Here is a 72089-nt window from a genome sequence, read left to right on the forward strand (position 1 = left end):
ACGCAGATAGCTCTAGTTATCTGAAGAATTGGGGGGAAAAAAACAAGCACTTAAGGTCATCAGCTCTGGTCTTTTTTTCATTTTTCATTGCTGGACTTTCATATACCAAATGCTTCTTTATTGATTCCTGTAGATCTGTATTTTAATCTCGTGTCATAGATCTTCTCTCTGTGTGCTTTTTAGATACTTTCTTTATCTTTGGTTTTCAAGAGACTGACTAAGATATGACTAGGTATGATTTGTGGGGGAATTATTCTGCTTAGCATTAGCTAAGATTTTTAGTCTGTTAGTTGATGTCTTTCAGCAATTTTAAAAATATTGACCTCTCCTCTTGATGATGAATTTCTTTATTTCTTTGTTCAGTTATTTCTCTTCTCCTTGTGAAACTACAGTTATGTGTATGTGAGAAAGTTTGATATTTCCACATAGATTTTGGACATTCTCTCTTTTTTCCCGCTCTTTTTCTGTTTTGTGCTTCAGTTTGAATAGTTTTTGTTAAACTGTATTCAAATGTAATGACTTTTAAAATTGGCTGTGTCCAGTTTTCTGATTAGTCCACTGAATAAACTTTTTATATCTGATAAAAAGTTTAAATCTGATCACATTTAAAAAGAATTCTAGTGTTTCGATCCTCTTCTTTTTAAATAGTTCGCATCTCTTTGCTGCAATTAGTTACCTGTTTTTACATGCTGAATATCATTTCTAGTATATACCTTATAATATTATAGTACTTTAAAGCTACTTTATTCCAATGTCTCTGTCACCTCTGGGTTTTTTTCTATTAACTGTTTCCTCTCTTATATATAGATCATTTTTCTCATTTAGAGGTTTCAAAATTTTTGACATGTCCTCTATACTCTATGACTACCTTCTTGCTTTTCAGGTCAACAAAATGTCCCAAACTTAGTCAATATAAGTTCCACCCAGTTCTGGAAACAATCAGTTTTCCCACTAAAGAAACAAAGTTCAGAGACCAGACTCTTAGGCCCCAGAGGTAGTCATAGTCATTGCTACGGGTTTGTCACTCTTCTGGAACATGTCAGTGGAGAAGTGTTTATGTAATATGTATGTTTATGTATTATTATTTAAAAAAAAATAATGTAGGAAAAAATTTTTTTTTGTTTTTAAAATAAAAGATCATGCAACCCCTCTTTTCTGCAACCCCTGCAAAGAGGGCTTGCAATCTTGTTTTCAGATGCAGGTGGATTTAAAGCAACTAAAGTCAAAAAAGACAATGATGGTCACTTCATATTGGTAAAGGGAAAATATAAGAAGAAGACAGTTCAATTCTAAATATTTATGCACCCAATTTAAATGTGCCCAGATTCTTGAAACAGACCTTGCTTATTTTGAGTAATATGATATCCACCATAATAACAGGGGACTTCAACACCCCTCTCTCAGAGGTGAACAGATCCTCTAAACAGAAGTTAAACAAAGATGTTAGAGATTTAAATGAGACCCTAGAACAACTGTGCTTGATAGATGTATACAGAACACTCCATCCCCAAAATAAAGAATATACATTCTTCTCATTGTTCCATGGAACTTTCTCCAAAATTGATTATATCCCAGGACACAAAACAAACCTCAACAGAATCAAAAGAATTGCAATTCTACCTTGCAGCTTCTCAGACCACAAGGCACTAAAAGTGGAACTCTTCTCCAACAAAAATGCTCAACCTCACACAAAGGCATGGAAGTTAAACAACCTTATGCTGAATGACAGTTGGGTGCGGGAAGAAATAAAAAAGGAAATCATTAACTTCCTTGAATATAACAACAATGAAGACACAAGTTACCAAAACCTATGGGATATAGCAAAAGTAGTCCTGAGAAGAAAATTTATCTCTTTAGAAGCCTACATTAAAAAAACAGACAGAGAGCAAATCGCAAACTCACAAGCTATCTGATGAAATTGTAAAAAGAAAAACAATCTAAGCCTAAACCCAACAGAAGAAAAAAAAATCCAAAATTAAATCCGAGATTAATGAAATTGAAAACAAAAGAATCATTCAGAAAATTAATGAAACAAGGAGTTGTTTTTTTAAAAAAAATAAATAAAATAGATAAACCTCTGGCTAGACTAACTGCAAATAAAAAAGTAAAATCTCTGGTAACCTCAATCAGAAATGACTGAGGATTGATCCCTGTGAATCGAATAGTGACTAATTCTCACATAAATAGGATTTAATTTTGACCAAAGTACATTATTTAAACATTAATTTTTAATTCAGCTTGTTAATATGTTGTTTAGGATATTTCATCCTCATTTATAAGTGACATATGTTTGTAATTTCCCCTTTATAATAATATCTTTTCTGCAATTTTAATATCAGGTGTACCCAGATCAAGTAGAATGATATTGAAGCACTTCTTATTTTTCTATTGTCTATAAGATTTGGCATGATGTGTTTTTCAAAATTATCGATTATTTTTATTTATAAATATTAGTTGCCTATTTTTTGATACTTAAAAAAATACTAAGAAGAAGTTAACTGATGACTCCATACTGAACTGCAGAGTCAAAGCATTCTATAATAGACATACTCTTATTTGACAATGTGAATGTTACTTTCTTTGCATTATTATTATTATCATCGCTTAATGTTTCGATGTAGCAATTGTCTGATTCCTTTTCTGAATGTATTTATGTTCATTTGTTCTTTACAAGGTTTTTGTTTCTAGTCCTTATTTTAAACATTGTTATTGTTTTTTGTTGTTTTTTTTTTTGTAGAGACAGAGTCTCACTGTACCGCCCTCAGGTAGAGTGCCGTGGCGTCACACGGCTCACAGCAACCTCTAACTCTTGGGCTTACGCGATTCTCTTGCCTCAGCCTCCGGAGCAGCTGGGTCTACAGGTGCGCACCACAATGCCCGGCTATTTTTCTGTTGCAGTTTGGCCAGGGCTGGGTCTGAACCTGCCACCCTCGGCATATGGGGCTGGCGCCCTACTCACTGAGCCACAGGCACCACCCAAACGTTGTTATTGTTATTAAAATTTAAGCCTTTTTAATTTTGTGAAGGCAAAAAAATGGAAACCTAATAAACACATGTATATGTAAAAAATAAAAAAGAAAAAGACCATGTTCATACTGTTATTTATATTTAAATATACAATTATAGCATGTTAATTTATGATTTTATATCTTTACAATTTTATACCTTATAGTTTTGGGTTTTCTACCTTTTCTACCAAATACTTTTATATTGAAACTCTTGGCTCCTAATTAAATGGACATAATGATGTATTTGATTTATGCTGTGCCATATACTTATAGTAATTGTAAAATAACAATATGAGTGTTACAATCGATAAATAATGATACCAAGTGCAGATTGTGATTTATTTATGGTGATTTCCATCTTCAGGATACACTTCACTAGTGTAAAAATTAAAAAGTACTGCATTTGAAAGGATGTGAAAACATTCTTCTCTGTGCGCTTTTGTGAACAATTTGATAAACCGTTAAAATTTTGTCTCAAAAAATGTTAGGGGACAAAAATAACTACACGTGTATTTTTGGGTACATAAATCATAAAGCCTTTATAGCATTACAAGATGAGAGAGTGCGTTTTTAAGCACGTGTATGTGTATACATTAATAGATACGTAAACACACATATTCAGCTTCTTTTCCTGTGTCTTTTGCCATAGGCGTCCATCTCAATAATTTTCATCTTATCTATTGTTTTAAAATGTAAATATATTTAGACTTATGGTTCCTATTTGAAAGCATTTCTTTACATTTAAAAATTAGGGAGATTTTCAAACAGAGTTTTTTGTTTGTTTTTGTTTTTGCAGTTCTCGGCCAGAGCTGGGTTTGAACCCACCACCTCCGGCATATGGGGCCAGCGCCGTACCCCTTTAAGCCACAGGCATCGCCCTCACACAGAGTTTTATTGCTGCATGACCTGGACTTGCAGTTGAGCAACCATATCAGAATATTGCTTCGCTTTGTATCCTAAACAGACTCAGAGAGTAGGAAGCTTCTACATAGAAACAGCAAACACTACAATGCCTTAAGGAAACACAGTGGTGTCTTAAAAATTTTCAGTTTACACAGCAATTTTGCTATGAATTTATTAACCTAATTTTCATAATAACCTAATGAATTTATTTCCATCATGAAAATAGGAAAATGAAACATGGGGACAATAATGCCTTGCCCACAGCCTTGCCAAATTCACACTGCTGATTTCTTACCGAGAAGAGAGAAGAATTCAGGTCTCCAGCTTACAACCTCTACATGATAACGACTCTGCCTCTCTAAGTACTTGTACTTGTGAAGTCTTGCGTTTTCTAAAGCCATATTTTTCTGTAGTTGTCATAAGTTACTCCCAATAAGTTTTAGAAGTAGAAAATCCTCTATTCCCTTTCAAGAGATTCATAATACATATTAACATTAAGCAGTCTAAAACTTCCTATATTATTGAAATATGTTTAATTTTGTATTTTTTTAATGTTTCCTGGTTTTATAAGACCAGGGAACATTCGTCTTCCCCACACTCCCAGACTAAGTCTGAAAACGTGTGAAAGCAGCATAACTTGTTACTGTTGTAAGTGTAGTTTAATCCCATTTAGTGGTAACTTCCATCAACAGTTATTTTCTTACTATAACCCAGGCCTAAGATTACAGTCTGTTTAGCTGGATGTGTGTGGCACATTAGAAGCCACATTTTGAAGGTTTATGTTATGATGGGTTCAGTCAATGCTTTAGTGACTTAACAATCAGGTCTTAATTTTAAAAAGTGTGTGTATTGACAATATTTTACTCAGAGAAGATTCACCCATATTTAGTTAACTGACCAGCAGAAATAGCACCAGCAGCTAGCTGTACTTCTATGTGTTGTTAGCAACGAGAAACCACGACAGAGCAAGGCCCAGTGGAGGAGTCGTCTGCGTTTTCTCATCTGTGATTAGGTACATCGATGCTGGACTCCGCTGTGCTTGAAGATATGAAGAAGTATTTACTATTGGAAGACCTGCTCTACGTTAAAAGCAGAGGTAAGTATAAATACACACAGGGCAGAGCTATGCAAAGTAATAAAAAATGAAAACTTCATCCTTTATATTCACAGGGTCTTCCCTCTCTGCACATGCCTGTGCCCTAGTTTTCTCTTCTCGAACGGACATAAGTCATATTGAATCAGGGCCCACTCTGCCGGCCTCATTTTCATGTAGTCACATCTTTAAAAACCAAATTTCCAAATGCAGTCACATTCTGGGGTACTGGGAGCTAGAATTTCAATATCTGAATTTTAAGAGAGCAAGACTCAGTCTGTAAACTATATTTGAAAAAACTACAGTACTTTCAAAGAGGGAGATATAATGAAGCTCAAAGGAGTAGAGCATAGAATAGTTTGGGGTGAGTTATTTGAAAGCCTAGGGAAGTTGGAAAACAACAGAGCTTTCTGTAAAGGTGTTATCAAAGGCCTAGAGGAAATAACCCCCCTGAAGGGTGCGGGTTGGGGAAAGGATAGTTTGGATGTGGGGTTAGGGTTAGGGTAGGGCACATGGGGGAAATGCGACAGGAGAAACTGACATCAGGTCCCCCAGTCATGATCCCCAGGAGAGCAGATTCCATCTTTATGATATCCTTGTTCAGAATGCTTCAACTGAATCTAATCATCCAAGACATCTCAACTGATAAATATTCTGGGAAACAACTTGTCTGGTCCTTTGAAAATGCCAATGTTGTGAGAAACAAAAAAGGGTGAGAATCTATTCTAGGAGGCTAAAGAGACATGGCAACTTTTGCAATGCGTGATTAGTGATTATGTCCTTGATAAATGTGAATTAAAGAATAGGATACAAGGACATTATTGGCATAACTGGGAAAATTAGAAAATGGACTGTACGTTACATAATAGCCTTGAATTAATGTGAAGTTTCTTGAATGAAGTTATCATATTGTTGTGTGGAGAATACCTTTTTCCTTAGGAGATACGAACAGAAGTACTTGGGTTTTAAGTGTTATAATATCTACAGATAACTCTTAAATGTTCCAATACACCTTCTTCCCCAGGAGAAACAAAGACAGCAAAGGTTTAACATTGTGGAATCCAGGCAAAATATATATGGATGTTTCCTTTTTTTTTCCTTCGCCTTTTAAAAAAAAAATCCACAACCCCTTTTTTTTTCATGAGAGAAATTTCATTTTGTCACTCTTGGCAGAGTGCCATGGTGTCATAGCTCACAGCAACCCCAAACTCTTGATTTTGAGCAATTCTCTTGCCTCAGCCTCCCCAGTAGCTGGGACTAAGGGTGCCCACCACAACACCTGGCTATTTTTAGAGACAGGGTCTCATTCTTGTGCAGGCTGGTCTGGAACTCCTGAGCTCAAACAATCCACATACCTTGGCCTCCCAGAGTGCTGAGAGCGCAGTGTGAGTCACTGTGCAGGGCTAATTTTTTTTTTTTACTTTCAGATTAATATGAGGGTACAAATGCTTAAGTTACACTGTTTTCAATTCTAAGGTAAAGTTCAAGTTGTAGTTAAGCCTTTCACTCAGGGGGCGTGCTGAATAGCTCCACACTGTGCACATTAGGTGAGATCTTCCCAATCACCCTCCCTCTTCCCACTTCCCCTCTCCTTCCTCTCCCTTCCCCATTGCTAGACTATACTTGTGTTTTTTCTTTCTTGTGGGCATGTAGCTATTTATATATTGGTTTCATATTAGTATTGAGTACATCGAATAAATTTTTTTTCCCCATTCTTGAGGTACTTTAGTAAGAGTGTGTTTCAACCATCCAGGTGAACACAAAAGATATAAAGTCTCCATCTTTTCTTATGGCTGAATAGTCCATGGTATACATATGGCACAGTATGTTAATCCATTCATGAGCTGATAGGCACTCAAGTTGCTTCCACAACTTGACAATTGTGACTTGAGTTTCAAAAACATTCTGGTGCAAATGTCCTTGTGGTAAAATGATGTTTTTTTTCTTCTGGGTAGATACCTAGTAATGGGATTGTGGGGTCAAATGGAAGATTAACTTTTAGTTTTTTAAGAATTCTCCATAGAGGTTGTTTGTCTTAGTTTGCAATCCCACCAGCAGTGTAAAAGTGTTCCCTTCTCTCCACATCCATGCTGACATCTGCAGAGTTGGGACTTTGTGATGGGGGCTAATCTCATGGAGTTAGGTATACTATTTTTGCAACTTTTCTATAGATTTAAAAATGCCTCCCCCAAATTAGAAGGAATTAAATTTTACTTTAATGTTTGAATGCTCACAATTTTTTATTTTATAATTTTTTTATTTATTTGCCATTCATTGAACATCTGTTATTAAATAACCTCATGGTCACATCTTTCAGTTTTTGGTGATTATTTTTGTGGAAATATTGCTTTATAGTCATCATTAAGAAATATTTTAATATAGTATGACCTCATTATTACCCTAAAAATGGTAAGTGAGTTTGGATAACCATGAGCCAATATCTTTCTTGGGGCAATAGTCTCATATAACACAGTTCTGCCCCAACACTTGCCACCATTATAAAACCTTTTCATGTTTTAAGTGTACACGAATTAATGAAGATGAATTTTTCATGAAATAAAATTCAATAAATATTTGTTAGATAATTCATTTATATCTCAGTTAGGCATGGTCCAAATTGTAAAATTACCAATATACAAATGGCCAGTTCACTCTAGGAAACGTGAGGCAATAATAAGACAATGATTCTCACCTGCTTCAGGAATCAAGCGCAAGGTGGTGTGATTTCCTGACAGCAGTGAGATTGGGAGAAAAAACTTAGATAAACTGCACTGAGGCCAAAATCTGAGTTGTTCCCAAGGAATTATGGCTTCTAGAAACTTACAGTAATGAATAATTCTCCTTATTTCGAGTTAAACTAATTTTTCTAGCTAAAAAGTATCGGCCATACCAATTCCTTGGTAATTTGCTTTCTGTAGGCATCTGGAGAAGTCATTTTTTAAAAATAGGTTCTCTACTTACTAAGTTAACACCTGCTCAGACCGCTATTAGTTGTTTTTCTAGAGGAGTTTATGGATGACTCACCCTCATTCACTCAGATCCTACCCATTGTGATCTTGAGCCTGCATTTCCCAGAGTACTTATCAGGTCAGCACCAGGCGATAATCATGGAACAAAACCAACTAAAATATTGCACAACCATAAGAACTTGGCTGATGAAACACTACACTTTAAATATCAAGTCTATTATTTCACTTGAGAATTATCAGAATTTATCTCACCTGGTTTTACTTTCCCATGGAGAGGAAGCTCGTGTTAATAGAAACTTCATCTCATCATTCACTAGAGTACAAATAACGCAGCCACAAACTTAAAGCAAAATTGAAATTAATATAAATTCAAATCACAGTTTACCTTACAATGTAAACCTGGTAACTGAAGAGGACTGGTTTGAAAGTAAACACAGAGAATTTGTTTTTTAAAAAAACATGAGAACCCTGATCATTCCTAAACCAGAACACAGAAAAACGTAAAAGAAAGAATGCTTACAGTTGTGAGAAAGGGCTTTATAGATGGGGTAATTTTTCCAAAGCTGACTAACTGGTAGATCCAGTGTGTTCTGTTGACTGCAGAGCATGGGCTGGACCCAACACAGCCCTGCTGTGGAGAGGAGCCCTGAAGTTAAATTGGTAGCAGATGCATCACACGTGTTTCAAGGTGGATGTTGCATACCAAAGAAGAGGACATGGAAGATTAGGAAAGGCAAACTCAAAAGACTTCGCAGAATGATGTTAACCTATGTAATAGTATACAAATTTCTAAAGAATTTAATTTTGGAATAAAGATTATTGGGACTTCAGGTGGAAGTTTATAAAGCACCTTTCTCTGAGGGTAAAGTATACTTTGTAACTGCAAAATACACATTCCTTTCAAGCACACTAAACTATGTACAAACTTCAGTGCATTGAAATCAACAGAGGATGTTCTCTGACCACAGTAAAAATAATTATCCCTACCGAAAACCAACCAAACAACACAGAAAATCAGATGGGAAACAGGCTATACTTGAAAATTAAAAAATACATAAAAATTATGAAATAAGTGATCATAATGCAAATTAGAACTATCAAGAAATAAATAATAACAAAAATATAATATTTAAAAATCGGGGGATTGTATAATATCAAAGATGTATTCAAAGAGAAATTTATATGGAAAGTCCTATATGCCTATATTTTTAAAAAGTCTAAAATTCAATTATCTGAACTTCCACTTCAAAGAGTTCGATGTAAGAAAATGAAGAGCAAATTAAATCTAAAGAATATAATACATAAAAAAGATATCAGAAAAAATAATGCAATAAATACATAAGCAAAGATATCCTCAAAATCAAAGTTATTGAATTTAAAATATTAATACAATTAATAAACACAGAAAACATTACATGTAATGGTGAAAAATTGAAAAAAATTCTTCATTTACAGTATAACCTCTGTAAGTTGACCGTCCAAGGGGCAGTAACAAACTGGTCAATATAAGGAACTATACTTACTGTATTGGAGCATATGTATAATTTACTTCTTGTACAGCTTTTATTAGAGAATCATACATATTCGAAACACAGTAAAACCATACATACGTATCATACAAAATCAATACATTTACTGTTTTCTCATGGTTTAATCGTTCTTTCTGAAAAAAGGTCAGTCTTGGTCTGTTTCTTATTTTTAATATAAATATAAATGGAGAAAGCACTTCCAATGCTGGCTACGCCATTCAGCGTACGTGGGCATATTTTTCATAGCGAATGACTTCAACTGCCTTATCAGATGCCTGACATCCTCTTCTTTTGGAGTCTCTACAATTTCTGGGTCATCCTCACTTGCTTCTTCTACTTTATCAGCTGCTTTATGCACTTCCACACTGGTCTGTAGTTCGGTCAATAGTGTTTGGAAAATTGCTTCTGGATCGGGTTCATTACAACAAAACTTTGCAACAAAACTTTCAAAATTTACTCCGTGGAATTCTGCTATGGGAGATGGGCTGTCTGATGGGGCCAAAAGATTGTGCTCTTGGGGTGTGACAAATCCAGCTTTCTTGAAACACTTCTGTATCATTTTTGACTGAACTTTATTCCAAGCAGAAGTGATTAGAGATCGGCATCCGAGTGTTGATGGATGTAGCATCTGATGAAGTTGCTGCCACAGGCAGACCACAGGTTTGTGTTTTTAGTAATGACCCACCACAGGAGCCGGGCTCAGTAGGGCATTTTAAATGTTTTGATGATGCTTTGGTCAAGAGGTTGGATTTTTTGAGGTGGTGTTTGGAGGCAGAAATGTCAGTATCACGTTTGTGAGATGGTTTACTTGGAGGTGGCCAGTTATCTCCTGTCAGTAGAACAGACCGTTTCTTCTCCATTTCTCAGTTGATACTTCTTATCCACTCCTCATAGAGGGCAACCAGTCATCTATGCACATTTGTTTGATCTCCAAGTGAGGGGGAGGCCTTTAGGCTCTAGGTTCTTGAATGCACACGGCTTTGCTGATTTACCCCTTACCAAGGGCTTTAGTTTCTCTCCATTTGAGCTAGAGCAAAGCAAGACTGTAAAATATTCTTTGGAATGTTATCTGATCTTTCATTTGCCACTCTTTATGACAAGGCTTCTGTCAGTCATTGCCTTGGAAAAGAGTCTGCACTCATCAGGGTTAAAAATTTTGTTATCTTTGAAGCAGCCTCTGGTGGAGCCTGGAAACTCTTCAAACTCTCCCACAACTTCTGCTAAACCTTCATTAGATTCACCTCACAAGACTTTCCAGGAGATCTTATGTTGCAGTTTAAATTTCTCCAGCTAACCGCTTGATGCTTGAAAATCTGCCATCCTGAATTCCTGTGCAAATTTTTAAGCAACTTCTTGGGTAATCGATCTGGACATTCAGGCATTAACTTCCCTCATTTATATGAACCAACTTAATGTGGCTTCAGTGACTTTCTTGTGAGGAGTTTTCCTCCTTTCTTGCTGTAGGTCTCTGCTTTCCTTACCATATCTTTGTAAGTACTCAGGTTTACAATTTTGGATGTTGCTAACTGTGATCTTGCTAACACCAGAATGTCCTGTTTTCTTTCTTCGGCTGTTGGTTTCCCAAAAAAGTAGAAGATCAACCTTTTTTTCATTGTCAGAATCATTCATTTCTTTCATTTGAATTCTTTGCTTTGGGCTATCATGTTCCAATTAACTGGAATATTTTTCAGGAATTGTAGGTTTCAGGAATTATAGGTAGAACCTACAATTAGATTCACCACAGTCATTCATGTTGAAAAAAATCTTCTGCAACATGTGATAAATAATAGCATGTTAGGCCTATTCCAACATGTTGTAATAATAAAACACACACAAAAGAACTTAAACTAACAAAATAATAATACTACAACTAAGGGACTACCCTTTGGTGTAGAGTAGGCTCACCTCAAGTTATAGGGAGTAATATTGTCCAAGTGGTCAAGACACAACTTACAGTGGTGGTAAATATGTAGTGGTCAGTCTTCTACTGAGTACATGTGGTGCATGTCCAGTCTATGAAAATTAGTTCAACTTAAGGAGGTGGTTAAGGTAGGGAGGTGCTCAGCTATGGAGGTTCTACTGTATATTATGAACAAGGCAAGGATGCTGCTGTAACTACTTTATTTTTTCATATCGTGGGGGATACACAAGCAGTGTGGTGAGAAAAATAAATAAAAATTTAAGGATGGCAAATACAACTGACATGATTTGTATAAGACAGGATTTTATATATAAAAAAATCAAAGATTCTACACGTGATTAGTATTAATTGATGAAAGAATTCAGGCAAGTTAGCTAACTATAACTGTGTACAGAGATTGTTGCATATGTATGTACACACACACACACACATATATGCATACCAGTAACTAGTTTAAAAATTAAAATTGAAAGATAAGAAACTATTTACTACAGTATAAAAATATCCACATTCCTGACTCTAAATATGTGCAAGAACTCTGTGTAGGAAATTGTACCATATCATTTAGAGGAATTAAAACAAGACATAAATATAGAGACATACCGTGTCCAAAGACCATAAGATTCAGTATTGTAAAGATGGCATTTCCAAAAATACGGATTAATGCCACTCAATCAAAATCTCACAGGTGTTTATTGTTTGGAGAATTTTGTTTTTTACCTTGTGTGTCTATGTATATGTGTTTGTAAATTGAAACTTTTGCAAGTTTGGAATCAATATTTTTAAAAGTCTCAAACATTTTCTGGTATCTTGAAAAGTCAATAGGTTCCAAACCCTGTGCTTTCAGCACTTGGATCTTTGGAGTCTAGGTCTTTCTGCATTGTATTCCCAGGCATGTGGTGTTTTGTCACCAGGACTGAAAATAGATGGCAAAACTTCACCCATTTTTTTTCTTTTCTATTTTCTTTCTTTAAATTTTTTTTTTCAGTATTCATTATTTAGAAGCTCACTAGGTACACCAGGTAGCCCAAATGCTACAAATGGTGACATGACCTCCTGCAAGATGTCGGAAGGCGAAACTTGAGCAAGGCAGGTGCAGACCAGAGCAGGCCACCTCCTGTGACCTCTGACTCATGGACAGGTTATAAAATAGTAAAAATCTCTCCTCTGAGAATGGCACTTTATGCACATGTGATATGTGAAAAAGCATGTATGTGAACGGCATCTGCACTTCTGAAAGTCTGCTGCTCCCACATGCTTACACACCTCTTGTATTTACCTCTTTAAAATGCCCACATCTCTCTTTGCTGGAGAGAAAGTGCCTTTATTTCCAAGCTCTCCATTTTTGGCCAAAAAATTAAAACCAAATACCTTACCAATTGGATGCTGTTTCATTTCAGCTGCTATAAAGTAGGGAAAAAAACTTTTTTTGGTAACACGGTCACTATTATACCGATGCCTCTGTTCTAATGAGTTGTATATTATTTAATTTTCTTGTAAATGAGAAGAAATCCAAGTTTGTGTTGAATTTATATAGGTATATAATGGCAAATTGTGCTTACTAATTTCATAAAACTACAAAATTAAATGTGTGATCTCTTAATTGATATTTGTATCTTCAGATAGTAAGCTTTTTTTCCTTGTTTTTGAGATAGAGCCTCACTTTTTCACCTCAGCTAGAATACAGTGGCATGATCATAGCTCATAGCAACCTTAAACTTCTGGGCTCAAGTGATACTCCTGCCTTAGCTTCCTAAATATTTGGGACTACAGGACCACACCACCACATTTAGCTAATTTTTTTTTCCTGTTTTTTGTAGAGATGGGGTCTTGCTCTTGCTCAGGCTTTTCTTGAATTCCTGGCCTTAAGGAATCCTTTTAACTTGGTCTCCCAAATGGCTAGGATTACAGGCATGTGCCACCTCACACAGTCTTAAGCATTTTTTCCCTGTGATTTTCATTGATTATGCAGTTTGAAAAACACGGTTTTTCTATCTATATTCACTAAGTTCTCCAAAAAATTTACTGCTTTAGCTGGTACAGGTTTTCTGCTGTACTTGTTTGCCCTCTAGTGGTTGTAGAGCAAAGTCCAAAGAAAAATTCAAGGATCAGCACCCTCCCACCTCAAGAAGAGCTGTGCTGGAAACCGTGATTGGCACCCTCCCAGACCCCGATAAGAGCTGTGCTGGGACCCTCCAGGACCTCCATAAGAGCTGCGCCCGCCCGGACCCCGGAAAGAGCTGGACTGGGACCCACTACCCCACACACTGGGCCTCCCCATGCCCTGACCAGGAACTGCAGGAGCCGCGCAACACTGTGTCCTCCCTCCTGTAACCTCCCTGACTCTACGTTGGCCTGCTCTTCTGGTCAGGGACTCTGGTAGCCACGTGCCCTCCAGAGCCCTCCCTGCCACTGCATGGAACCCTTCTCCTGGCCAGAGACTACTGGAGACTTGGGCCCTCTGTGCCAAAGTCACTGGGTGCCAGGCACTCCCAGAACTGTGTGCACCACCCTCCACCCTGTAGCTGGATCCGGGTGTGTCACACTCCAGAGCTGCTCCCACAACCAGAACTCCCTGGCTGGGGCAACCCCAGAGGAGATACACAGGGTCACTCACTACAAAGATCCAGCAACAATAGAGTGATCCCCCAGGGGTCTAATCTTGGAGAGACACCAACCCAACTCTGAGGATGGCCAGAGGCAATGGTGAAAAACAAATATGAGACGAAATCAAAGGAAAAACTCTGACAATATGAATAAGCAGAGTAGATCAACTCCCCCAATGAACAATGGGGTAGACACAACAGAAGATCCTATGCACAAACAAATAGCTGAGATGTCAGAAATCGAATTTGGAATCTGGATAGAAAATAAGATCGAATTAGAATTCCAAGCAGTAACCCAAAAGATGTCTCAAGAATTGAATGAATTCAAAGACCAAATGACCAAAGATTATGACATATTGAGACAAGAGGTTGCAGCCCTCAAAGATCTGAGAAACACAGTAGAATCCCTCAGTAACAGAATAGAGCAAGCAGAAGAAAGGATTTCTGATATTGAAGACAAAGCTTTTGAATGCTCCCAAACTCTCAGAGAGTAAGAGAAATGGAGGGCAAAATAGATCACTCTCTCAGAGAGCTCTGGGATAATTCAAAGAAAATCAATATTTGTCTTATAGGGATCCCTGAAAGCGATGAAAGTAGCTTCACAAGGAACAGAGTCTCATCTCCATGAGATTATGAAAGAGAACTTTCCAGACATGCCAAGAGATTCTGAAATTCAGATAGCAGACAGTTTCAGAATTCCAGCATGATGCAACCCAAATAAGACATCCCCCAGACACATCATAATCAATTCCACTAAAGTTAATATGAAGGAGAAAATTCTGAAAGCAGCCAGACGAAAGAAAACCATTACCTACAAGGAGAAGAATATTAGAATAACTGCAGATCTCTCTGCTGAAACCTTTCAAGCTAGAAGAGGTTCGTCCTCAACTTTTAATCTCCTAAACCAAAATAACTTTCAACTCAGGATCCTGTACCCAGCTAAACTGAGTTTCATTTATGATAGAGAAATTAAATACTTTAATGACATTCACATGTTGAAGAAAATTGCCACAACTAAACCAGCTGTCCAGGATATTCTCAGACCTATCCTCCATAAAGACCAGAGTAATCCTCCACCACAAAAGTAAACTCACCCAGAAAATTTTGATCAAATTCCAACTTCCACAGTCACAAAACGATGAAAAATGTCCACTGGACTCTCGAAAAGGCTTATCAAAATTCTCAATTAATGTGAATGGTTTAAATGATCCTCTAAAGAGGCACAGGTTGGCTGACTGGATACAAAAACTCAAGCCAGATATCTGCTGCATACAAGAATCTCATCTTACATTAAAAGATGAATATAGACTCAAGGTGAAAGGATGGTCATCTATACTCCAGGCAAATGGAAAACAGAAAAAAGCAGGCATTGCAATTCTATTTGCAGATGCAAAAGGCTTCAAACCAACCAAAATAAGGAAGGATAAGGATGAACACTTCATATTTCTTAAAGGTAATACTCAATATGATGAGATTTCAGTCATTAATATTTATGCACCCAACCAGAACACACCTCAATTTATAAAAAAAACTCTAACAACATGAGCAACTTGATTTCCTCCAGTTCCATAGTAGTTGGAGATTTTAATACCCCTTTAGCAGTGCTGGATAGATCCTCCAAAAAGAAGTTAAGCAAATAAATTGTAGATTTAAACTTAACCATTCAACTACTGGACTTAACAGACATCTACAAAACATTTCATCCCAACAAAACGGAATACACATTTTTCTCATCAGCCCATGGAACATACTCCAAAATTGACCACATCCTGGGGCACAAATCTAACCTCAGCAAATTTAAAAAAATAGAAATTATTCCTTGCATCTTCACAGACCATCATGGAATAAAAGTTGAACTCAATAAGAACAGGAATCTGAATACCCATACAAGAATATGAAGCTAAATAACCTTATGCTGAAGGATAGATGGGTTATAGACGAGATTAAGAAGGAAATTACCAAATTTTTGGAACAAAATAACAATCAAGACATGAATTACCAGAACCTCTGGGATATTGCAAAGGCCGCCCTAAGAAGGAAATTTATAGCACTGCAAACCTTCCTCAAGAAAATGGAAAGAGAGGAAGTTAATAACTTAATGGAACATCTCAAGCAACTGAAGAAGGAAGAACATTCCAACCCCAAACCCAGCAGAAGAACCAAAATCAGAACAGAATTAAATGAAATTTAAAACAAAAGAATTATACAACAGATCAATAAATCCAAAAGTTGGTTTTTTGAAAAGGTCAATAAAATTGATAAACCTTTGGCTAACCTAACCAGGAAAAAAAGAGTAAAATCTCCAGTTTCATCAATCAGTAATGGTAACGATGAAATAACAACAGACCCCTCAGAAATTCAAAAAATCCTTAATGAATATTACAAGAAACTTTACTCTCAGAAGTATGAAAATCTGAAGGAAATTGACCAATACTTGGAAGTATGCCACCTACCAAGACTTAGCCAGAACAAAGTGAAAATGTTGAATAGGCCTATATGAAGTTCTGAAATGGCATCAACTATACAAAATCTCCCTAAAAAGAAAAGCCCAGGACCAGATGGCTTTACGTCAGAATTCTACCAAATCTTTAAAGAAGAACTGGTACCTATATTATGAAACCTCTTCCAAAATATAGAAAAAGAAGGAATTCTACCCAACACATTCTACGAAGCAAACATCATCTTGATCCCTAAACCAGGGAAAGACCCCACAAGAAAAGAAAATTATAGACAAATATCACTAATGAATATTGATGCAAAAAATACTCAATAAGGTTCTAACAAACAGAATTCAACAACATATCAAAAAAATTATACACTGTGACCAAGTGGGATTTAACCCAGGCTCTCAACGCTGGTTCAATATACATAAATGTATAAATGTAATTCAGCACACAAACAAACTAAAAAATAAAGACCATATGATTCTCTCAATTGATGCAGAAAAAGCTTTTGATAATATCCAGTATCCCTTCATGATCATAACACTTAAGAAAATTGGTATACAAGGGACATTTCTTAAACTAATAGAGGCCATCTACAGCAAACCCACAGCCAATATCGTATTGAATGGAGTTAAATTGAAATCATTTCCACTTAGATCAGGAACCAGGCAATGTTGCCCATTGTCTCCATTGCTCTTTAACATTGTAATGGAAGTTTTAGCCATTGCAATTAGGGAAGAAAAGGCGATCAAGGGTATCCGCATAGGGTCAGAAGAGATCAAACTTTCACTCTTTCAGATGACATGATCATATATCTGGAAAACACTAGGGATTCTACTACGAACCTTTTAGAAGTGATCAAGGAATACAGCAATATCTCAGGCTACAAAATCAACACCCATAAATCTGTAGCCTTTATATATACCAACAATAGCCAAGCCGAAAAAACAGTGAAAGGCTCTATTCCTTTCACAGTAGTGCTAAAGAAGATGAAATATTTGGTAGTTTATCTAACAAAGGACGTGAAAAATCTCTATAAAGAGAACTATGAAACTTTAAGAAAAGAAATAACTGAAGATGTTAACAAATGGAAAAACATACCATGCTCATGGCTGGGAAGAATCAACATTGTTAAAATGTCTATGCTACCCAAAGCAATATATAATTTTAATGCAATCCTATTAAAGCTCCATTGTCATATTTTAAAGATCTTGGAAAAATAATACTTCGTTTTCTATGGAAACAGAAAAAAACCTCAAATAGCCAAAACATTACTCAGAAATAAAAACAAAGCAGGAGGAATCATGCTACCAGACCTGAGACTGTACTATAAATCTATAGTGATCAAAACAGTGTGGTACTGGCACAAAAACAGAGAAGTTGATGTCTGGAACAGAATAGAGAACCAAGAGATGAATCCAGCTACTTACCGTTATTTGATCTTTGACAAGCCAATTAAAAACATTCAGTGGGGAAAAGATTCCCTATTTAACAAATGGTGCTGGGTGAACTGGCTGGCGATCTGTAAAAGACTGAAGATGGACCCACACCTTTCACCATTAACTAAGGTAGACTCTCACTGGATAAAAGATTTAAACTTAAGACATGAAACTATAAAAATACTTGAAGAAAGTGCAGGGAAAACTCTTCAAGGAATCGGCCTGGGTGAATACTTTATGAGGAGGACTCCCCAGAGAATTGAAGCAGTATCAAAAATACATTACTGGGACCTGGTCAAACTAAAAAGCTTCTGCACAGCCAAGAACATTGTAAGTAAAGCAAGCAGACAGCCCTGAGAATGGGAGAAAATATTTGCAGGTTATACCTCCGATAAAGGTTTAATAACCAGAATCTACAGAGAACTCAAACGTATTAGCAAGAAAGGATCAAGTGATCCCATCCCAGGGTGGGCAAAGGACTTGAAGAGAAACTTTTCTAAAGAAGACAGATGCACAATCTATAGACACATGAAGAAAAGCTCATCATCCTTAATGACCAGAGAAATGCAAATCAAAACTACTTTGCCATATCACCTAACCCCAGTAATAGTAGCCCACATAACAAAATCCCAAAATCAGAGATGTTGGCGTGGATGCGGAGAAAAGGGCATACTTCTACACTGCTGGTGGGAATGAACACTAACTAATACGTTCCTTTTGGAAGGATGTTTGGAGAATACTTAGAGATCTAAAAATAGACCTGCCATTCGATCCTATAATTTCTTTACTAGGTTTATACCCAGAAGACCAAAAATCACAATATAACAAAGACATCTGTACCAGAATGTTTATTGCAGCCCAATTCATAATTGCTAAATCATGGAAGAAGCCCAAGTGCCCATTGACCCATGAATGGACTAGCAAATCATGGTACTTGTATACCATGGAATATTATGCAGCCTTAAAGAAAGATTGAGACTTTAACTCTTTCATGCTTACATGGATGGAGCTGGAACATATTCTTCTTAGCAAAGTATCTCAAGAATGGAAGAAAAAGTATCGAATGTACTCAGCCCTACTATGAAATTAATTTATAGCTTTCATGTGAAGGTTATAACTGAACTATAGCACAAGAATATGGGCAAAGGGCCAAGGGAGGGGAAGGGAGGGGGGAAGTCATGGTGGAGGGAGGGTAATGGGTGGGGCCACAGCTATGGTGCATCTTAGAATGGGTACAGGCAAAACCTACTAAATGCAGAATACAAATGTCTACATACAATAACTAAGAAAATGCCATGAAGGCTACGGTGAACAGTTTGATGAGAATATTTCAGATTGTGTATGAAATCAACACATTGTACCCCTTGATTCCACAAATGTACACAGCTATGATTTAACAAAAATAAATAAACAAATAATTAAATAAATAAAAGAAAAATTTCAAGGGTAAAAGCTAGCTGATTAGTTTTTGAGAAACTACTGTTAAGTTTAACTTGGCTCCTGTATATAACATATTATTAAGTTTAGAAATCTACTACATGTAAATAACATAGGCATTGGTACATACCTATATGATGATGTTATAATATTGCATTATGGTGTGGATTAAGCTGAAAGACTATTATCAAAATAATTTATGCATTGAAAAAATAATAAATGAGAATATTAAGTATAAATACCATTTTTTTGACCACCTACTCATTGGGCTATGCACTTTCTACACAAGTGCCCATTTTATAATTAAGAAAATTCAGGCTTAATGTGGTTAAGCAACTTAAGCTCAAATATTAAAAAATAATAATATAACATTTATTAAGGAATTTTTAGGGCCAGAAGTTCTATTAAGCACTTAGTTTGTATGTCTACATTAGAGGGAAACAGCAACACTTTAGAGACTTACAGTAGAAGTAAGTTAATAATGGGAGTGAGTTCCTTAAAATATGTGGAAGGGGCAGAGAAGAGGGTTCTTGGTTGGATCTCCTGGACGGCTGCCAAAACAACCTAACACTCACACAAGGAGCTTCCACCTCTCAGTCATCATCTCAAGTAATGCCACAGGTCACATAACACTGAAAAATCTGGAATATGGATGCAAAACTCTGCTGTAGAACAGCCTCCTATCCATCTTGCTGCCATCAGAAACAGCCAAGTGTTGAAGGAACATGACCTCTTAACTCCTGACCAACGGCTCTGTGTGATTGGCAGACACGGTTTACAACCAGATCCTTGCTGCAAGGGAGTCTGGGAACTGTAATGTTTATCTCCCAGACCCTGAGGCGAGGAAGAGCATGGAAGTAGGTGGGGATAAATGCTGGGGACAATCAGCCACACTCAGAGCAAGGCATTATCCAATCTAGTCCTCACCACGATATATATTATTGTTTCTCCATTTTTGTAGATAAATAATGGCACCCAGCAGGTTAAATAACCTGCTAGACCATCAGGCTAGAAACCTATCTATGCCTCAATTACCCCACAGCACAGTACATCTCACTATCTCAGCCTGAGTGCCTAGTGTGTTTAATTGTTTTGAAGTGGATACACCTCCCCCACTTTCACACATCTTTTTCAGGTGTCTTTTATCACTGAAGACTCAGACACAAAGAGAAGTTAACTGAAGATGCTGTTCTCTACTTTCCTCCTTAGCGAGCTGTCTTCTTAGGCTTGGGATAAAAATATGCAAAATCTATGTACAGCGCTCCTGCTGCTCATATCTTTGCAGGAAAAGCACGTTCATATGCATAAGTTGGCCTGGCAAAGAGGTGGCAGCGCCAATGGCACTGGAGTGTGAGTGCATTTAGCACCTTTAGAAATCCAGGTATCTGACCTCCTGGGGGCAGGGGGACATCATGCGGTGCTGAGAGAAGATGGCTGAGGTACCTCAATCTACTTTGCAATATTTTCTTGCTGCCTATGACGTAATTTAGGCCATTTCCTTCTAGGTGCCGCTGCAGCTGAGTGTATTACTCTAGAAAGAGTGTGAACAAAGCAGAGCTGTTTAAATGCCACGGTGAAGGTGGGAAACAGGGACGGGATCCTTTCCTTAACAGAGATTTGAAATGCCAGAAACTAATCAGGGATCTATGGAGAATGAGAACACAGGATGCAATGAATACTTAATTTTCTGCTCAGATCCTGTGGGTGCAAAGAAGTAACTGCATGGATTTGTTTTTGTTTTTGCTTTTTTTGTTTCTGCAAGGCTGTTTGAAAACATTAGCCCTTGTTCTCATCTAAGCATGCTCCAGAAACGCCTGAGGAGTTTTTAAAAAAAAAACTCAGAAGCTACATCTCTGACAATTGTGATTTGGTGAATCAGAATGGGGCCCAGAAATGCATGTTTTGAAAATTCTCCCAGATGATTCTAATTCTCACCCTAGCTGTGATAATTATCCTGAAGTGGATAGTACTGTGATCTCTTTATGAGAATGCGGACAGAAGACAGGGTTGTGGGAAGCAAGTTGAATAAGATTGTGTTGTGAGTTAGTACTTTTGATTTCCTGGGTTAGAAATAGCTTGCATACCTAAATTTATATCAAAATAGTTTGAATTTTATGAGTTTGAGATTTAAGTGTTAGAATCAAGGATGTAATAATATTGTTAGGGAAATTAATTTTTGCCTCTTTGAAAGGCATTTAGCATTTTCTAAAAAATGAGTATTACAAAGGAGCTAAAGCGCCCTCAAGTGGCCAAGCTCTAAATTATATTTTGTAAAAATACAAGCAAAAGATGAGCGGGAGGAGAGGTACAGATACTTCTGAGTCCAGGATTTTGACTGAGCCCAGGAGTTTTTATGTAAGATATTGGTAGTAGCGGCCTGGAAATGCTATGTGAATACAATGAAGTGTGACTTCTGTTGCAATTGCCTGCAAAAATTGGTGGCAAATTATCTCCATATCCATACCTTAGAATTGCCACATTTCACTTTTTTTTCTTTTTTATGATTGCAGTTTTCTTTTTTTTATTGTTAAATCATAGCTGTGTACATTAGTCCAATCAAAGGGTACAATGTGCTGGTTTCAGATACAATCTGAAATATTCTCATCAAATTGTTCACGTAGCCTTCATGGCATTTTCTTCATTATTGTATGTAGACGTTTGTATTCTGCATTTAGTAGGTTTCGCCTGTACCCATTCTAAGATGCACCATAGGTGTGGTCCCACACATTACCCTCCCTCCACCTTGACTTCCCTCCTCCATTCCCCTCCCTAGGTCCTTTCCCCATATTCTTGTGCTATAGTTGGGTTATAGCCTTCATATGAAAGCTATAAATTAGCTTCATAGTAGGGCCAAGTACATTGGATACTTTTTCTTCCATTCTTGAGATACTTTGCTAAGAAGAATATGTTCCAGCTCCATCCATGTAAGCATGAAAGAGTTAAAGTCTCCATCTTTCTTTAAGGCTGCACAATATTCCGTGGTATACATGTACCATGATTTGCTAGTCCATTTGTGGGTCGATGGGCACTTGGGCTTCTTCCATGACTTAGCAATTATGAATTGGGCTGCAATAAACATTCTGGTACAGGTGTCTTTGTTATGTTGTGATTTTTGGTCTTCTGGGTATATACCTAGAAAAGGAATTATAGGATCGAATGGCAGGTCTGTTTATAGATCTCTAAGTATTCTCCAAACATCCTTCCAAAAGGAATGTATTAGTGTTCATTCCCACCAGCAGTGTAGAAGTGTGCCCTTTTCTCCGCATCCACGCCAACATCTCTGATTTTGGGATTTTGTTATGTGGGCTACTCTTATTGGGGTTAGGTGATATCTGAAAGTAGTTTTGATTTGCATTTCTCTGATGATTAAGGATGATGAGCTTTTTTTTTTTTATGTGTTTGTAGATCATGCATCTGTCTTCTTTAGAGAAGTTTCTCTTCAAGTCCTTTGCCCACCCTGAGATGGGATCACTTGTTCCTTTCTTGCTAATACGTTTGAGTTCTCTGTAGATTCTGGTTATTAAACCTTTATTGGAGATATAACCTGCAAATATTCTCTCCCATTCTGAGGGCTGTCTGCTTGCTTTACTTACTATGTTCTTGGCTGTGCAGAAGCTTTTTAGTTTGATCAGGTCCCAGTAGTGTATTTTTGATACTGCTTCAATTGCCTCCTCATAAAATATTCACCCAGGTCGATTCCTTCAAGAGTTTTCCCTGCACTTTCTTCAAGTATTTTTATAGTTTCACATCTTAAGTTTAAATCTTTTATCCAGTAGGAGTCTTAGTTAATGGTGAAAGGTGTGGGTCCTGTTTCAATCTTCTACAGGTTGCCATCCAGTTCACCCAGCACCATTTGTTAAATAGGGAATCTTTTCCCCACTGAATGTTTTTAATTGGCTTGTCAAAGATCAAATAACGTTAAGTAGCTGGATTCATCTCTTGGTTCTCCATTCTGTTCCAGACATCGACTTCTCTGGTTTTGTGCCAGTACCATGCTGTTTTGATCTCTACTGATTTATAGTACAGTCTCAGGTCTGGTAGCATGATTCCTCCTGCTTTGTTTTTATTTCTGAGTAATGTTTTGGCTATTCGAGATTTTTTTCTAATTCCATATAAAATGAAGTATTATTTTTTCAAGATCTTAAAATATAACAATGGAGCTTTGATAGGAATTGCATTAGGGGTATGCTCAGAGCAAGGGGCCTAAAGAATGGCTCCTCTGTTTATAACATACCCAAAAGGAAACTGGGATCATTGTGATGAGAGGCACAGAATTTGTGGCCTCTCTATGAACAAATTCCCTACATGTGAAGAAGAAGAAAAAAAACAATAAAATGTATGTGGTGGGTGTATGGGTGATTACTGTACTTTTAACTGTACTGTATGTTTTAAAAATTGTCTAGTATATTCTTCTTAATAAAGCATCATAAGAATGGAAAAAAAAAGATAGGAATTGCATTAAAATGATATATTGCTTTGGATAGTATAGACATTTTAGCAATGTTGATTCTTCCCAGCCATGAGCATGGTATGTTTTTCCATTTGTTAACATCTTCAGCTGTTTCTTTCTTAAAGTTTCATAGTTCTCTTTATAGAGATCTTTCACATCCTTTGTTAGATAAACTACCAAATATTTCATCTTCTTTGGCACTAGTGTGAAAGGAATAGACTCCTTGACTGCTTTTTTCGGCTTGGTTATTGTTGGTATATATAAAGGCTACAGATTTATGGGTGTTGATTTTTTAGCCTGAGACATTGCTGTATGCCTTGATCACTTCTAAAAGGTTTGTAGTAGAATCCCTAGTGTTTTCCAGATATACGATCATGTCATCTGAAAGAGTGAAAGTTTGATCTCTTCTGACCCTATGCGGATACCCTTGATCGCCTTTTCTTCCCTAATTGCAATGGCTAAAACTTCCATTACAATGTTAAAGAGCAATGGAGACAATGGGCAACATTGCCTGGTTCCTGATCTAAGTGGAAATGATTTCAATTTAACTCCATTCAATACGATATTGGCTGTGGGTTTGCTGTAGATGGCCTCTATTAGTTTAAGAAATGTCCCTTGTATACCAATTTTCTTAATGTTCTGATCATGAAGGGATGCTGGATATTATCAAAAGCTTTTTCTGCATCATTGAGAGAATCATATGGTCTTTATTTTTTAGTTTGTTTATATGCTGAATTATATTTATAGATTTACATATATTGAATCAGCCTTGAGACCCTGGGATAAATCCCACTTGTCCATGGTGTATAATTTTTTTTATGTGTTATTGGATTCTGTTTGTTAGGATCTTATTGAATATTTTTTTTGGCCGGGGCTGGGTTTGAACCCACCACCTTCAGCATATGGGACTGGCGCGCTATCCCTTTGAGCCACAGGCACCGCCCTTATTGAGTATTTTTGCATCAATATTCATTAGTGATATTGGTCTATAATTTTCTTTTCTTGTTGGGTCTTTGTCTGGTTTGGTGATCAAGGTGATGTTTGCTTTGTAGAATGTGTTGGGTAATATTCCTTCTTTTTCTATATTTTGGAAGAGGTTTAGTAATATAGGTACTAGTTCTTTTTTAAAGGTTTGTTAGAATTCTGACATAAAGCCATCTGGTCCTGGGCTTTTCTTTTTAGGGAGATTTTTTATAGTTGATGCTATTTCAGAACTTGATATAGGCCTGTTCAACATTTCCACTTCGTTCTGGCTAAGTCTTGGTAGGTGGTGTACTTCCAAGTATTGGTCAATTTCTTTCAGATTTTCATATTTCTGAGAGTAAAGTTTCTTGTAATATTTGTTAAGGATTTTTTGAATTTCTGTGGGGTCTGTTGTTATTTCATTGTTACCATTTCTGATTAATGAAATTAGAGATTTTACTCTTTTTTTTCCTGGTTAGGTTGGCCAAAGATTTATCTATTTTATTCATCTTTTGAAAAAGCCAACCTTTGGATTTATTGATCTGTTGTGTAATTCTTTTGTTTTTAGTTTCATTTAATTCTGCTCTGATTTCGGTTATTTCTTTTCTTCTACTGGGTTTGGGGTTGGAATGTTCTTTCTTCTCCAGTTGCTTGAGATGTCCCATTAAGTTATTAACTTCCTCTCTTTTCGTTTTCTTGAGGAAGGCTTGCAGTGCTATAAATTTCCCTCTTACAACTGCGTTTGCAGTATCACAGAGGCTCTGATAGTTCGTGTCTTCATTGTAGTTTTGTTCCAAAAATTTGGTGATTTCCTTCTTAATCTCATCTATAACCTATCTATCCTTCAGCATAAGGTTATTTAGCTTCCATGTTCTTGTATGGGTATGCAGATGCTTGTTGTTATTGAGTTCGACTTTTATTCCATGATGGTCTGAGAAGATGCAAGGAATAATTTCTATTTTTTAACATTTGCTGAGGTTAGGTTTGTGGCCCTGGATGTGGTCGATTTTGGAGTATGTTTCGTGGGCTGATGAGAAGAATGTGTATTCCGTTTTGTTGGGATGAAATGTTCTGTAGATGTCTGTTAAGTCCAGTAGTTGAATGGTTGCGTTTAAATCTACAATTTCTTTGCTTAACTTCTTTTTGGAGGATCTATCCAGCACTGCGAAAGGGGTGTTAAAATCTCCAACTACTATGGAACTGGATAAAATCAAGTTGCTCATGTCTGTTAGAGTTTCTTTTATAAATTGAGGTGTGTTCTGGTTGGGTGCATAAATATTAATGATTGAAATCTCATCATATTGAGTATTACTTTTAACAAATATGAAGTGTTCATTCTTATACTTCTTTATTTTGGTTGATTTAAAGCCTATTGCATCTGTGAATATTATTGCAAAGCCTGCTTTTTTCTGCTTTCCATTTGCCTGGAGTATGGATGACCATCCCTTCACCTTGAGTCTATATTCATCTTTTAATGTAAGATGAGATTCTTGTATACAGCAGATTTTTGGCTTGAGTTTTTATATCCAGTCAGCCAACCTGTGCCTCTTTAGAGGACAATTTAAACCATTCACATGAATTGAGAATATTGATAAGCCTTTCGAGAGTCCCACGGACATGTTTAATCCTTTTATGACTGTAGAAGCTGGAATTTGATCAAAATTTTCTGGGTGGGTTTACTTTTGTGGTGGAGAATTATGCTGGTCTTTATGAAAGATAGGTCTGAGAATATCTTGTAGTTTAGTTGTGGCAAATTTCTTTAACATGTGAATATCATTAAAGTATTTAATTTCTCCATCATAAATGAAACTCAGTTTAGCTGGGTACAGGATACTGGGTTGAAAGTTATTTTGTTTTATGAGATTAAAAGTTGATGACCATCCTCTTCTAGCTTGAAATGTTTCAGCAGAGAGATCTGCAGTTATTCTAATATTCTTTCCCTTGTAGGTAATGGTTTTCTTTTGTCTGGCTGCTTTCAGAATTTTCTCCTTCATATTAACTTTAGTAAAATTGATTATGATGTGTCTGGGGGAGGTCTTATTCGGGTTGTGTCATGCTGGAGTTCTGAAACTGCTCTGCTATCTGAATTTTGGAATCACTTGGCATGTCTGGAAAGTTCTCTTTCTAATCTCATGGAGAAAAGACTCTGTGCCTTGTGAAGCCAATTCTTCACTTTCTGGGATCCCTATAAGACGAATATTGCTTTTCTTCAAATTATCCCAGAGCTTTCTGAGAGACTGATCTGTTTTTGCCCTCTATTTTTCTTCCTCTTTGAGAGTTTGTGAGCATTCAAAAGCTTTGTCTTCAATGTCAGAAATCCATTCTTCTGCTTGTTCCATTCTGTTACCGAGGGATTCTACTGTGTTTCTGAGATCTTTGAGGGCTGCAACTTCTTGTCTCAATGTGTCAAAATCTTGTCATTTGGTCTTTGAATTCGTTGTATTCTTGGGACATCTTTTGGGTTACTGCTTGGAATTCTAATTCGATCTCATTTGCTATCCAGATTCTGAATTCATTTTCTGACATCTCAGCTATTTGTTTGTGCAGGGGATCTTGTGCTGTGTCTACCCCATTGTTCCTTGGGGGAGTTGCTCTACTCTGATTACTCACATAGCCAGAGTTTTTCCGTTGATTTCACTTCATGATTGTTTTTCACTGTTGCCTCTGGCCGTCCTCAGAGTTGGGGAGGTGTCTCTCCAAGATTAGACCCTAGCGGGATAACTCTATTGTTGCTGGATCTTTGTCAGGAGTGACCCTGTGTAGCTCTCTGGGGCTGCCCTAGCCAGAGAGTTCTGGTTGTGGGAGCAGCTCTGGAGTATGACACACCTGGATCCAGCAACAGGGCGGGGTGTTGTGCACATGGTTCTGGGAGTACCTGGCACCCAGTGGCTTTGGCACAGAGGGCCCAAGGCTCCAGTAGTCTCTGGCCAGGAGAAGGGCTCTGTGCAGAGGCAGGGAGGGTTCTGGAGGGCACACAGCTACCAGAATCCCTGGCCCAATGAGTAGGCCAGTGTGGAGTCAGGACGCATACAGGAGGGAGGATGTGGGATTGTGTGGCTCCCAGATTTCCTGGTCAAGGGGTGTGGAGGCCTGGCAGGCATGGGTCGTGGGTTGCGGGTCCCGGGTCCCGGTGCCACTCCTATGAAAGTCTGGGCAAGCACGGGTCATGGGTCGTGGTGCAACTCATATTGGGGTATGGGCAGAGCTGATCGTGGGTCACCACACAGCTCTTATGGATGTCTGGGCAGGTGCTGATCATGGGTTGTGGGTCCCACTGTTTTTTTTTTTTTTTTTATTGTTGGGGACTCATGGAGGGTACAAGAAACCAGGTTACACTAATTGCATTTGTTAGGTAAGGTCCCTCTTACAATTGTGTCTTGCCCCCAAGACACCCCAACACCCCCATCCTTCCCTCTGTATGCTCTTCCTTTTCCCCAACCCTCCCTCCTTCTTTGTCTCTCTGAACTCTCCTTCCCCCACCCCCACTGTGTCATTAATTGTCATTAATTGTCCTCATATCAAAATTGAGTACGTAGGATTCATGCTTCTCCATTCTTGTGATGCTTTGCTAAGAATAATGTGTTCCACTGCCATACAGGTTAATACAAAGGCTGTAAAGTCTCCATTTTTTTTAATGGCTGAATAGTATTCCATGGTGTACATATACCACAGCTTGTTAATCCACTCCTGGGTTTGTGGGCATTTAGGCTGTTTCCACATTTTGGCATTTGTAAATTGAGCTATGAGAAACAGTCTAGTGCAAGTGTCCTTATGATAAAAGGATGTTTTTTTCCTTCTAGGTAGATGCCCAGTAATGGGATTGCAGGATCAAGTGGGAGGTCTAGCTTGAGTTCTTTGAGGTTTCTCTATACTTCCTTCCAAAAAGATTGTATTAGTTTGCAGTTCCACTAGCAATGTAAAAATGTTCCCTTTTCTCCACATCCATGCCAACATCTGTAGTTTTGATTTTGTGATGTGAGCCATTCTCACTGGGGTTAGATGGTATCTCAGGGTGGTTTTGATTTGCATTTCTTTAATAATTAGGGATAATGAGCATTTTTTCATGTTTGTTAGCCATTCATCTGTCTTCTTTAGAGAAGTTTCTATTCATGTCTCTTGCCCATTGATATATGGGATTGTCGGCTTTTTTTTTTTTTTTTTTTTCAGTTTTTGGCCAGGGCTGGGTTTGAACCCGCCACCTCCAGTATATGGGACTCGTGTCCTACTCCTTAGAGCCACAGGTGCCACCTTGGATTGTTGGCTTTTTTCATGTGGATTAATTTGAATTCTCTATAGATCCTAGTTATCAAGCTTTTGTCTGATTGAAAATATGCAAAATTCCTTTCCCATTGTGGAGGTTGTCTCTTTGCTTTGGTTGTTGTATTCTTAGCTGTACAGAAGTTTTTCAGTTTAATTAAGTCCCATTTGTTTATTTTTGTTGTTGTTGCAATTGCCATGGCTGTCTTCTTCATGAAGTCTTCCCCAGGCCGATATCTTCCAGTGTTTTTCCTATGTTTTCTTTGAGGATTTTTATTGTTTCATGCCTTAAATTTAAGTCCTTTATCCATCTTGAATCAATTTTTGTGAGGGGAGAAAGGTGTGGGTCCAGTTTCAGTCTTTTACATGTGGATATCCAGTTCTCCCAGCACCATTATTGAATAGGGAGTCTTTCCAAACGTATGTTCTTGTTTGATTTAGCAAAGATTAGGTGCTTATAAGATGTTAGTTTCATTTCCTGGTTTTCTATTTGATTCCAAATGTCTATGTCTCTATTTTTGTGCCAGTACCATACTGTCTTGACCACTATGGCTTTGTACTACAGCCTAAAATCTGGTATGCTGATGCCCCCAGCTTCGTTTTTATTACTAAGAACTGCCTTAGCTATATGGGTTTTTTTCTGGTTTCAGATTTGGAAAAAATGCAGTATCATTTTTTCCAAATATTGAAACTATGATTTGGTATTTTAATAGGGATGGTGTTGAATCAGTAGATTGCTTTGGGAAGTATAGATATTTTAACAAGTTGATTCTTCCTGGCCATGAGCATAGTATGTTCTTCTATTTGTTAAAATCCTGTGCTATTTCCTTTCTTAGAGTTTTATAATTTTTTTATAGAGGTCCTTCACATTTTTTGTTAGGTATATTCCTAGGTATTTCATTTTCTTTGAAGCTATGGTGAAAGGAGTTGTGTCCTTAATTAGCCTCTCATCTTGGCTGTTAGTGGAGTGTATAAAGGCTACTGACTTATGGACATTGATTTTATATCCTGAGACATTACAGTATTTTTTTGATGACTTCTAGGAGTCTTGTGGTTGAGTCTTTGGGGTTCTCTGAGTATAAGATCATATCATCAGCAATGAGGGAGAGTTTGACCTCCTCTGCTCCCATTTGGATTCCCTTTATTTCCTTGTCTTGCCTAATTGTATTGGCTAGAAATTCCAGCACTATGTTGAATAGTAATGGAGACAGAGGACAGACAACCTTGTCTGGTTCCAGTTCTAGGAGGAAAAGCTTTCAGTTTTACTCCATTCAGTAATGTATTAGCTGTGGGTTTGTCATAGATAGCTTCAATCAGTTAAAGAAATGTGCCACCTATGCCTATACTCTTCAGTGTGCTAATTAGAAAAGGATGCTGGATTTTATTGAATGCTTTTTCTGCATCTATTGAGAGGATCATATGGTCTTTGTTTTTGCTTCTGTTGATACTGTGAATAACGTTTATGGACTTGCATATGTTAAACCAGTCTTGCATCCCTGGGATGAAACCTACTTGATCATGATGTATGACATTTTTGATGATAAGCTATAAACTATTGGCTGCAAATTGTTGAGAATTTTTGCATCTATATTCATTGGTGAAATTGGTCTGAAGTTCTTTTTAGTTGGGTCTTTTCCTGGTTTTGGTCTCAGGGTGATGTTTGCTTCATAGAACGTGTTGGAGAAGATTCTTTCCTCCTCAATTTTTTGGAATAATTTCTGCAGTATGGGAATAAGCTCTTCCTTGAAGTTTGCTAGAACTCTTGTGTGAAGCCATTTGGACCAAGGCATTTTGGGGAGGAGAGAGGGAAGATTTTTTACTGTTTCTTTGATCTCAGTGCTGGAAGTTGGTCTTCCTGGGTAAGTCTAGGGAAAGGGTGTGATTCCAAATATTGATCCATGTTCTTCACATTGTCAAATTTCTGGACATAGAGTTTCTGGTAATATTCAGAGATGATCTCCTGTATCTGTGACATCAGTTATTATTTCCCCTTTATCATTTCTGATTGAGTTTACTAGAGATTTTACTTTTCTGTTTCTAGTTAGTCTGGCCAAAGGTTTATCTGTTTTATTTATTTTTTCAAAAAACCAACTCCTTGTTTCATTAATTTTCTGAATGATTCTTTTGTTTACAATTTTATTGATCTCTGATTTAATTTTGGGTATTTCTTTTCTTCTGCTGGGTTTAGCCTTAGATTGTTCTTCTTTTTTCAATTCCATAAGATGGCTTGTGAGTTTGTTGATGCTCTCTCTTTCTGTTTTTTGAATGTAGGCATCTAAAGTGATAAATTTTTTTCTTAGGACTGCTTTTGCAGTATTCCACGGGTTTTGGTAGCTTGTGTCTTCATTGTTGTTATGCTGAAGGACGTTAATGATGTCCTTTTTTATTTCTTCCTGCACCCAACTGTCATTCAATAGAATGTTGTTTAATTTCCATGCCTTTTTGTGGGGTTGAATGTTTTTTGTTGGAGTTGAGTTCCACCTTTTGTGCCTTGTGGTCTGAGAAGACACAAGGTAAAATTTCAATTCTTTTGATTCTGTTCATGTTTGTTTTGTGTCCTAGAATATGATCAATTTTGGAGAATGTTCCATGGGGCAATGAGAAGAATGTATATTCTTTATCTTTGAGATGGAGTTTTCTTTTTTTTTTTGTAGAGACAGAGTCTCACTGTACCGTCCTTAGGTAGAGTGCCGTGGCGTCACACGGCTCACAGCAACCTCCAGCTCTTGGGCTTATGCGATTCTCCTGCCTCAGCCTCCCGAGCAGCTGGGACTACAAGCGCCCGCCACAACGCCCGGCTGTGAGATGGAGTTTTCTATATGCGTCTATCAAGCACGATTGTTCTAGGGTCTCATTTAAGTCCCTTATCTCTTTGTTTAATTTCTGTTTAGAGGATCTGTCCAGCTCTGTAAGAGGAGGGTTAAAGTCCCCTGTTATTATGGTGTTATAGGATATCATATTGCTCAGACTGAGTAAGGTCTATTTCAAGAATCTGGGACCATTTAAGTTGGGTGCATAAATATTTAGAATTGAAACGTCTTCTCGTTGCATTTTTCCCTTGACCAATATAAAGTGACCATCTTTGTCTTTTTTGAATATAGTTGCTTTAAATTCACATGTATCTAAAAATAAGATTGCAACCCCACTTTTCTTCTGAATTCCGTTTTCCTGAAAAATTGTCTTCCAACCCTTAACTCGGAGTTTTAATTTGTCTTTTGAAGCTAGTTGTGTTTCCTGCAGACAGCAAATAGATGGCTTGTGTTTTTTTAATCCAATCATCCAATCTGTACCTCTTCAGTGGGGAATTCAAGACATTAACATTTATTGAGAAAATTGATAAGTGTGGTAGTATTCTATTCATCTGATTTTGTGAGAGTCCATTGCTTAGTTTTATCTTTTGCATCTTTGTGGAAGTTAGGTTCTGTCTGTTCATTTCTAAGTTCTTACTTTGCTATTGTGATTGCTGGTGTGTAGAATAGGTTGAAGTATTTCCTGTAGAGCTGATCTTGTTGTGGCAAATTTCCTCAATGTTTGTATATCAGTAAATGATTTGATTTCTCTATAAATTTTAAAGCTTAGCTTAGCAGGACATAGAATTCTGGGCTGGAAATTATTCTGTTTAAGAAGATTAAAGGTAGATGACCATTTTCTTCTTGCTTGAAAAGTTTCAGTAGAGAAGTCTGCAGCGACCCTGATGGATTTGCCCCTGTAGGTCAACTGGTACTTACTCCTGGCAGTTTGTAGAATCTTTTCTTTTATCTTGTCTTTGGACAGTTTCATCACAATGTGTCTTAGAGAAGCTTTGTTAGAATTGAGACATCCTGGGGTCCGATATCCCTCTGAAAGGAATGTGTCAGAATCTTTGGTGATATTTGGGAAATTTTCATTTATAATATTCTCTAGTATGGCTTCCATTCCACTAGAATGGGGAATTCTTCTTCCCCTTCTGTAATACCTATAACTCATATGTTTGAATGCTTCATAAAGTCCCATAATTCTGTCAGTGAATGTTCTGCTTTCTCTGTATTTTTTCTGCCTCTTTAACTATCTGAGTTATCTCAAGAACTTTGTCCTCTAACTCTGAGATTCTTTCTTCTGCATGGTCTAATCTGTTGTTGATACTTTCTATTGCATCTTTAAGTTCCCTAATTGACTGCTTCAGTTCCTTCAGCTCTACTCTATCTTTTCTATGTTCTTCATATTGTTTATCTCTTATTTGATTCTGTTTTGGATTTCCTTTTGGTTATTTTCCACTTTATCAGCAGTTTCTTTCATTGTTTCCATCATTTCCTTCATTGTTTTCATCATCTATATTCTAAATTCCCTTTCTGTCATTTCTAACATTTCTTTATAGGTGGAATCCTCTGCAGTAGCTACTTCACAGTCCCATGGGGCAGTTGTTCTGGACTGGGTTTTCATGTTGTCAGGATTTTTCTGTTGATTCTTCCTCATGAGTATTTTCTTTAATCTGTTTCCTTGCCCTAATTTTCATTTCACTTCTTCTTGCTCTTTAAGTTACTGTGCCTCTGGCCTAGGGTTCTGATGAGTCCTTCTGATACAGGACCAGAAGGATGGGAAGATTTAAGGGCAAGAAGGGAAAACAGATTAATAAAAAAGAAGGAAAGAAAAAAGAGAAAAGAAAAAAGAGAAAGGAGAGTGGGTGAGTAAAAGGGAACATTGACAAAAAGAAGAGAGGCACAGAAAGAGCAAGACAGGAGCCATATAGGTGTACAATAGTTTACTTTGACCCAACTTTAAAAGCCCTTAAACTCTGGGGGTGCCAGGTTGGATGGTTCCCTTTAGGTCAGCAGCTCTTTGCCAGCCTGGTCAGACACAGTACCCCACTTCCACCTCCACCAAGTAGAAAGGAAAGATAAAAATGTTATAAATCAAACTAAAACAAGCAAACAGAAAACTTTATGGGATAAAGTTGGAGGAAAAACCAAATAATAGGGATAGAAATGCTAGCAAAAATGAAGTTGTAATTGTTAAAGAATGCAGGAATGGAAAATTATATTTAAACTAGAAAAATGAAGAAAGAAAGAAAGAAAGAAAGAAAGAAAGAAAGAAAGAAAGAAAGAAAGAAAGAAAGAAAGATCTAGAGGGAAAATGTTGAAATTATAACAATACAAAACAAAACAAACAAAAAACCAAAAGCAAAACCAAAACCAAAGCAGTATATATATCTTGCTGAATATTGTCTGGGTAACGGGTGATCTTCTGGGTATGAGATGTTAATCACAATGCTAGTACAGCTATATGAGATGGAGACTGGAGGTCTCTGCTGATTTCTCAAACCCCACAGGGTGGAGATCCTAAATCTCTCCTTAGCCTGCTTAAAAGTCACTTTAAATTGTTAAACTTCACTAAGCAGAAGCTTTCCTAGGAAAGCACTTGTCACTGGGATCACTCCTGAAGTGGCTGTCAGCTTACCCAGTGTACCAAAACTAGTGTCACTCTATGCCCCAAGGGCCAAGGCTGTAAGGTGTCTCAGTCCTCACCTTTAGACTTCTCAGTCACTAGATTACTTGCTCAAGGTCTCCCGTCCAATCCTCACTCTGCAACCCTGAGGGTAAAGCTTGCCAGGGCAGTTCTCCCACAGTGGCCCACAGCTGAACACTATTAGCTCCATCTGGCTCAGTGGCTCAGTCCAAGGCCCTAGACAATGCTTAAAGTCCTCCACACTCTCACCCAAGTTCTTCCAAGGTAGTTCAACTGAGTGCCAAGTCCAAAAACATATAAAACAGCTCATAGGTAAGGCCTTTTCAGTTTGCAATCTCACTGCTGCTGTACTTACAGCTGCCAGGGGAATTAGACCAATGAACACACGCAACCACTTGCCAGTTCTCCACTTTTGTCCTCCTCATGGGGTCCAGAAGTCTCTCACTGGCTCCCTCTGTCCCCAAAGGGATCTTTCTGGGAAGATCCCACCAGCCAGAGATGCCCGAAGTCTTCTCTTCCCAGTCTAACGGTGCCCAGTTGCAAGGAATCTGTTACTCAGCTGCCATCTTGCTTCTCCCTCACATTTCACTTTTAATCAAGTAAGCTTCTTATAGGAACTTGGACTAACCTCCTTATATTCACCTCCCATCAAAATGCACAAGGATTATATCTTCTGGGTTGACACTGAAAAATAAATGTCTTTATTTGTTTCTAATGAAGAATTCATTAATTTATTCAACAAAAACTAATTCAGGAGCTTTTTTTTTTTTTTTTTGTGCTAGCACTGCTTTGGGCATTGAGATTATAATGGTGAACTAGACCAAAAAGATTTCTGATCTCAGGCATAGTATAGAGGATGTGTGTAGAGTATATGTGGAAAGAAAACAATTTCTAAGTAATACCCAGCCTAACTCACTATCACGCCTCAATATTAAGCAAAATCAGCATGTTTCATTTTAAATGCCTTGAAGAAAATAAATTTGGAGCTGTGACAGAATCTGCTAAGTGTGCTGGCAACTTTCAGTAGGATCAACAGGGATAGACTGAGGTGACATTTGAGTTGAGATATGAAAGAAGAAAGATGAATTGTATGAAAAATAGGAGAAAGCAATCTAGGCAGAAGAAAAAGAAGGGAGAAAGACTCTGAGGAGGAACAGAACCGAGCATGTTTACAAGAAGAGAAAAGAAACCAGAAAGGCCAGAGCATGTAGAAAAAGGGGGTAAATGAAGATGAGTTAATAAGGCTCAGATCAATGGTTATTAAGCCATAAGCTATGAAGTGAGTCAGCCAATAAAATTTGTGTTTTTAAAAAAATTCACTCGGGGAGGGGGAGAGAAGATGGCGGACTGAAGCCAGCTTTCAACAAAGGCTCCCGTCCAGAAGGAGAGTTAAGGGACAGGAATTTAGTAAGTATCCTGGTGGACTTGAGCCTCACCAAGAGAGAAGGCTGAAGAACGCACATCAACACCACTGAGGCAAGTTGTGATCACAAGGACGCAAACAAAAGCTGAGACTTCAAGCCAGAGTAGAATTTGCAATAGGATCGAACAGAAACCAGCTGAAAACAAGACAGAACCACTTTGCTCCACCACACCAGACAGGGCCCCAGTTTCTCAGGCCACAACACTGTACGGGCCCTCGATAAAACCCCAGGGGGAAAAACCAAAGGGAGTAAACCATGGGGTGGAATCAGCGGAAAAACTCTGGTAACATGAATAACCAGAATAGATCAACCCCCCCAAGAAAAGATACGGCAGATGTGATTGAAGATCCCATTCATAAACAACTGGCTGAGATGTCAGAAGTCGAATTCAGAATTTGGTTTGCAGACAAGATTAATAAAATGGAATTAGGAATTCGAGGAGAAATTCAAAAACTGTCTCAAGAATTTAATGAATTTAAAGACAAAACCACCAAAGACTTAGACACACTGAAACAAGAACTTACAGCCCTCAAAGATATGAAAAATACAGTAGAATCCCTCAGTAACAGAATGGAGCAAGCAGAAGAAAGGATTTCTGACATTGAAGATAAAGTCTTCGAACGCTCCCAATCTCTCAAAGAGGAAGAGAAATGGAGAGCAAAAACGGATCACTCACTCAGAGAGCTCTCAGATAATTCGAAAAAAAAACAACATAAGGGTTATAGGAATTTCGGAGAATGATGAAGTGGCTGCCAAGGGCACAGAGGCCCTTCTACATGAAATTATGAAAGAAAATTTTCCAGACATGCCTAGAGAATCTGAAATTCAGATAGCAGACAGCTTCAGAACCCCAGCACGATTCAACCCCAATAAGCCATCTCCCAGACATATCATAATTAGCTTCACTAAAGTTAACATGAAAGAGAAGATTCTCAAAGCAGCCCGGCGAAAGAAAACTATAACATACAAAGGTAAGAATATTAGAATAACTGCAGATCTCTCTGCTGAAACTTTTCAAGCAAGAAGAGGCTGGTCATCAACTTTTAATCTCCTAAAGCAAAAAAACTTTCAACCCAGGATCTTGTATCCAGCTAAACTGAGTTTCATCTATGATGGAGAAATTAAATACTTCAATGACATTCATATGTTGAAAAAATTTGCCATAAGTAAACCAGCTCTTCAGGATGTTCTCAGACCTATCCTCCACAATGACCAACTCAATCCTATACCACAAAAGTAAACTCACTCAGAAACTTCAGATCAAACTCCAACTTCCACACTGGCGAAAGGATTAAAAATGTCCACTGGACCTTTGAAAAACTCGATACCCAAAATTCCACCAGACTTATCAATACTCTCCATCAATGTGAATGGCTTAAACTGTCCTCTAAAGAGGCATAGGTTAGCTGACTGGATACAAAAACTCAAGCCAGATATTTGTTGCATACAAGAGTCACATCTCAACTTAAAAGACAAATACAGACTCAGGGTGAAAGGATGGTCATCCATATTTCAGGCAAATGGTAATCAGAAAAAAGCAGGTGTTGCAATTTTATTTGCAGATACAGTAGGCTTTAAACCATCAAAAGTAAGGAAGGACAAGAATGGTCACTTCATATTTGTTAAGGGTAATACTCAATATGACGAGATCTCAATTATTAATATCTATGCACCCAACCAGAATGCACCTCAATGTATAAGAGAAACTCTAACAGACATGAGTAACTTGATTTCCTCCAGCTCCATAATCATTGGAGATTTCAACACTCCCTTGGCAGTGTTGGATCGATCCTCCAGAAAGAAGCTGAGCAAAGAAATCTTAGATTTAAACCTAACCATCCAATATTTAGATTTAGCAGACATCTACAGAACATTTCATCCCAACAAAACTGAATACACATACTTCTCATCAGCCCACGGAACTTACTCCAAAATTGATCACATTTTAGGTTACAAGTCTAACCTCAGTAAATTTAAAGGAATAGAAATTATTCCATGCATCTTCTCGGACCATCATGGAATAAAACTTGAATTGAGTAACAACAGGAATCTGCATACCCATACAAAAACATGGAAGTTAAATAACCTTATGCTGAATGATAGCTGGGTCAGAGATGAGATTAAGAAAGAAATCACCAATTTTTTGAAACAAAATGACAATGAAGACACAAACTATCAGAACCTCTGGGACACTGCAAAGGCAGTTCTAAGAGGGAAATTTATAGCACTGCAAGCCTTCCTCAAGAGAACGGAAAGAGAGGAAGTTAACAACTTAATGGGACATCTCACGCAACTGGAAATGGAAGAACATTCCAACCCCAAACCCAGTAGAAGAAGAGAAATAACCAAAATTAGAGCAGAATTAAATGAAATTGAAAACAAAAGAATAATACAACAGATCAATAAATCAAAAATCTGGTTTTTTGAAAAGGTCAATAAAATAGATAAACCTCTGGCCAACCTAATCAGGAAAAAAAGAGTAAAATCTCTAATATCATCAATCAGAAACAACAAAGACGAAATAACCACAGACTCATCAGAAATCCAAAAAATCCTTAATGAATATTACAAGAAACTTTATTCTCAGAAATATGAAAATCTGAAGGAAATTGACCGATACTTGGAAGCACGCCACCTTCCAAGACTTAACCAGAATCAAGTGGAAATGTTGAACAGACCCATATCAAGTTCAGAAATAGCATCAACTATACAAAACCTCCCTAAAAAGAAAAGCCCGGGACCAGATGGTTTCACGTCAGAATTCTACCAAATCTTTAAAGAGGAATTAGTACCTATACTACTCAACCTGTTCCAAAATGTAGAAAAAGAAGGAAGACTACCCAACACGTTCTATGAAGCAAATATCACCCTGATCCCCAAACCAGGAAAAGACCCAACAAGAAAAGAAAATTATAGACCAATATCACTAATGAATATAGATGCAAAAATATTCAACAAGATCCTAACAAACAGAATCCAGCAACACATCAAACAAATTATACATCATGACCAAGTTGGTTTTATCCCAGAGTCTCAAGGCTGGTTCAATATACGTAAATCTATAAATGTAATTCAGCACATAAACAAATTAAAAAACAAAGACCATATGATTCTCTCAATTGATGCAGAAAAAGCTTTTGATAATATCCAGCATCCCTTCATGATCAGAACACTCAAGAAAATTGGTCTAGAAGGGACTTTTCTTAAACTGATAGAGACTATCTACAGCAAACCCACAGCCAATATCATATTGAATGGAGTTAAATTGGAATCATTTCCACTCAGATCAGGAACCAGACAAGGCTGCCCATTGTCTCCATTGCTTTTCAACATTGTAATGGAAGTTTTAGCCACCGCAATTAGGGAAGAAAAGGCGATCAAGGGTATCCATATAGGGTCAGAAGAGATCAAACTCTCGCTCTTCGCAGATGATATGATTGTGTATCTGGAAAACACTAGGGACTCTACTACAAAACTCCTAGAAGTGATCAAGGAATACAGCAGCGTCTCAGGTTACAAAATCAACATTCATAAATCGGTAGCCTTTATATACACCAACAACAGTCAAATTGAAAAAACAGTTAAGGACTCTATCCCATTCACAGTAGTGCCAAAGAAGATGAAATATTTGGGAATTTACCTAACAAAAGACGTGAAAGATCTCTATAAAGAGAACTATGAAACTCTAAGAAAAGAAATAGCTGAAAATGTTAACAAATGGAAAAACATACCATGCTCATGGCTAGGAAGAATCAACATTATCAAAATGTCCATACTACCCAAAGCAATATATAATTTCAACGCACTCCCTATTAAAGCTCCACTGTCATATTTTAAAGATCTTGAAAAAACATTACTTCGTTTTATATGGAATCAGAAAAAACCTCGAATAGCCAAGACATTACTCAGAAATAAAAACAAAACAGGAGGAATCACACTACCAGACCTCAGACTTTACTACAAATCGATAGTGATCAAAACAGCATGGTATTGGCACAAAATCAGAGAAGTAGATATCTGGAATAGAATAGAGAACCAAGAGATGAATCCAGCTACTTACCGCTATTTGATTTTTGACAAGCCAATTAAAAACATTCAGTGGGGAAAAGATTCCCTATTTAACAAATGGTGCTGGGTGAACTGGCTGGCAACCTGCAGAAGACTGAAATTGGACCCACACCTTTCACCATTAACTAAGATAGACTCTCATTGGATTCAAGATTTAAACTTAAGACATGAAACTATAAAAATACTAGAGGAGAATGCAGGGAAAACCCTTGAAGAAATTGGTCTGGGTGAGTATTTCATGAGGAGAACCCCCCGGGCAATTGAAGCAGCTTCAAAAATACACTACTGGGACTTGATCAAACTAAAAAGCTTCTGCACAGCTAAGAACACAGTAAGCAGAGCAAGCAGACAGCCCTCAGAATGGGAGAAGATATTTGCAGGGTATAACTCTGACAAAGGTTTAATAACCAGAATCCACAGAGAACTCAAACGCATCAGCAAGAAAAAAACAAGGGATCCCATCGCAGGCTGGGCAAGGGATTTGAAGAGAAACTTCTCTGAAGAAGACAGGCGCACGGCCTTCAGACATATGAAAAAATGCTCATCATCTTTAATCATCAGAGAAATGCAAATCAAAACTACTTTGAGATATCATCTAACTCCAATGAGACTAGCCTATATCACAAAATCTCAAGACCAGAGATGTTGGCATGGATGCGGAGAAAAGGGAACACTTCTGCACTGCTGGTGGGAATGCAAATTAATACATTCCTTTTGGAAAGAGATATGGAGAACACTCAGAGATCTAAAAATAGATCTGCCATTCAATCCTGTAATTCCTCTGCTGGGCATATACCCAGAAGACCAAAAATCACAACATAACAAAGATATTTGTACCAGAATGTTTATTGCAGCCCAATTCATAATAGCTAAGTCATGGAAAAAGCCCAAGTGCCCATCGATCCACGAATGGATTAATAAATTGTGGTATATGTATACCATGGAATACTATGCAGCCTTAAAGAAAGATGGAGACTTTACCTCTTTCATGTTTACATGGATGGAGCTGGAACATATTCTTCTTAGTAAAGTATCCCAAGAATGGAAGAAAAAATACCCAATGTACACAGCCCTACTATGAAACTAATTTGGGACTCTCACATGAAAGCTATAACCCAGCTACAACTTAACAATAGGGGGAAGTGGGAAGGGGGGGGTGGGTAGAGGGAGGGGAATTGGTGGGATCACACCTGTGGTGCATATTACAGGGGTATTTGCGAAACTTGGTAAATGTAGAATGTAAATGTTTTGGCACAGTAACTGAGATAACGCCGGAAAGGCTATGTTAACCACTGTGATAAAAATGTGTCAAATGGTTTATGAAGTGAGTGTATGATGCCCCATAATCATATCATTGTATAGTTATGATTTAATAAAAAAATTAAAAAAAAAAATTCACTCAAGCACTGTGGGCAATATTGATTGGGAAAAGGCAAAAGAAGAAACAAAGAGACCAGTTAGAAGGGTATTGCACTAGTCCAGGCTTAAACTAAGTTGGTAGAAAGGGAGATGATAAGTGGAAATATCTAAGACAAATATTTGAAGGCAAAATTAGTAGGTCTTGTTAATGAATTAGATGTGAGGGATAAAGGAAGGAGGGAATGAAGATGATGCTACTATTTGAGTAGAGGGTGGTGCTGTTTCCACGAAGTGGGAACAAGTAGTGGGTGAAGTGCTGTTTGGGGCTGTTTACCTTTGAGATGCATGAAACATACAGTAAGTGTCAATAGGCAGCAAGCTGTAAAGGCTTCAGAGCTCAGAACAGATTAAGGACTGGGACTGTACGTGGAAATCATAATCTACTCAAGTGATATCATTTATAGCCATGGAAATGAATGAGATTATCTACCGATGGTGAAAAAAGTAACCCGAATTGAGCCTGAAATCTAACTCTCTGAAGTCTGAATTCAGTGAAGTCATCAAAGAAGACTGAAGTGAGATACTGTGAAAAGCAGAAAGTGTGATTTCAGAGAGGTGAAAGATGGAATGCGTGGCCAGTGGAGTGGCATATCATCCTCGAACATAAGAGAAAAATTGAAAAATGCCCACTGAATTTGGCAATGTGGAATATTTTGAGGCTTTGACAAGAACAATGTCAGAGGGGTGGTATGGAGAACAACCAGATTGGTATATGTTGGGGAGTGATGAGGGGACATCATTGACATGAGATATCAAACATGAAGTTTCGAGATTTTTGCTCCAATGGGGAGCAAAGAAATAGGTGACCAGATGACATTTTTCTTAAAATTTTTTTCCCAAATAGGAGTTACAAAGGAATATTTTCAGAGTTTGTGGATTATCATTTCCATAAAGGAAAAAGTCAATAAAAAAAATTGATGACCTAAGAATGAAGTTGTTGAGAAAGTAAGAAGGGACAACAGTTCAGGTGGAGCAGCCAGTCCTTAACAGAAAGGGGCACCTCTCACACAGAAGAAGCAAGAAAGATGGAGGTTATGCGTACTGACACGGCCATGTGCAGCTTTCCTTGATGCCACTTGACCACCCATGTGCTTTTGAGAGTTATAAGAGATCACATTCTTTGCCAAAACTTTCTTATGCTGTCCAAAATTTGGGAAAAATTGGGCTAAACAATTTTCTTTATTGTGGGACTTTTCCAATCCTTTAATTTGTTTGTGGGTGCTGTGGATTTCCAAAAGGGAGTTTGTAACATGCAACATTCCCCAAACTGATTTGACCACTTGAATCTTTATTATTAACCATCCTTTATATTTGTGGGAAGGTTTTCCAAGAAACATATTTCAAGAGAGTTCACATCAACAAACAAACAAACAAAAAGAAAAAACCCTAATGTTTCTCTTATTAAATTTGATTTTTAAAAAAGGAACTTTCTCTATATGCCTTTCATAAACCCCATTTTTTGAGCACTAAAATAAAACGAAGAGATTGGGAATTATACAGTAAACATGTCAGCACATGTTATTTGTAGACATTTCTTGATCTTTCCTTAACAAACTGAATACAAATAATATAAGGACCACTTTTGATCTGACATTAAAATGTAAATACAAATTTATTTGCCAATCGAAATAAAAATGTGTCACAATGGCATGTCACCTATAGTTTTACTATAATAAGATTTAGAAGAAAATTTTAAAAACTCAAAAAACAAATGAATATAGTAAGATTTAGAAACTTCCACTGTCTAATCTACTATAGCATCTTCCAAAAAGAAGGCATTTACAAATATGTATGAATTCCCAAATACCTTGACCATTTTTTATTAAATATAAAGAAACCCAGTTAACTTCCACTATTTAGAAATTTGAAGTATTTATCTGCTCTATTATTGTAAGGATATGGTGGTCATCAGTTTATTGTTAGAATATGTTCCCAAATGGGGGGAAGGAGAGGAACTATCACTTTCCCTTCTCTAAACCAATTAAGCAATTTATTTTTTAAATTCAGAACTTAATAAAGTAATAGATGCTCAACTACTTGAGAGCTCATTTATAAATCTATGGTAAAACCTTGCAAAGTGATCTTCACATAGTAAAGAACTCAACAAATATTTATTGAATTAATTTGAGCTTTAAAAAGACCTGCCTTAATTTATCACAGGAAAAAAACAGAAAATTACATGTATTCGTTTCATTATAGGAAATCCAGGAAGGCTCAATGACCCCAAATCATTTTCTCAAGTAAATCAATAATATCTGAAACTCTACTTTAGACAATTATTTATTTATTCATCAAATCTAGATGAAATATTTACCTACAAGTCACTTTGCTAGGTACTGAGGATAAAAAGGGTAGGAATCTTCTGTCTGTTGTAGAGACTCAGGCATGCAAGGAATTATCTCCTATTTTGTGTTATTTATTTTTGACAAATGATCTTCATGTGCCTTTTGGTCAGTCAATGCCTTTCCTCATCCTCCTCATGTTCCTTGTCTCTGTGTGTTTTCTCATATTATTATTCTTAGTGCTGCTCATCTTGGAAAGCTGAGCAGTTCTGAGGAGTTGGCTGAGCACCAGAGAGGAAGGTGAGCTTGCAGGACATTGAAATTCAGGCAGCTTCCTCCACATGTTTTCTCACACTCTTCTGTATTCTGGGGTAGCAGGAAAGTCCCCCTGGGCTCTGCAAAGTTCACCACGTCACAGGTTTATGCTTTGGAATCAAGTGGTGTATGTGAGTGTGTTTGTCTTCATATGCACACACAAGCGTGCTGTGATCTTTTCTTCTTTTCCACCTGGGGCAGGACTGCTTGTTATGCATATTTTATTTTCTCTGCTGTTAGTCTTATGGCAAAGACAGTTTTTCCCTATGTTTCCTCTTTCATTTGCACCTTCCTGGCCTCTTCTTTGCAACAAGAAAGGCATCAGAGAGGCTCCCAGTGTTTGTACACCTGCTGGAATCTCACTATTTTAACAGGGGACAACTGCTTGTCCATTAACGTGTCCTGCACTTATGGCAAACTCTACCCTGAGCACAGTGCAGGGGTTCTGCTCAGATATCCCCCAAACTTTCAAAGACCTGGTCTAATTTTCATTATACTTTAGAGCTCCTCTTTATGTATTTTCTTCCAGGAATATGGGCTTTCATTAATCTTACTGGAGATGTGTTTTTTCTGTTTTTTTTTTTTTTTCTTTTTTTTGAGACAGAGTCTCACCATGTTGCCCTCGGTAGAGTGCTGTGGTGTCACAGCTCACAGCAACCTTAAACACCTGGGCTTAAGTGATTCTCTTGCCTTAGCCTCCAGAGTAGCTGGGACTACAGGTGCCCCCACAATGCCGGGCTATTTTTTTGTTGCGGTTGTTACTGTTGTTCAGCAGGCCCAGGCCGGGTTCAAACCCACCAGCTTCAGTGTATGTGGCTGGTGCTATAACCACCGTGCTATTGGTGCTCAGCCTCTTCTCGTTGTTTTTGTATAGTTCTTAAGAAAGAGAGAGAAAGAGACTCTGTTCAGCCTTTTGTTCCCAGAATTTGTTCCAAGAATTTGACTTAAATTGGCGTCATGATGGGAGTGAGGGAAGGATGAGATGCTAATAATTCCTAGTGATAAAAAATTAAGATTTAAGATGCAGAGAATTTTTAGATGATGACAAGTTTGAATATGTGTGTCATATCAGAGGTAGAGAGGAAATGAAAAATAATGGAAAGGAAGAGTAAGCTATAAAGCAAGGGTCTTGATTCAATCTTCCAGGTAAAAATTGAAGGATAACTGCAGTAATGGGGTTGAAGGGAAGTCTGTGGATTATATAATAAATTTTTCAGAGAATGTACATTCATTGGAGGCTCCAGGGTGATAGAAAAGTAAAAATTCAAGCATTCTATGCTGTAATTAAGAGACAAGCTCCATCGCACAGCAGCTTAAGAGGTGAATAATGTGCAGCAAACAGATGCAGTGAGCAGGAACAGGCAGGCTTCAGGTGGCAACGCCTTTGTGCTCCAGCAGGAGCTGGCTGGGGCTGGGAGGTGACAGATTGCCAGCGGTGTCTCTCCTTGTGAGAAGAGATGGCTCCTGCTTTGGCATGAGTCACTAGAGCATCAGCGGGATCTGGCTTATGCCTTTCTGGGTATTTTTCACGATATACAAAAATTCTGCTAAAATCTGTGGGAGACTTTCTGATTTCATTAAATTTTCACAGATGTATTTTTGTTGCTTCTTAATTAGATCATAATACTGTAGAGAGAAAAAAGTGCTATTAAAACACTGATTATGTCTGCTTCTTCCCACTAATAGAACTGCTTAATTTGTCTCCGGGGAAGATGTTTCTTTTGTCAAACTACTTTTGCTTGAGAAATGCAAGGCTTACGGTGTACTTTGGGTGAGGGGGTGGGAGAAAGGTACAATCTGACAAAATGGAGTTAAGGGTGTTTGGAGTTAGAGCGAGTAAACAAGAAGATCTTATGGAACAGAAAAGTCAAACTAGAAGGGAGGAGAGCCCTAAGAATGTGTTGGGAGGAGGGACTTACGAATGCCTCTAGACGATGGCGGATATTTCTGTGGCAGAGAAGTAGTAAGACTTAGCTACAAGCCCTGATGAGCTGCAGGGCATTTGCGCTATTTTCTTCCCATTCAATACTTCCCCATCTGTTACCACTACGTTTCCACTGAACTTTGTTTAAAGTAGCCTTGTGTTACTTATAATTTGGGAAATAAAAAAAAAAAAGACCATGTATGGGTTAGTACTGGGCGTGGCTCTGGGTGGCGGAAAACCTTGAAGAACAGGACGTTATATAAAAATATAATGGAAGGATATAAAGAATTCTTGGGGAAGCTGTGCATGGTAGGGCCTGCGGCTCCGTGGTCACCAGATTCTTCCAGATCTCTGCTCTGCCACCCGCAGGGGACGCTGTCATCCCGGTGGTTCTCCACGAAGTCACTGTCACAGAGCCTCTCCTCTCACTCCGGGGGTTATGTGGAGACCTGGAGGAAGAGGAGCGTATTCCTTCTTTCCTAATGAGGCTTTCTTCTGGAATTTCTATAGGGCATGTCCACTTACAGAGAACCTCATGCACCTCTTACCTGCCGGCACTTAGAAATCAGGAAATTTGGGAAACATAGACTTTCAGCTATTTGTTGAGGTCAAAGTTGGGATTCCATTATTTTGATAAATAAGGTGAAAATGTGAACTCGGAAGGCGACAGGGCATCTCTGTCCTGGGAAGAGGAAATCCAGAGTGGAGGGATGGGGTCGGGGGAGAGGCAGGTTAAAGGGGACTCGGCTGGGTGAGCCCTGCAGTGGAGAGAACCAGGCCACCTGCCACCAAACAGACTGACGCAGGACAGTGACCCCTGCACTCCTAGCTACTCAGCCCAGCCTTGGAGAATCTTCTGGAATTTATCGTAGGATACAGGCAGAAGTGCTATAGGATCCCTGGTGGGGCTCCAGGCGTTCTTCTGGACTATTCTATTTGATATCAAAAAGACTTACCAATACTCAGAGGGCAGACATGAGAACCCTGGGCGAGGAAACACTTTCCCTGGCTTCTCAGGTTATTGAAGCTCAGATTTGACTTCCCTAAGCTTCTCTTCAGCCCACATATCTACACCTTTCTATTTATTTCATCATTTGAAACATCCATATTGGTAAAAATATCTGATTGTGCACCTTTTAAAGTATTTCTAACAAACATCATCCTCTATCTTTTTATATTAAACAAATGCTTTTTGCCTGAGTTCAGGATCATTGCCAAAACCTTGGCTGGTTATACAAGCCTGGATTGCTGGATCACAGGTCTGATTTTCTTTTCTTGTTTAAAATTTATATATTCAAATCTGATTTTCACTGTAGATGTTCTATTCACAGGTTTCATGTGGGCCGTCCAGGGGAAATATGAAGAGAGTAACAGGGCCTTCAGTAAGGTCTCCAAAGAGTTAAGATTCCCAAAGTAAGTACAAAGAGAACTGTCATCTGAATCTCCTAGTCTGTGATTCTGGAGGGCAAAAAAGTCTCTGAGGAGAGAGAGAGTCAAAAAACATGCTTTTCCAGTAGGGGCATGAGAACAGAAATTGGGGTATGTGGGCTCCCAGGATGACAAAAGTGCAAAAGTCCCTTAATCCTACTCTCAAAGACTCGCTTTTCCACGTCTTTTTTTTTTTTTTTTTTTTTTGTAGAGACAGAGTCTCACTTTATGGCCCTCGGTAGAGTGCCATGGCCTCACACAGCTCACAGCAACCTCCAACTCCTGGGCTTAAGCGATTCTCTTGCCTCAGCCTCCCAAGTAGCTGGGACTACAGGCGCCCGCCACAACGCCTGGCTGCTTTTCCACGTCTTAACAAAAGTAGTGGGAGAGGAGAGAAGAGAGTAGGTTTGTAATTTTATTACAAACAGAGGTCTTTCAAATCTATTGAAATAAAATCTGAGCTCTGTATTTTTTCTTTGAATGGCATAATTTGTAAAATAAGTACAACATAGCATTTAAAATTCAATAACTGAATTTGTGGTCCTGATAGAAATGACAATTAAGGGTGAATTTTGCTCAAGAAAATCAGTTTCCAAAACTTTGGGTTTTCAAGTTACCTTATAATCTAAAACTCTATTAAAGACATCAAAATATTTGTTTAAATAAACCAATATTCACATTTAATATAATAGATCTATAGTATTTATTTTTTATAAAGTATAGATCTATAGTATTTATTTTTATAAAGACAAGTAAAGCCACGTTATAATGCATTTTATTTAATGTATGAGATATAAGACCCTGGTTTAGCTTGACACAATTACATAGATTTGATTATTAGCAACCTATTTGCTTATCAAGGCAGCTATAAAACTCTAATGTTTAGCTTGCTTCTGAGGCAAACTCAGAAAATAAATGTTTGTCTTTTTATTTTATTATATTTATAATCTTATTGAACTCAGGAGTGTAAGTAGTCCATTTTAATTAATCTAGACTGAAATATAATACTCAGGGCTCTTCACTATTCTGACTTTAAAATCACATCAACTATTAATAAATAACATATGCTCTTGAGAAAGTATCTTTCCTTATAAACATAACTGGCAAAAATATTCAACAAAGTGTATATAGTAGTGCTTTTGTATGTAAGTACAGACTGTGTGTCTTTCTAGAGTTATTGCAGTATAATTTCACAATCATTGTGTAATAATAGACGTATGATAGTTTTCACATAAACTATTAACCAAGCTTTAAAACGTGGACATATTTCAGCAAATCATTTCAGAGCGAAAGTATGGATGCTTATTTAACAACTATCCCTTTAAGTGGTAATTTCCTTTGACAAGACAAGATTGATCAAATTGTTTAAAAGGCACCAATATTAAATGTTTAGCTAAACTCAAGGTATGAAATTTTCTTTTCTTTAATTTCTGATTGATATACATGGGTAGAAACAATTAGGTCACATTGTTTGCATTTGTTAGGTAGAGTTCAAGTTATAGTTGAGCCCTTCACCCAGGAGGTATGCCATGTACCTTAGATTGTGCCCGCTGAGTGGTAGCACATCAATCTCCCTCCTTCCTCCGTCTCCCCTCTCACTGCTCACCTACATTTGCATATAGTTGTGTTTTTCTTTCCTGTGGAAGTGCAGTTCTTCATCTATTGGTTTCATGTTATTACTGAGTGCATTGGGTGCTTTTTCATTCTTGTGATACTTTACTTAGGGGGATGTTAAGTAAAGTAAAGTATGTGATGTAAAGTAAAGTAAAGTATCTTTTGTACTTACAAAAGATGTAAAGTCTCTGTCTTTTACATATACCATAGTTTATTAATCCATTCATAGGTTGATGGGCACTTGGGTTGATTACACATCTTGGTGATTTCTGAGCTACAACAAACATTCTAGTGCAGATGTCCTTATGGTAAAGTAATTTTTTTAAAAACATGGAATGCTTCACGAATTTGTGTGTCATCCTTGTACAGGGGCCTGGTACATGGTAATCTTCTCTGTATTCCAATTTTAGTATATGTGCTACCCAAGTGAGCACAATTTATGAAATTTGCAAAGGCTTACCTTGAAAATTCTTGAACTTTTTTGAAAATAACATACTCTAGCAAGGGTCCTCAAATTTTTTAAACATGGGGGCAGTTCACTGTCCCTCAGACCATTGGAGGTCCGGACTATAGTTTAAAAAAAAAACAAAAAACTATGAATAAATTCCTATGCGCACTGCACATATCTTATTTTGAAGTAAAAAAACAAAACGGGAACAAATACAATCACACTGCCTCATGTGGCCTGCGGGCTGTAGTTTGAGGACCCCTGGAAAGCCCTCTGTGTAAAGGCTTTGTTCATGAAGATTCTTTGGATTCTCACCAATTCCTTCCCAGAAAGGGAACTTCTGGAGTCATTATGAAGGAGGACTACCCTTCCATTGTTTCACACCTAGACAAGTCAAAGAACAACCTTTTAGTTAAGATCTAGAAACAAGATGTAAATATCTTAACAGGAATTGCTTATCATGGACAACTTTACCAAGATTCCTATAGCTATCAGCTTGATTCCTAGTTTCAGAGATTTATCTCCTTTTCAACGTGTTTGAAGGCCACAGAAATATTCAGAAGCCCAATGCATTATTCCTTTGTGATGATCTCAAATTGTGATATTCTCAAATACAAAAATACCTTTTATATTTCACAAGATATGCAATATTGGGGAATATGCAAATTCTACCACCAGAGGGCACTAGCATATCATTTTTAGTAAGGAAATTACTAGCTCTTGTTGCTTTTTCATATGAATTACTGACAATTTTGAAAAGATGGTGTTATGTTTGAGTGTTAGTGATGTTGCTATGTCATATTGAGAAACAACTTTTCAAATTGCCTCCATCCTATTAGAATGCTTTAGAAAACTCAGTTCTTAGATCTATGGCCTTAATTATCTAGATTGGGACCACTAGGGACACTCATTTTCAACTTATTTAAATGAAATACTATTAACTTTTAAAAGTTAATCTCATTCAGTCTTCTAGTATTTTCTTTTTCTTTCTTTCTTTCTTTCGTTTCTTTGTTTCTTTTTTTTTTTTTAGTAATGTCTGCATTCTTCCTACTTAAGTGGTTCAGAAGCTACTAACTCACACTGCTATCTCTGTTACTGATAAAAGCAAATTAAGAACTCTAAACTCTGGGCTGATGTCACAAAAAACAATATTGAGTTTGGATTTCAGCTGGATAAAGCTAGCCTTCTGAGAAGAGTTAAGAAGCAGCTCAGTTAATTATGTATGTCTCTCATTAGGCTGAGAAATTACAAGAAATTCTTCTGAACACTGTTGCTTGTGGCATTTGTCTCAGACTAGCTTATGACTGCTTTGGTTCTAGCCTTTAGTTTCGGATTTTCACCAGCCATGTTTTAATTTACATTAGATAGTAAAGAATAGTTACACTAAGACTGAGTTATTGTTATTAGTCTGGCAAGTACATCAAGTACTTGTATGTAATGATTACCAAGGTAATGACTATCTGACTTAGATGTGTAATATCTATATATATTATGATACTTTTATTTCAGTCATTATAATGATAGTCCATTTGGAGATAACGGGCTTTTTTAGCACTGTAAAACCAACCAACGAACCAACCACATTTGTCCACTTCTGTGCTAGTTCTAACAAGAGCAATAATCATTTTAGCTTGGGAAATTGGAGGAGAGAAAAATTTATGTATTGATATTTACAATAGTAGAAATTGAAACAATTTTTAAAATTTATATTAATTTATTAAACATCAATGATAATTCCATTGCATGAATAATATATTTTTAATGAGATAAATACATTTTCCAAATAGAAATGTAGTGAGAAAAGCAGCAGTGTTTTACAGCTTTGCAAATCTCCTTAATTCTGACCTAGCAGAGGATTGGTGGATTATCATATACACTTCTGTATTCAGTTTTTCATGATATGTTACTGTGGTTGAAGTACATGAAGAAACTCTAGGTTTCCATATGTGTATATAGTCTAAAAGGGAGGAATATTTTAATAGCCTTTATAGATAGTTGTGAATAGTTTCCTTTGATCCTACAAATTTGGCAAGTAGTAGTTTCTTAAAGCTTATTAAAATCCACTGTTCTAGTATATCCATTTTGAATGTAATTTTTACTATTGCATAATTTTATAATATGATGCATTGAATATTTGGAAAATATTGTTATACAGAATTAGGCAGGCTTTCCAAGTGCTGGTGAATTTCATTATACAACATTAGGAAAATTCATTCATTAATATCACTACCAAATTCATCAGAAAAGTCTTTCAGTATTATGAAGATGTTAAGCTAAGGGAAGTTTTCACTTGAAGCTTAAAATTGTGTTACTGGCTATGAATACTGCCAGTTGTTTTCCTTTAGTGACAGGCTCACTTTGTTCATTTTTAAGGACATGTCTGCCAAATGTCCAAGTCTGAATAACTACGTTCATCTGCCAGTTGTTCTTTTGAATAAAAATGATGTCTCATGAAAATGGTAGTTGGTTCAACTCACAACTTAATTGTAGAAATGTTTTTTCTCTCAACACAATCATACTTTGGTATGCAAAAGAAGGGTATTAAAAACACATGTACTCAAGGATTTAATAACATTAATAAATTACATTACTGTAATTAATTGTACGTGTACATTACATGTACTCAGGGGGTTAGTAACATTAATAAATTATATATAATAAATATATAAATATATTATATATAATATATAATACATAACATTAATAAATTTTGCTGCTTCATCAAGGACATTGTTAAGTGGACGATACATTAACTAGGCTGTTTCCTATCTAGTAAACAGCCAAAGCAAATACCCATTGTGGAGATTTGTATTTGGCTGGGGCAGAGATCAAAGGAATAGCTTGAGCCCTGAAATATGGGTAAAAGAGCTCATGTCTCTTATTGCAGAGGAAGACCCTCTGTGGTGGTGATGAGAGGAAAATACTTCTCTCTCACCCATTTTTCAGAGGAGATTGACACCAGTGGCATTTCACTCCACAGTGAAGTAGCAGAGATTAATACCTCCCTAGGAATCTGTGTGTGTGACCACAGACAGGGGGCTGCCCCACACAGGATCAGGTTTTGGATTTCTCAAGGTTGCTCAGACCCTTAAGGTTAATAATTATAGAAACAGTAGGAGGTGATCTGCTTATTCAGAGAAACTGCTGGTGTCTTTGTTTCCTTCCTCAGCTTACTCTTTGGGCTAATGAGCAAATAGCCTTCAATGAAAGCTGAGTGGAGCTGACATTCAGGCCACCATCAGAACCCCACAAGTGGCTTGTGGTCCCCTGAGTTCCCACCTTTGAAAATTCTATTCTGTGTGTCTTGTCTCTTTCTTTCTCGTTGTTTCTAACTTCATATTTCTTGAGTTGGTTGCCATCAGACCCACAGGCCTTAATGGACCCTGACCCGGGGGCAGGTCCCCAGCATTCTGGGGTATTTTTTTAACCTGCAAATTGAGAAGATATCAGTATCTGTCTCAGAAAGTTGTATTAGATGAACTCTAATCACACTTGATAAAGATACAAAATATAATCAATAAATACTAATTGCTGTATTTGTTCATATTTTAAAAACCTGAGGTCCCTAAAGAGAAATTCTCTAAAATTCTTGCCCTTGTACTTTTAAATGCAGGTCCCCAGCATTCTGGGGTATTTTTTTAACCTGCAAATTGAGAAGATATCAGTATCTGTCTCAGAAAGTTGTGAGTATTAGATGAACTCTAATCACACTTGATAAAGTTACAAAATATAATCAATAAATACTAATTGCTGTATTTGTTCATATTTTAAAAACCTGAGGTCCCTAAAGAGAAATTCTCTAAAATTCTTGCCCTTGTACTTTTAAATATGTACCAATTTACATATATGTATATGTTTTTACTCTCTCCTCAGATCATAGTGTAATGAGAGTCATTCCTCAGTGGTGTTACACCTTCATGAGGTAGCTGTTCCATTAGTCATGGCCATGACCTCCTGTTGCGGCATTGCCTTCCTCTCCTGAATTCTTCCTCTTAACTCTCAAGCATAGACAGGATGCTCCCATGTTTCACAGTAAAACTATTTGCTCCCATGTTCCATTGCTCTATCTTGTTCCTTTTCCTCAAACTCCCCATCCTCTTTCATCTGGCTAATGGCTCCTCACTAAAGATTCAGCTTAGGTGTCACATCCTCTAGAAATCCTTCCATTTTTCCTATACTTTGACATAGATGCTTTCTTTTTATGCAGCTCTTTTAGCAAATTGCTTCTCCTTATCAAATCATCACGTATCACACTGGAATTGCCTCATTGCTTGTCTCCCAAAATATTGCAAGTTCTCTTGGGGCAAGGAACCTGTATTTATCTTATTAACTATCATATCTTCAGTACTGTGTGCAGTGCTTGAAATACAGTAGGCATTCAATAACCATTTTTAACAGCATAAAGAGAAACAGATACAGCTTAAGAAAAATAACTAGGGGAGCTGAAAAAGTTGGAGATATTTTAAAATCATTGTCTTGACTACCCACTGAGTTACCTATTACCCTGAAGCTTTATGAGAACTTATAAGATATTTAAAAATTTGGTAAAGTAGAGATCTGATGGCATAGAGGGCTAATGTTAATCTTATGTCAAATGTAATTTAAGAGTAATTAAATGGTCAGTTCAACTTTGAACGTGCTGAATTTCCTCCTAATTTTGTCTCCAGTCAGATTTAATTTCTCCCAAGAACAATATGATGAAAGGACAGGAATGTGTGCATAGGCTTTCCTTTCTTTTTATTCCTAAATAATCTATAATAACATTTTTTAAAATTCCCCACATATTCTAAATGAAATTAACCTTACTTATAAATGGGATTTGGGATGTTCTGGGCCTGATGTAGAATATATTGATGGCATTAAAAATCATAGACCACTGAAAGGGGCATTAAGATGCCAAACTCTACCACTTCTTTAGTCTTGGCATGGAAACAGAAAGGGCTTCCAACTGGGAGCATCCTGAAGAACACAGAGTACCACTTTGACTCACAAGATTTTATGAAAGCTGTTCTCTCTGAGTTAAATTATATTGTCTGACTTCTAGGGCACAGAGGATACCCTGTGGCCAATAAAGTATTTTTAACTTTTTTTCAGTCATGGTTTCTGCTTCCTTTTTAAAATTACTCCAGTCACAAAGAACCATGATGACTATAATAAAAAAAGTGGTGGGTTGATAGTTATATGTAGCCACAAAAATAGATCTTTTGATTTTATATCATGGGGGCTGGACCTTAATTGTTAAGACTTTTCTCCCCTGTAACTCTTCAGCAACCTCAAAGTTAAGGGAAGTTCTTATTCCCAGGAAATGTATTGAAGTGGACCTTAGAAAGATTAAGAAGAAATGTTACATGGCTCAATCATGAAATGTCTTATTAACCAGCTGGATCATTTGCAATTCAGTGATCTGCATTCTAGCTTCATCTCAATCTCCATTCTCACCAATTATTCTGATATCACCTGTCCATCTTCCAAGGCCATCTTCCTTTCTGCCCCTCCTCCTGAGAATAGCTGTAATCCTCTTTATTGTACTGTGTGTGTGAAAGTTGTAGAGGCAAAACAAACAAAAAATAAAAAGGCTGTTCTGATGACCATTGTCTTAGAGTACTTCTTCATAGTTCTCTGGCCTGATTTAAAGCAGTGAAGATTAATATTAACAGTGTCCCACTTATTACACTATATGGAATAATGAAATGTTGTAATATAATAATTCTCTAATACTTTTTCTGAACATAATACTTTTGCTCATCAGTTTAAGTTTTAGCCAAGGTTCTTAATTTGCCATCCACAGACTTGGATGTGAGAGCATCTTAATAGGTAACACTGGGTTTGTGTATGTGTAAAGCTGCATTTTCCTTAGGGGATTTTATTGGATTGCCCAAGGAATTTGATATTTGAAAAATATTAGTATTTATATCTCTTCCTATAATTTATAGTTATTGCTATAAAAATACAGATAAAACTCTGTCAACTGCACATTATATAGTATATATAGTATCTATCAATTGTATATGTGTATATATTTGATATTCATGTATATGTGTGTATATGCACATATATATGAACATTTGTAATATCTACCCACATGCATATATTTACTGACATATAAAGTTGTTCACATTTATTTATTTACTTTTATTATTGTTAAATCATAGCTGTGTACATTAGTGCAATCAAGGGGTACACTGTGCTGGTTTCATATACAATCTGAAATATTCTCATCAAACTGTTCACCATAGCCTTCATGGCATTTTCTATAGAAATGATCAAGGGTTTTACTAAAAAAGATACTGACTATATTGAATATTTTTCTACTTAAAAATCATTGATCAGAATATATTTAAACAGGGGCCACTCTGACGACACATTCGTGGGGAAAGAAAAAGAAACGCAGAAATGACTTCTGGTAAAGTCAAAGCGCATGAAATAAAGAATAAAATCAAGACCCTTTGTATAATTTCAGTCACCTTGTATTTTTTTTATTCTTTTATTTCTTTTCCTGGTTGAATTTACTAAAATGACTATCAGTGGCCAATATTAACAATGGACGAACTAAACATAAATACTTAGTTTGCTCCTGTCTTCCCATCACTCATGGGCATATATTACTTTGAAATTAAGTCGGGGCCAAAACAACTCAAATATAATGCAATTTCGAGACTTAATGATCCCCCCTCAATAGATAAATAAAGACAATCCTGAGAATATATTTATTCTCTGCAACACGAGGGCAGAGAAAAAAACAATCTATCATGAAACTTCTCTGATGAATTTTGCAAACACAGTTTTGAGAGCCTAAAATGTGACAAGGAGCTTATCAATTCTTTCCTAGATGCCTCAAATTTTTGTTGACTGTGCTTTAAATTTATCATCTCTGTGGGCTGACATGATAGAAAGTTCTCAGGTATTCACCAATTTTATTCTGTATTTAGTTGAAGGAAGTTTGTGTTGAATAATCCTGAGAATAGACATATATACTTTCAAAGTGTCTCTAAGCAGTTTGTTCACAGTCAGTGATACACTTTAGCCAGCACGTGTTTAATTTCTAACTTAATAAAATTACCACAAGGTGGATCTTAAAATAGAAAGGTATTTAAGAAATGTCTCTTTGGGGAGTGACTGCTATCAACTGCAGGTAAAGCACAAGTGGATATTACAATAGTACTCACTGTAGAAGAGCATCTGTTTCAGGGCCTATTAATCTTCTTGCTTATGAAAACCATCCACCCTTGAGTGCAAGGAGGAAGGTGGGGGGTGGCAGAGCGCACTACGGGAAACCTTGGGCAGGGAGAGGCCTGGGCCATGAAGAGCATCCCTGAAAGCCACTTGAAAAAGGCACTGAAGTCCAGCATGTGTTTTGCTAATATTGTGTTATCACTCTGCTAGGCCATGTTCAATTCATTCAATCTAATGCAGATAATGAACATGAAATCTGTAGGGTAGCTAAGGACATTTCCTGATGAATATAAGAACCTTAGGAGGGGAAATGATGGTAATGGACGGAACAGTGTTCTTTGAATCACTCAACCAAATAAATTGGACATGACATAATAGCTTCTTGTTTTTGCCAGAGACTCGCTCTGACTCCTTAGAGAGAAATTCAATCATTTCTGTTTCAGTCAACTCTTTATCAGCTGTTTAAATTACTTGATGAATAGTTCTAGTGAATATCCTGGGGCCTGGAATTTTTATGAATAACTTAAGGTTCTTGTCTACGTAAAAGAAGAATTTAGGATGTTTTGGCAAGGATATTTTCCTCACCAAATCTTGAATCCAAAATTAATAGTAATGAACTGATGGGCCTCATTGGTGGCTTTTGAGAATTGTTTTCATTTTCATCTCATTTCAGTGCAATAGTAACGATGAGAACACATTGGGGGTCAAGAACCCCACTAGTTTTAGCTAAGTTTAATCATCCTCTTTCAAGTAGATAAAGCTCTTTTAAAATTGGAACAGCATCTTCTTGAGTTTAGCTTCTTGTTTAAATAATAGTAAAAATAATCACTAGTTCTTATATAGTGCTTATTACCTGCTGAAGTTCTAAATGCCTTACAACATGCTAATTCACTTAATCTTTACAACAACTCCATGAGATAGGGACAATTAACATCTTTGTTATACAAGTGAAAAAATTGCAATTCAGAAAGGTTTAGAGACATATGCAAGATCACAGAGGTGTTAGTGGAGTGGAAATTTAAATGAATGCCCCACGGTCTTTGCTCTTCACTATGCTATACTATCATGTCTTGAATATTTATAACACCAGCTAGGATTGTTTAGTGCTGCTGATAAAATATCTGGTAATATAGAGAAATACTTAAAAAGTATTAATGTCATCACTAAAGAGAGAAATGAGCACTGGAATCCAGTGATATTTAACCCTGTTGATCATGTCCCGTTTAAGCTATTTCAGACACATGGCCTTATGTTTTCTGGAGGCACAAGGAACAGAGATAGGTTTGGTTCTGGTATGCAATGGGAGCTTTGGTGAAGGAAGAACAGGATAGGGACTGAAAAACTATGGAGGCCCCATATTGAGAATGAGTCTGTAATTCTGTAGTTATGCCCTGGGAGAAGTGGAACTTCGTTCGTCATTCACCATTACTCTGGTTATAAGCTGGTTACCTTGAGCCACCTGTAGGAAGATGGGTCCATCATTCTCTTCCCCTCCAGCTTTGCTGTTTAATGACTTCGCCTGTGTCTGTTTTAGCCATTTTCCATCAGGTGCAGCTGGCTGACTCTATCTCTACATGTTTCACATTCAAACTCCCCCCAAGAGTATTTATTTTGGTCGAATTGTCACCATCCTGTATGGAGGCATTTCTTACAAACAGAATCCTCTGACAGACCTCTATGGATAGCTGCCTTAGAGTCCAACATGTACTCCTGCTCCAGAAAGTTGTGGTGACATTTGACAACCGATGTCTAAAAAATTCCTCATTCCAATTTTCTCAGAAGACAGCCCAGGGCAGTTAGACATACAGCACATTACATCCAAATCATACTTACATGTATTTTCTCCTAAATTATGTAAATGCCAGCCAGTCTAATAGCTTTTCTCAATTAAGTTTGATGTCAATTATACTTAATAAAGTTCCTGTTTAAAATGGAATGAAAGCAGTGTTTTCTAAACACATCATTAAGGTAAAATTATTAGCTAAGTATTAAATCTGAAGAAATATTCTCAACATGTATGAATTGAAATCTACTTTGCTAACTTCCTAATTCTCATACTTCTTTTCATACAGAGATTTTTAGAATTGGGAGCAGATGTGTCTTCCACTGAAGAATGAGAAGTTTAATATTGAAGTAAATTCCATCAAAGGAGACTTAAATTATTCAGTTCTGTGGTTATTGGTTTATTTTTATTTGTATAAAAAAATACCCCACAAAATTACTCTGTAATTTCCAGGGCATTCTGTGCCTTTCAAATTTTTTTATTTTTATTTTTATTTATTTTTATTGTTGGGGATTCATTGAGGGTACAATAAGCCAGGTTACACTGATTGCAATTGTTAGGTAAAGTCTCTCTTGCAATCATGTCTTGCCCCCATAAAGTGTGACACACACCAAGGCCCCAAAATTTTAAAGATTGTTGGCACAAGTAATAAGATATATTAAACTTGAAAGGATTAAATCTCTATGGATGGCTACATGTCCTCTTGTGTGTGACATTACCCTGACTTAGTGATGGCAGTTCCCTGACAGATTATTCACCGAAGTCCCCTCACTATCAGGGGACTTTTATCTCCCCGTATTCTTGTGACAGTTTAATATGGCAGACCTCTGAACCGATCTTCATGTAGTAAGGAAAATGATCTGTAGGGAAAAGAGAAGAAAACTAAAATGGGAATACAAATGAGTTGTGGTTAGCAGAGTTTTATCAGAAAACTGAAATACCCATGTCAGAATTTTTTTTTTATTTCTTCTCTTTTGTTAAAACTTGGTGTATTTCGAAAGAACAGGTCTTCATTGATTTATTTCTTCTTCAATCTTTCCTTGATAGATGAAATCCAAGTTCAACATGTCATTTCTTTTTTGTTACAAAGGATTTTATTTTATATTTGTCATTTTAAAAAACATCGCCCGTTTTTTGAATGCAAAACTATTGTGCGTTTCCCCCTGGCCCTGCCGATCTTTGACAGTATGTTGTGAATTGTCTGTTGTATTAAATTCTGGATGGACTTTGATTCCAAGTAGCTCTGTGCTGCTCATTAGTGGAGATATTTTTAAGCCCATGGTGGCAGGTAAAGGATTGGCTCATAAAATATTTATAAGGAGTAGAATAAACTGGATTAGGAGTTGGCAGTGTGCCACTAAATTCTACCACAAACTTGAGGCAAATCATTTAACCCCACAACCCTCAATTTCTTCACTGGATAAGGATATGCTAGTATTTGTCCTCAGAGGTGATTGTGACTTTGAAATATTAATAACAGCTGTTAGGTACAGAATGCCATTTCTACGCCATTGGACAATACTATATTTTTAGTTGAATACAATTCTCTAAGAAATAGAAAGTATTAGCTAAAGAATGCCTCATTAGCAAGGGAATAGGCCAGTGATACAGGTAACATACTGATGATTCATCCTGAATTTACCCCTGATACCACAGAGTATCAGAATTTTATAAACATAAGGGACTTATCCATAATGACCCATGTGTAACTTAGTATATTTATATTTTCATCTTAGGTACCCTAGAGTTTTCAAACTTTCCTGAAAGAACACAGGGATGTTAGGGGAAAATGAGGCACATCAGTGAGATTTGATATTTCCTGCCTTTGTTTCAAAAAATATATCAACTTCCTTTTTTTCATTTTTTTGTGTCACCAAAAAGATTTCACGTGAAGAATTTTGCCAAAAAAATTTAAAAATCACTAAACATTTTCAACGTCCTCATTTATAGATTTAATAACTGATCTCCAAATCCATCCCTAAATTATTCCCATCTGTGAATTGGCAAAAGAGCTATGGAGTTAAAAAAAAATTACTTATGATCTTAGAGCAGTGTTGTCAACGTTGGCTGTACATTGGATTCACCTTGAGAGTTAGAAAATAAAAAGCTCAATGCCCAGGTGGCTCCCAGACCAATTATATCAAGTCTCCACAGGTGATTCCTATGCACCACCAAAGTTGGAAACCACTGGCTTGGTGGGAGGGAGAGGTGACTTTGACAAATAACATAAGTCAGGTAGGCTCTAAGTAGGATTTGACAGATGGACTATATCTTGGTGGAAAAAAATGGAGACCTTTAAAGTGATATAATAATATAGTTTCAAAGAGAAGGGTTAATGGAGAGAGGGGAGAGAGAGAGTGAGAATTAGTGGTATAGCATTAAGTAGCAGAAATAACCACTTTCAAATTCTGGTTCTATCTTCTACTACTTACGAAAGTGTGGTCAAATTAATCTCTATATATTTTATCTGCAGAATGGGAAATAAAAGGGCCCACCGATAAGGTTTAGTAAAGGCTAAATGAGTCAATTCACACACAGCACTTGTTCAGTGTTATGGTGTACGAAGTGCCCAATACTTGGCTAGAATCAGAAGCATGATTACCAGCTGGGCACCAGTGAAAGCTGAGGGCAGTCACTAATGGAATTACAGAGTTAGTTTAGGGCCAGGCTGTGGGAACCGTGAACTCCAGGATACATCGATTTTTCTTTTTTTTCTGTCATTGAAGCCTGTTTTGAGCGCAAGACCAAAGCAACGAAACTAACATGTTAGATCTGTGCAACCGATGTGCAGGAAGGACGGAGGACGGGAGTGGGGAGCTGGGGCTGAGAAGCCAGTTCAGGAAGGTGCGCAGCAGCCTGGGAATGAGGCTTCTTGATTACAACAGTTAGAATCTGTGAGAAAAATACGGTGAGAGAGATAGTGTTTAGGAAAATTAGAATAGAGGATAGTATCTGATGTGATTTCTATGGCAGCAAGAAAACCTGAAAGAAAGAAAAAAGTCAAAGTGATTTGAGATTGAAATAGTGACAGAGGAAACAGTGCTTAGTTTGGAAGAAAAGACGAGTTCACTGGAGGCCTTTTAAACCTGAGGGTGGGGCAGAGCTTTTATAAAGATGGGGAGCAGAGACTTGAACAAGGTAAAGGGTCAGACATGGCAAGAGTTTGGTGTCCCTCACGTAAGAAAGTAGCTGGAATAGCACAGGCGGAATGAAAGTCAGATTCCACAGGTGATTCAAAATTCACCTTTACAACCCTCCCTTGCAACTTCCTTTCCCCTTACCTGACGCTTAATATCTTTGCTTCAATACTCCTTTCTCAAAACCTGTTGTTTTGGTCACTCGTGACTGATACCATTCTTCATTCTCTTTCGTACAGTTGAGATTTCTGTAGATTCAGTTCCCGTTGACTGGAATGTTCCTCCACTCTTCTCCTGGGCTTCTCCTGATACATCCTTCAAAACTGAGGTAATTAAAAAAAAATCCTAAGTATAGCATTCTCCAACTTTCTCAGTTATTTCTACCTTCTGTTTTGTATTAACATTTTGTATGTATTATTACATACAAATAACATAAGTAAAATTGTGATTTTCTGTTTGTCTCTCCAATGAGATAGTCAATTCCCCCCGATTTATAATGATAGGTACTTTAACTCTTGTTCAATATATACATAAGTATTTGGCTTGCATCTGTCTTAATACTCATCTATATGCTTCACATCTCTAGGGGGTCATATGAAAATATATGGAAGTGTTTTGTTTTGGAATGAAGGCTGGTGAATGGTATTTGATATCTAAGGCCCAGGAATGCTAAATATACTGCAACAGGTGGGATGTTGATTTGCAGTGAATAATTGTTTCTTCCCAAATGTGAAAAAGGGCACCACTGAGGAGCATTGATGTAAGTGGTGCTAAGCAGATGGCAGCTACTACCAGCCAGGGTGATTGAAGTGAGCTTAGGGTTCCTCGGTTGACAACAAAGCATGATGTTGTCCCACTTGAACAGCAGACACAGGTTTGTGGTGATTTTCAAGTATCATGGGCAAAAATGAAAAATATAGAGGGTAAGTGGAAAAGGGCGTTCTGGCTGAGTTCTGCTTTTGATACTATTACATTTTAAATGATACCAGTACGCTGTTTCTTTCTCTAAAGTGTAAATTATACAATTGGATCACAAATTGAAAAAGATTGTTCTACAGATCTCAAAATAACACACTACTTATTCAGATTCTGAGCCTCCTGACGGTTGTATGAAGAGGCAGTCAACATAATTTTTAACATCCTCAAGATAGTGATGAGTCTCCAAGAAATGTTTTCCTTCTTGTTTTTTAATTCCTTCTGAAATATAATTATTTAATGTATTTTTGCTGTAACGAAATTGAATTAAATCAATGTCAGATGATCCCAAAGAACCAAAGCAAAACAAGCAAGCAAACAAAGGTTTTTGCTTCACGAACTGCCTTAATTTGGATAGTCATAGACTATACATATTTCACAGAGTTGTTGAAGTACCCTTGTCAAACCTGCATATTTAGTAAGTGGCTTCATAAGAGGGCATTTTCCATCCCTTCATTACGAATCTTTCCAAGTTCTAGGCAACTCCTTTCCTCCACAGTGAAATCATTTAGTAACAACACACCATGAGCCAAAACACCCTGTTCCTCAAGAGTATATTTGGCTTTTTAGAGAAAGAGGGAGCTGCTCTCAAGAGCTTTATGAAAAGCAGGAGAGCAGTCTGGTGGTCACCCTTGTGTGCTATAGAATTTCGAGGTGTGAGTGGAGATAAACTATCTGCCTCACAACAGTGCTAAACCACTGTTGGTGTGGGGCCCCAGAACATTCGCACAAAAATTAAGCAAGAAAGATAATTTTGTTGTATATCCTTTTTTTTTTCTCCCCAGAATATACTTCTATAGCTTTCTCAAACAGGTGAAATAATTCAGCTGGCCACTAGAAGGAAACTTTTTTTGTCTGACACAAACCAGGATAAAACTACAGACATTTTCCCCACTTCTTTGAAGGGTACAGTACAACATGTTATAGTTCATACCTCTCTTCCAGTCCTTCCTTCAAAACACATACTAGAAATTAAGCCCCTTAAAAATGTCCATTTATTATGTTTTGGTTATAAGTATTTCCAGTTCCAGTGTAATCCTTAAGAAATTGTTCAACAGATGCTGGAGTTTGGTCTTTAAAGTTTTCTATAATAAAATGAAAAAAAAAAGTGACACATTTCTCAGCAGTATGTCATATAGAAAGAAACCACAAGGTGGCAGCAGAGGTTAAAGTTACTGCATCTAACTGCAAGAAACAAGGATAGTGTCCTTTTAAAAATAATTTTAGATTTGTATGTAAATGAGTTGAAGACATGATTAAGATTTGTAAATTTCAAGTATTTTTCTGGGTACTATTTTTCTGTCAAATGTGAGAGTCTACTGATTATGTCTTTTAAAAAACAAAACTGTGGATCAAGTCATAACACGGAGAACCAAAGAAGGGGTGAGTAATGAAGAGCTGGTGAAAACGGCTACCTGCTCTAAAGAACGCAGAGTACATGCGTGCATCTATAGCCACGTGTGTGTACTGGGTGCATATACACACATTCATTGATTGTATGTATTGATGTAGTGTACAAACACGTTTTACATATGTAATGTGTGCGTCATGTAAAAATTACATACTATAGCCCAGTGGTTCTCAACCTTCCTAACGCTGGGAAACAAAAATAATTTTATGGTTGGAGGTCACGGCAACATGAGGAGCTGTATTAAAGGGTCAGGGCATTAGGAAGGTTGAGAACCACTGTATAGCCCATAATAAGTACCACATATAATGCTATCTATGTATCTCACACGCACACACACACATAAACGCAATTGAGCGTTATCTTCAGGAGCAGCAGGCTGGGTTATTTTGTGTTTCCATCCCTTTTCTGAAGCGCTCACTGTCTCAAACTCCTTTCAGGCTTCACTCAAAAATGCCTTCCTTTCTGAAGCCCTGAAAACCTATGGCTTGCTCTATGGCCTGTGCCCCATTGTTTCCTCATACAGTTTTGTATGTGTCTTTATATCTGTGTCTTTTCTGTGTATGTATTAATTTTCCTGCTTCCTGTGTTTTATTTAATTGTAAGTCGTTGAGAAGGAAACTATATCCTATTTGGTTCTGACTCTGAGAGCCTGGCACAGAACGGGAATCTAAAAAATGCTTGTGAATGAGTGTCAGGCATTTCATTCTGAGACAGCAATATGGGGGGGGAAAAAACACCCCACACAGAACAGAGAATGTACTTTAAATTATGGTACCAAAGTCCAAAATTTCAGGCTAATGTAATCAATGACATTTAGTCAATAACAGTGATTATGAATTCACCATTAATTTACTAATTTACTAATGAGGACATTATCACTAAGTAGTTACTATTCTTTCTATTTTGGGGGACATGGGGTGGAAGACACTCATTTTAATGGACATGAAAATCAGCTGAATAAGCACAATCTTAACCATCTTGCACATTAACCTGGATTCACAAAACTCTTTCACCTCCTCATTCATTGCATCATATGAATGGGATCAAATAAAACTAGCGTCAACTCTGGTCTTTCCTTATGCTAGTTGGCACCCCTTATCAGCTAGGAGTTAGGATTTTTTTTTTCCACTTTTTTAAGCCCCCTGTTTATAAACCTTATGCTTATTTAAAAATAATGCTACACTTCTAAAGTCTGAGCCAACAAACTTATTTTTCAGGAACCAATGTTCAGCTAAATATACAGTATCTTGGAGATATTCATGACACCTTTGTGAGTATAGTTTCATTCAAGAAAAAGGTGTTTGGTGTAAACATATTTATATTATATAAAATTGGAATAATATTGTCAACCTTATAACAAACACAGCATTTTAATTTCTACTGTAAACTTGGAAAATGGAATTGACCCACGTCGCATTTCTGCTACACACCCACACACTAAAGCAAACAAAGACAGGCACGCGTGCCCCACTTCTCTGCCTCCACAAATTAACAATAATGAGCTGAGATTGGAGACGAGTGATAACAATTCACTCCAGCCAAACACCAAATTGCCCCACAAGGTTCACTGGGAAAGCTGAGAGGTAGCTTAGAATCTGGGCACTGTTGCTCCAATTCTGCCATTTTCTTTATTTTTTTTTGTTTTCTCAGAACTTACTTAAAAAATATGAGCTGTTTAATATAAAAAATCTAGAAGACATATGAACATTTTCCACCTCTTAAAAGGTCATCCTTGTTTCCCACACCCCTATGGAAAAAAATCTTTTGTATTCCTCAGGGTCTTTGATGTACATTTTGTAGATAAAATTTGCAAAATATATGGCAGGATCTTACATCTGTGTGTGGACAACTGTGAGTGCCACACATTTCACATCTTTTTTCAAGTTATTCCTCTTAGAAATAATCCTATGCCTGCTTTCTCCTTTCTCTTCCCTGTGTCTCCCCTGGTGGCCTTTCCTCCCCCACCCAAGGACATATATTCCTATTTGAGATTTTTTTTTTTTTTACCTAATCCTTGTGTAATCTTTCAGAATCTTTTTCTGTGCATGAGTCATGTATAACTTTGATGAATCATTTCCCCAAACCTTCAACAATATTGTTTTTCTCTTTTATGTGCAAAATGTTGTAGATATCTCACTCTCAGAATAGATTACAAATAGGTAATTTGTACAAGTGTCCTCTCTTTTTTTCCTCTACTTTTTGTTCTCTCTGCTTACACTGTTGGCTGGTTTTCTGATTAATACAATATTAGGCACCTGGTGGCCACATAGTGCATGTTTGATTAATGCATCAATGCACTGTTTCCCATATTGTTGAATTAAAGATTTCAAGGTGAGAGAAATTTTTGTTTATACATGTCATGACTCCCTAGTTTGATTACAAACTCAGTGCCTAGCAGAGTTTCTTGCCCATAGGGTGTATTGTAATGCTATATTTACCATTTCTGGTCCTGAAAATGCACTTGAATTATGGATCTACTATTTATTAGCTGCATTAGCCATGCTTCTGACTGAGTTCCCAGTGTTAAATGCAGAGAATAATACCTAGCGAATAGGTTCCCTTGAAGATTACATGAGATTATGTGATTTAAAACTGTGAACATAATTTATCTAGTAATCTATTGTTGCTTAGTGAACCACCTGTAAAATTTAGCAGGATAAAATGGAAACTGTTCTCTGATGCTCATAGATTCTGTGGTTGAGGAATTGGGAATGTCTTGGACCCCAGCTCAGAAGGCTCAAATAGCTGGGGATGTATCAAACGCTAGTGGTTGAATAATATGGAAGGTTCTTTACTGGTCCATCTAATTGGTAATGACTTGAAGAAGCAGCTCTCCATCGCTTGTCTACTGGGCTCTTTTGTGTGTTCTTTCTACACAGCTTGTGCTTCTTACAGTGTAGTGATTTGGTTCCAAGAGAGAGGGAATGTTCTGAGAGGGCATATTTGCGAAGCAAGTGTTCCAGGAGACCACGTGGAAAATGTGTGGCTTTCCTGACCTAGCTTAAGATGTCACAGAAAGTAATTTTTTACTATGTTTGTTTTTTTAATGAAAAAATGTATCACTAATGTAAAAGTCTTATCAGTCTAGACCACAAGCAAAGAAAAATTAGGCTCCATCTAAGAATAGGCAAGGAACATTGCAGGCAGGCTTAAAGGAGGGAAGACATTACCGCAATCAACTTTGTTAAATGCAATAATGGTTGATATGTACTAAGTGATCAAAACCATTTTGTCATTATTGTGAAGGGTGCTATATAATTATAATGTATACTTATGGATGCTTTTGCATTTTTAGCATGAGCAATGGGCTCTGAGTTCAGCACCTGGGACAGTGACTCACATAGCTGGATCTTTATCCCTATTAGGTTAATAAATTTGAATGCTTCGGTGACAGAGCTAGTTCTATCTCTGGATCCTAGATCTAAGTCATTGCTCTCCAGTGCAACCTGATACCTTTTACTGAGGGGAGCTTTAAGAGGTTTGTCACTATGATGACTAGAGCTTGTAGATTCATGATTCTCACAGAGTGTGACAATGAATATGCCAAGTTCTATGATGTGTGTCTTTTCTTCTCATGGCAACATTGCGAAGATACTTCAGCCCTTCCGTGTTGGGAAGAACATAATGTCCTTGTTTAGATAATCTTTCATATACGTGTGTTGAAATTCTATCTTGGTCTCCTCTACTGGCTCCTTATCTTAACTTATAACTGTAGTCTCGTGCTCCTGTCTTATCCTCCACGGAAACTCTCTGCCTCTCATCCAGTGCCAAGGCCTTAAATACTATTTGTCTGTGGCTGTCTGTCTGTCTGTATGCCTGCATGTCTATCTTTCTACCTATAAATCAGTTGATTGAAACTCTCTATATGCATAATTTCTGTTGCAGGCTGCCTATTCTTCATCTCTGTTTGGCTGTCTAATAGCAATCTAAAAGTAAGCATGTCCAAAACTAGATTCCTGACTTCCCACCCACTACCCTTGGGAACTCACTAACTTACATCCAGAAACCTCCTTCCTTTTTAGTCTTCTATCCTTTCAGTTGCTCAGGTTGAAAATCATCTTTTCTCCTCTTCCTTCCTCCCTCCTTCTCTCCCTTCCTTCCCCTCCCTCCTTCTCTTCCTTCCTCTCTCCCTCCCTCCCTCTCTTTCTTCCTTCCTTCCCTGTCTGACCCAATATGAATGATAAATCTCTCAGCTGTGCCTTTAAAGTGCATCATCACCTTTCTTCCGTCCACCGCAGTGGCTCTGATCCGTTCCGTTGTCGCCCCTCTGCTGTGTTACACTCTCATCCCTCCCCACTGGTCTCAGTGCTCTTGCCTTTCCTTCCTGTATTCCCTTTTCTTTTTCTTTCTTTCCTTCTTTTTTTTTTTTTTTGTAGAGAGAGAATCACTTTATTGCCCTTGGCAGAGTGCTGTGGCATCACACAGCTCACAGCAACCTCCAACTCCTGGGCTTAGGCGATTCTCCTGCCTCAGCCTCCCGAGTAGCTGGGACTACAGGCGCCCGCCACAACGCCCGGCTATTTTTTGGTTGCAGTTTGGCCGGGGCTGGGCTTGAACCCGCCACCTTTGGTATATGGGGCTGGTGCCCTACTCACTGAGCCACAGGCGCCGCCCCTGTATTCCCTTTTTAATGAAACAGTCAAAATGAGATTTTTAAAAATATAAACTATTTATTTTACTTTTTTGTTCGAAATACTTCTTACTCAATATCTTCCCATTTTACTCAGACCAGAAGTCAAGTTCTCACAATGGCCTAAAGGGCCCCACAGGTGCACACCCCTGCATGCACCACACAAATCCCTCCTTCCTCCTCTGTTTCCTCATCCGTTCTCTTCACTATATTCACACTGACTTACTACCGAGCATGCTGCTGCTTTGGGGCTTTTTCAACTGCTGTTTCATCCTCCTGGATTTCTTTTTTTCCAGGCAGCCATGAGCCTGCCTGTCTCATCTTCAGCCATTGTACAAATGTTACCTTTTCAATGAGGGCTTTCTGATCATCCCATTTAAATCATGACCATGCCAACATTCCCCATCTTTCCTTATTGTTTTGTTCTTTCCCCCAGCACTTTTTTTTTTTTTTTTTTTTTTACTATCAATGTACTATTTATTTCACTTATTTCGCAGTGTGTAAGAAAGGGCGCACTATGAGGTGGGGATTTTTGTCTGCTTTGTTTTCCTCATTCTCTTCTAGCTCCTAGAACAATGTCTCTCCAATACTCAGAAAATATTTGTTAAATCAGTGAACAAATTAATTACATAAAATATTACAATATATTTACATTTGAAGGGAAAAACTAATTTACTATCTATAAGATAATTATCAAAAATTATACTAATCAAAAATACTCAAGATGAATTTTTTTCAAAAGCTAGATTTTCTGAGTATCCTAATTTTATTTCATGTTATTTTGTTTCCCTAAGAGCCTTGAAAGGATGCTGGTTTTTAATTAAATGATTTGTGTGCCCTGAGACAGCTTTCCTAACAGAATAATTTATAAATTGGGAGTCATTTTTATAGACCAGGAGAAGATGGTTCAATTTATATCTTCATTTTAAACTTACTGTTGTTAAAAGTGAAAATTCCCTCATCATTTAGGGAGATAATACTATGTAGTTCTAAAATATGATTTTGTAAGTTATTTTTTGACAAATATAGAAAAGTTTAAAAAGTTTGACTCTAAGACAAGTTGAGACCCAGGTAGGTCAATGTTTTAGCCAATATTATCAAATTATAACTTTTCTGGTCTTATAGGTATGTTTAAGGCAAAATTATATGCCCTAGTATAAATTGGTTCATCATGTTTAAAAATAAGATCAAGGGTATAATTTAGCAGTTTTCTAAACCTAAGGTAGTAACAATTGTGAACTATGTACATCATAAAATTTAGGTGTATAATCTGCCTGTGTAATCAGTTTTTTAAAAGATGTTATAAAAAACCATGTAAATACTGCTGTTTGCTGAGTTTTCCTGCAAATAAGATGCTATAACACGAAGGATTTCTCTTAACAGAGAAAATATTATATAAACAAAACATTCTGTTCCAAAGGTGAATTGTTTTTCTCCATTTAAAGGACATATATTTACTACGTTTGTTTTACCTATGATTCAGCCATCAATTTTGAGGTATTATTTTTAAAAGCTTAGTTGAAAACTTAGTTGTAAATTAGATGTGGTTAATAATTAGCAATATTGAAAATTGAGTAAACATATATAGATTGGTTTATTTATAATCACAAAGCTTGCTATGTGTCTCTTTGTACAATATAATTAATTTTCTGTGATGCCAGAAAAGTTTCTTAGAGTGATATACCTCATAAGGTGAAAATAAGGAAAAGATTTTAATTCAGAGGGGATTATGCCCTGATAGAATATTATCCTTTAGGCAAACAGAACCCATAGAATAGATAGATGAAAGGGGATCTATTAGGGAAACCAGCTTATGCAATTATGAAGGCTGGGAAGTCCCACAAAAAGGATGTTTACAAGCCAAAGAACCAGAGAAGGCAATACCATATCTCAGTTCAAGTTCAAAGGCTTCAGAAGCAGGGAAGCCAATGGTGTAACTTTCATTCTGTGGCTAAAGGACTGAGAATATAGGAGGCTGCTCATGCAAGTTGTAGAATCTGGATTTATGAAGTACAAAGACAGGAAAAGAAGGATGTCCAAGGTCCAGAAGAGAGATAGCAAATTTGCTTTTCATTTGCCTTTTTGTTTAACTGAGGCCTTAGTTGGTTGGGTGGTGCCCCTGACATTGAAGGCGAACCTTCCATAGTCCACTGATTTAAATGTCTTTCTCTTCTGGAAATAGCCTCACACACATGTACTCAGAATTAATGCTTTAACAGCTATCTGGGTATTCCTTAATCTAGTCGAGAGCTAAAATTAACCATGGCAAGCAGAATAACTAAGATAGTTGGGCTCTAACACAGCCTAAATTGGGATTCAGACTGTATAAACTGATGCAAAGGAAACTGAAGGGGATGTGTTGTGAATGGATCACTTGCAGTCTCATGGAGTGGGATCCTGGGAAAGCTCCTAGGAGATGGCTCACCTCTAGCAGAGACAAAGCCAGGCATGGTGGGCTGCACTCCCCAGTAAAGCTTTAATCATTTTCAGAAAGTATGGTCCTGAGTTCAGTGTGGTGATTGGCATATGAAGTAATTCAAGGCCAATGGCTCATGTCTGGAACTAGAAGGGAGAATAAACAAAGATTGACCAATTTTATTAAAAATACTTTAAAATATTTATAGACAAGCAACGTTACCTTGGGGTTTCTTACCCATAGGAATGAAAGATATTGACCCATTTTACCAGAGACCGCCGGAAGACTTTGGCATCTGAAGAGCCCAGATGGAGACTTTGCTGCTCCATAGGAAATAACAAAGCAGCATCTCAGAGCTTTGAACATAGTCTTTGAACATAGTCTTTGGGACTCTCAGAAATATCTCGAAAAGGAGTTCTGTACTTCCTCTTTGGTATCCTATGAGGGAAGTGCTAACCAAAGTATGAAAATGGGGGTTGAAGTTACTTATATGGCCCTTTTTGTTCCCGTGATGGTTAATTTTATGTGTTTACTTGAGTGAGTTAGGAGATACCCAATTAGCTGGTGTGTATCTGTATAGGTATTTTCAGAAGAGATTAGTATTTGAATTGGTGGTCTAAGTAAAAAAGGTCTACCCACACCAATATGTGCAGGCATCATCTGATCCTTTGAGAGACTGAATAAAACAGAAAGGTGAAGACAGGGTAAATTTATCTGTTATCTTCACTTGAGCTATGATATCTAGCATCTCTTGCCCTTGAACATTGGCATCTGGTTTTTAGGCATTTAGTTTTGGACTAGAACGACACCACCGGCTTTCCTAGTGCCCAGATTGCAGACTGCAGATTGTGGGACTTCTCAGCTTCTATAATTGTGTAAGCCTCATAATAAATATCTTTTTACATTTCTATATGTTTAAATATATCCTATTGATTCTGTTTCTCCGGATAACCTTGACTAATAAAGCCCCTACAGGCTGGTAAGTCCAGGAAGACCCACATTACCCTAAAATCACAGTACAGTTTCTGCCTCATGGAATTATACATGAGCATTACACTACTCACATCTGGCATATGATAGTTATGAAACAGAAGTTCATTGAATGAGTAAATATTTAGAAATAGCAGAACAGCATAAGGGTGCTACATAACAAATACACCTTCTTTGGAATTCAGGGTTTA

The 72089-nt window shown here is 37.3% G+C and overlaps 2 non-coding genes across 2 annotated transcripts; one reads left to right on the plus strand and one right to left on the minus strand.

Moving 5' to 3' along the window:
- Window positions 1–23529: 23529 nt before the first annotated feature.
- On the plus strand, window positions 23530–23658 carry LOC128598015 (small nucleolar RNA SNORA11). The gene has a single exon (XR_008383536.1). It is a non-coding gene; the product is annotated as a small nucleolar RNA SNORA11 (small nucleolar RNA).
- Window positions 23659–49259: 25601 nt separating this feature from the next.
- On the minus strand, window positions 49260–49369 carry LOC128597902 (U6 spliceosomal RNA). Its single transcript, XR_008383452.1, has one exon. It is a non-coding gene; the product is annotated as a U6 spliceosomal RNA (small nuclear RNA).
- Between the last annotated feature and the right edge of the window lie 22720 nt (window positions 49370–72089).

This window comes from Nycticebus coucang, chromosome 10 (assembly GCF_027406575.1).
Source record: "Nycticebus coucang isolate mNycCou1 chromosome 10, mNycCou1.pri, whole genome shotgun sequence".
Classification (NCBI taxonomy): Eukaryota; Metazoa; Chordata; class Mammalia; order Primates; family Lorisidae; genus Nycticebus; species Nycticebus coucang.